General features: G+C 37.4%; 4 protein-coding genes and 1 pseudogene across 9 annotated transcripts; 4 read left to right on the top strand and 1 right to left on the bottom strand.

Annotated features, from left to right (window-relative positions):
• The first annotated feature begins 11,832 nt into the window (after positions 1 to 11,832).
• On the top strand, positions 11,833 to 18,058 carry LOC145057742 (uncharacterized). 5 transcript variants are annotated; one of them, XM_079005629.1, is made up of 9 exons: positions 11,833 to 12,427; positions 13,065 to 13,213; positions 13,349 to 13,475; positions 13,641 to 13,709; positions 13,861 to 13,959; positions 14,049 to 14,251; positions 14,341 to 15,862; positions 16,782 to 16,821; positions 16,904 to 17,030. In XM_079005629.1, exons 1-8 carry the CDS (start codon positions 12,044 to 12,046, stop codon positions 16,785 to 16,787), a joined length of 2,559 nt encoding a protein of 852 aa, XP_078861755.1. In that variant the 5' UTR covers positions 11,833 to 12,043; the 3' UTR covers positions 16,788 to 16,821; positions 16,904 to 17,030. The 5 variants fall into 5 exon arrangements, with proteins under 5 accessions (XP_078861755.1, XP_078861754.1, XP_078861753.1 ...); XM_079005627.1 differs by lacking the exon at positions 16,782 to 16,821 and adding an exon at positions 17,857 to 18,058 and having other exon boundaries at positions 11,836 to 12,427; positions 16,904 to 17,264; XM_079005626.1 differs by lacking the exon at positions 16,782 to 16,821 and adding an exon at positions 17,632 to 17,816 and having other exon boundaries at positions 11,836 to 12,427; positions 16,904 to 17,264.
• Positions 18,059 to 18,905: 847 nt separating this feature from the next.
• LOC145057741 (Nucleic acid-binding proteins superfamily) lies at positions 18,906 to 23,127 on the top strand. Of its 2 annotated transcripts, XM_079005623.1 has the most exons (14): positions 18,906 to 19,038; positions 19,130 to 19,353; positions 19,605 to 19,794; positions 20,053 to 20,125; positions 20,214 to 20,361; positions 20,587 to 20,687; positions 20,835 to 20,975; positions 21,259 to 21,394; positions 21,517 to 21,660; positions 21,766 to 21,923; positions 22,010 to 22,084; positions 22,253 to 22,397; positions 22,477 to 22,743; positions 22,842 to 23,127. In XM_079005623.1, exons 2-14 carry the CDS (start codon positions 19,132 to 19,134, stop codon positions 22,962 to 22,964), a joined length of 1,923 nt encoding a protein of 640 aa, XP_078861749.1. In that variant the 5' UTR covers positions 18,906 to 19,038; positions 19,130 to 19,131; the 3' UTR covers positions 22,965 to 23,127. The 2 variants fall into 2 exon arrangements, with proteins under 2 accessions (XP_078861749.1, XP_078861748.1); XM_079005622.1 differs by lacking the exon at positions 18,906 to 19,038 and having other exon boundaries at positions 19,045 to 19,353.
• A 4,581-nt stretch (positions 23,128 to 27,708) lies between these two features.
• On the top strand, positions 27,709 to 30,466 carry LOC145057740 (Adenine nucleotide alpha hydrolases-like superfamily protein). Its single transcript, XM_079005621.1, has 4 exons — positions 27,709 to 28,021; positions 28,674 to 28,786; positions 29,342 to 29,460; positions 30,217 to 30,466. Exons 1-4 carry the CDS (start codon positions 27,844 to 27,846, stop codon positions 30,287 to 30,289), a joined length of 483 nt encoding a protein of 160 aa, XP_078861747.1. The 5' UTR covers positions 27,709 to 27,843; the 3' UTR covers positions 30,290 to 30,466.
• An 824-nt stretch (positions 30,467 to 31,290) lies between these two features.
• LOC145057739 (ubiquitin-conjugating enzyme E2 32-like) lies at positions 31,291 to 33,527 on the bottom strand. The gene is made up of 5 exons (XM_079005620.1): positions 33,279 to 33,527; positions 32,482 to 32,613; positions 32,266 to 32,350; positions 32,030 to 32,193; positions 31,291 to 31,944 (listed from the first exon to the last, which is right to left on the bottom strand). Exons 1-5 carry the CDS (start codon positions 33,384 to 33,386, stop codon positions 31,534 to 31,536), a joined length of 900 nt encoding a protein of 299 aa, XP_078861746.1. The 5' UTR covers positions 33,387 to 33,527; the 3' UTR covers positions 31,291 to 31,533.
• Positions 33,528 to 52,962: 19,435 nt separating this feature from the next.
• LOC145060832 (5S ribosomal RNA) lies at positions 52,963 to 53,080 on the top strand (annotated as a pseudogene).
• The last annotated feature ends 19,009 nt before the right edge of the window (positions 53,081 to 72,089 follow it).

Below are 72,089 nucleotides of genomic sequence, written 5' to 3'. Positions count from 1 at the left end.
CAGCAGACATCCCAAACCGGATGAGCTCCTACTTCACTGCCGCGAACACGATGCTCAAAACCCTACCCGAAATACTCTAATCATAACTCTGCTCTGCAGCTTTCACTTTCGTGAACTTGCACTCCCTTCCGGAGTTACACACCTTTCTCTCTTCCTCTTCCAAGGAATCTACTTGGCTACATTGCCACCCCAACAAGTGCCACGGTGCTCGCCCAACGCGACACCACCCTTTTTGCGTAACCGCTATTCACATACTCAGGCTCTCATTGCAGGGGCTCTCAAGCCCATGCACTCTCTCAACTCATCAAAATCACTACCCGGGGCCAGACCTTCCAATGCAATCACACTGCAACATACACAATCAGCAATCTCTAACTGATCCAACAATACCTGCAGAGTCTTCAGCATGACTGGACCGCCTCATCAGGCCTTCAGTCCATCTGGACCACTCTCTCAGAACCTTCAGCCAATCTGGACCGCTCTCAGAGCCTTCAGTTTGGCTGGATCATTCTCCGAGCCTTCGGTCTGACTGGTACGCCTTCCGGCCTTCAGTCTATCCGGACCGCTCACTATCAATCAACAATTCCATGCTATCCCCCTCGGAATTTCCCCCATGCATACTGTTCTAGCCCTCTAGGGGTTCCGAACTCTAACTCCGTCGACATACTCGATCCCGGCCTGCTTCCAGGCCTCCACAACCAATGCCCTAGGTCTATATCCCGCCCCGCATGCCCGACACTCGCTCCTATCAGCCTACACTCTAGGCTGACCGAATACTGCTGAATCCCAACAACTAAGCACCCTCCAATACTCATCGATCTCCCGGAGAATTCTCCAATTCTCCCCCACTATAACACTGACTAACAACCGCTGGCCGCCATCAACGACCTTCCAAAACAACCCTGCCCAAGAGACCACTTACACACGGGCCGCTTCCACAAGCATAAACAACCCTTAGCAAAACACATCTCCTCACTGATCAATCCGCTCAAGAAGAATCCGATCTCCAATTATCCCTTCCACGAACGAAGATGCTACCCTACGCATAACCCAATGCCACACTTCCACTAACAACCCTTACGAACGATAGCCAACGAAAGCACCCAAACACTAACCATAATCATATCAAACCCTCAGGAAACAACGGATACCAAGACGAAAACCCGAAACACAAATCCATAACCCAAACCACAACCCGCAAAACGAAGAATATCATAACGAAAACCAAAAAATTACCGGCTCATGAACATTACACCACAAAAATCCCAAGATAACAAGACATCAAGAAAGAAACATACCCGCAGCTGTCTCTGGCACCGCCCTGACCTCCTCTGCAACAAGCTGAAAAACACGACCCTGAGCCCTTGGGGGCTCCGCTCCCCCCTGACCTCCACCTGTGATCCTCAAAGTGGCCGGTGCTGGAGCCTGCACCGATCCAGCAGCAGACTGGGGACAATTGGCCCTCAAATGCCCAACCTGATGACAATGATAGCAGATCCTCAAATCCCGAACTGGCGCTGACTGCCGACAATCCCTCGCATAGTGCCCATCCCTTCCGCACTTGCGGCATGCACCACCGGTCCTACAAACCCCGGTGTGACCCTTCCCACACTTCCCACAAGTGTGGCTGCTCAAATCCCCCACTCTAACATCAACGGTCTTGGACCGTTTTGGCGCCGGCTGCGACTGCACCGGAGCCTGCCTCAACTCACGCATCTGCAACTCAATCTCTAACTCACGCCGTCTAGCGGCCTCCTGCAACTCCAACAAGGTCTCGCATCTCTGCGCAGACACAAACTGCCTGATGTCCCTCTTGAGCATGCTCAGATATCGAGACATCTGAGCCTGCTCTGAAGCGAACTCTGGGCAAAACATCGCCCTCTCAGTGAACATCCTGGTGATCTCAGTCACCGACTCCGAATCCTGTTTCAGCTCAAGGAACTCCTGAGCCAATCTCTCCCTCTCAACCTGCGGAACATAACGAGTACTGAACATTTCTCTAAACTGATCCCATGAAACCGCAGCCCTCTGCGCCTCCGAAAATGACCCCGTGGTCAATCTCCACCAATCCTTCGCCCCGAGCCTCAACAGGTTCAGAGCACACCTCACCCTATGATCAGCAGGGCATGAACACGTGAAGAAACATCCCTCCACGTCAGACAACCACCTCATGGCAACAATCGGGTCCTGAACTCCGTCGAATGTGGGAGGCTTCGTCCTATCGACGTCCCGATACTGAAAACCCCGACTAGCTCCTCCCCCTGCCGCTGCTACAGCTGCTGTAGCCGCCGCGGTAGCCGTCTCGGTGAGAGCCGCATAACGCTCATCAAAATACTCAACCATGGCGGTCTTAATCGACCCAAACAGCTCTGGCAACTCAGCCCGGAACAACTCCGCAATCTCCTCACGCAGGATCTCCCGAATCCTCGCGTCCAACTCGCTCGTGCTCATCTGACTGACAACCTCGGGCGGCACCGATTCGCCCGGAACCCTCTCTCCAGCTCCCGATCCTGACCCGGATCCACTCTCATCATGCCTCGGAATCTCCATACTGAAAAGAAACACCACACAAAATCTCAGACTCTTCCCACACCCTGGGATCCAACTCTCTCTCAACCCACCCTAGAGATCATGGTTTCCCTGATACGCGTATGGGTCTTATGCTTTCAGTAGTACGGGCCCATACTACCTTCCACACCTACCCACATTTGTATGAAGTACTACCACAATACCCTAGAGAACAAGCATAACAATAATCAACCCTCACCACTAGAGAAACACTGAGAATCTCCCATAAGGGACCCTAGGCTACAGGCATCACAAATCAGGCAACATATCATGAAATCCTGAAGATCCCTAGCCTAACACTAGCATGCTGTTCTATCAAAGCTCAAAAACAAATAACATGCATGGTATTTTGGGGTTACTTACTGGCTCCGGCTGAGCGTACCTCCGCGTCCTCCTTTACTCATTTTTGAAAACCGTTTTTAATTACTCTTTCGAAAACTCTCCTCGATTTGAGACTGGAGTCACACGAGTGTTTCTCCAATTCACTCAAACCAAGGCTCTGATACCAACTTGTAACAACCGAAAAACACAACCAATTTTAAATTTTTCAAAAACATCTCAATTCCAATAATTCTTTACAAAAAGGTTTTCAATACAAAATGTTTATCGTATTCCCAGGATCATAACACCACAAAAGTATGAGGAGCGGTATGATCACGCCTTCGCCTTGCCACGATCTCCTGAAGAACCTGAAAAACATGGAACCACAACTGTAAGCCCGAAAGCTTAGTGAGATACCCCCAAAATACCAACCACAAATACCATACACGCATAACATGCCATAACATATCCGATCACAGAACAGCCATGCTCTCCGGGTCTACTGTGTGACTGGTCCGCCGCTCCGGCCAACAGTCCACCTGGTCCACCCTCTGAGTCAATCCGCATACATCGAGTCTGCAATGTGATTGGTCCGCTCGTTCCCGGGCCTTCAATCCACCTGGTCCACTCTCTGAGTCTACAGTATGACTGGTCCGCCTGCACCGGGCCTTCAGTCTGTCTGGTCCACTCTCCGAGCCTTCGGCACGTCTGGTCCGCCCCTACCGGGACCTACAGCCTATCCGGACCGCTCGCTGGGCCTACGGGACAACCGGTCCGCCCTGGGTATCTTGGCCTACTGCACACAGCAGGACCCGCCTCAACCCAATTCCAGTCCAAACATCCATGTGCTCATATACATATAATCATCTAACAATTCACAGATAACAAGCAGATCAATAGATCACATAACATGCCACTATCCTAACCAGGATACCGACCTAACAGGTCACTAACATAGCATCTCCCTATCTCTCTGGATACCGATCTCAAACAGATCTCTAGCATATACCATCCTAACTCACAGGATGTAAACATGATAAAGCAGTAACATAAAAACAACTATCCGGATCTCAATCCGATAAGGGCCGGCCTTGGTGCCTTAGACCCCGTTGATATAGTGAGGATAACTCACCTCGAAGCTGCCGACTGAACAGATAATCCAAGCTACTCCGATCACTGATACGATCTCCACCACTGGTCAACCACCAATGCGTTGAACTCAAAACAACAAACAATAATTACCAAAATGCCCCTGGACACCATTGGTCAACCCTTGGACAAAGACAAGGCCAGAGTCAACTCCTGATTGACCCTACTCGCCGAGTCAACCCTATGACTCGCCGAGTTCCCATACTCAGACTTCACTCCATCTGCGACTTAACTCGCCGAGTCACCTCGAGACTCGCCGAGTCCAACAACTCAGAGTCCACTCGCACACGACTCACCGAGTCATCCCTTGACTCACCGATTCTCGACTCGACCGTAGAATATCGGAACTCTTCGACAAGACTCGCCGAGTCCAAGAACAGACTCGCCGAGTCTAAAGCTATCATCAACCTACTCGCCGAGTTGTTCATACAACTCGCCGAGTTCAAGGCTATCTTCATCCGACTCGCCGAGTTGTTCTTCCAACTCGTCGAGTCCCAGCTCATCTTCAAGCAACTCGTCGAGTTCACCCATGTGACTCGCCGAGTACCACCGATCTGAATCCATTCAGAAGCATTCCAGGCCATGCAAATGATCCAAAACATAGATCTAGCCTCCTACAATTCATCCATCACGTAAAGTGGCAATCTTTACGTGAACCCATAGAGATCTAGGCCATTTTCACTCATAACTAGGGTTTGGGACTTGCAAGCTTCACTAAACACTCCAACACAGGGACTTTCATTCTCTCTGATTCTCCTCTTCTCCAGATCTGAGGTAGCAACCTCAGATCTACCCTCTAGACTTCCAATTACATCCATAGGCAAGATCCTACAACCCCAAAATGAAGAAACAACATACAATCAGACCAAGAACGAGATATTACCTCCAATGGACGCCCCCAACTGCAATGAAGTTGATTCCAAGCAAAGCCCCTTGCCCCAAGCCTTCAATTCCCACAAATTCCTTCAAAGATTACTTCTCCAAGCTTCAATCCACTCAACAATGGAGCTCCTCTGCGATTTGGGGTTTCTAAAACTCAAGAGGGAAGTAAAGAGGCTGGGGAAGGAACATAATGTTCCTTATATAGGGCTCAACCCCGAGAATTAGGGTTTTCTCCACCCAGCGCCTACTCGCCGAGTCCATCTCATCGACTCGCCGAGTCGGCTACTTAACACGCGGTCAGGCCGCGACTCTACTTGCCGAGTCCATCCATGGACTCGCCGAGTCACTCTTTCCCAATTAACACTTTTGGCCCTTCAACTCTACTCTCGCTATTTCGGGATGTTACAGTATCGTGGCGTTGCCAACGCTGTAGCAGAGACATCTTGGCTTCGCAACCTCCTTTTAGAGCTTCACCATCCCTTACGGTCTGCGACCCTCATATATTGTGACAATATTAGCGCCATATACATGTCTTCTAATCCGGTTCAACATCAACGAACAAAACACATCGAACTTGACCTGCATTTCGTCCGGGACAAAGTTGCTATTGGTCATATCCGTGTTTTTCATGTTCCGTCTCGCTACCAGTATGCTGGGATTTTCACTAAGGGTCTGTCGTATCCTCTATTCTCTGACTTCAGATCCAATTTGAGTATTCGCCAACATCACCCTCAAACTGCGGGGGCATAGTAGTGTATATTATAGATATAGGCCTTGTAGGGTTCGGCCCATTCTATTGTACTGTATCCTATATATATTATTCAATATATTCCATATGTTTTCAAGGGAAATACTTGACTAATATTTATGTGACAAATGAAAAAATTACACAACAAAGGGATAAACCATCTAGTGTCCAAGATTAATCTATTGATGAATCGGATGATGAAAATGATTTAAACTCAAATTGTCCAAGTGAAGAAAGCTATCATAGTCATTATAGTTTTGATAATGAATACGAACTTCTAAATTTTGATTTCAAAATCGATGCATGTAGCAATAAAAGTCAAGTTATGAAAGTGCATTCTAAATTTCCAAATGTGATTGCTTTTAGAAGAGCTTTAAACCATTACGCAGTAACAAATGAATTTCAATATGTCATTGAGAAAAATGATTTGACATGACTTACGACATGTTGTGAAGATAAAAAGTGTGAGTGGAGAATCCATGCTTCTCGTACGCAAGATGAAGTTACTTTCGAAGTAAGTATACATTTCACGAAATACTACATTTATTGACATTATTATTTTCTTAACATGATTATATGTTTGTAAGCAATTTTGCATGTTAAGAAATTTGTAGAAACTCATTCTTGTACTCGAAGCAATAAGTGTGATAACAAACATGCAACTCAAGGATGGATTAGTGATGTTTGTAACGAACAAGCAGAAATCTGATGGTGATGTATCTCCTGCCAACCTAAAAAAGTGGCTTATGCAAAACTACAATGTTGACGTACCATATATGAGAGTCTTTAGAGGAAGAGAACAAGCTTATAGTGATATGTATGGAAAGTGGGATGACTCTTATGTAAATATATATGATTTTCAAACAAGAACTTGACACAAAGAAACCCTAGAAGTGTTGTGGAGATTGATTTGCAAACATTGGGTGACAAGAAACATTTCTTACATTTTTTATATCACTAACTGCATGCTCTAAGAGGTTTCTTGCTGGTTATCGTCCTTAAATTTGTATTGATGCTTGTCATTTGAAGGGGAGTTTTAATGATGTGCTAGCCGTTGCCACAAGTATCGACGGTAACAATGGCATGTTTCTGGTAGCATATGATGTGCTTGAGTTTGAGAATACAAAATCATGGACTTGGTTTCTCAAGTCACTAAAAAAGGCAATCGGTACACCAAATGGTCTTGTTATCTCCTCTGACATGCATAAAGGATTGGAAGTATTTATTACACAGGTTTATCCTAATGTTGAGCATCATGAATGCATAAGCCATTTATATAGAAACTTCAAGAAACATTTTAGAGGTGACTATTTCAGGACCAGGCTATGGGGTGCTACAAAGACCTACTTTGTTAGTAAGCATGACAGAATGTTTAACAAAATTGCTAGTGTGTGTAAAGATGTAATTATATATTTTAATGAAAACCATGATAAGATATGGAGTAGAAGCAAGTTTGGTACACTTGTCAAGTGTGATTATATTACAAACAATATTTCAGAAACTTTTAACTCTTGGGTTGGTGACATACATTATAAACTGGTTCTCGATCTCCTTGCTGCAATTAGAGAAAAGCTTATGCAACCATTTAACAAGAAAAGGAAGATTGTGAACAAATGGAAAGGAACACTAGTACCAAAAGCAAAGAACTATCTCAAGAAAATCTCTAAGGCAAGTTCAAGAAATTTCTCATGTATTATTTAGTTTTCTTTTATTTAGGATTGTGAAAAAATAACAACTTTTTCTTATATTATTTATTCTTGTTTTATTTTCTCATGTAGAACTTAGGTAACTTTGAGGTTTGTAGAAGCAGTGACAATCGAGCACAAGTGAACCACAAGGGTAAAAGTTGGGAGGTTATATTAGATGAGAAAATATATCGTTGTCGAGTTTGGCAAGTTAAAGGTCTTCCGTGTATGCATGCAGCTGTGTTTATTGCTTTCACAAGGGAGTCTGATTGGGACAAATATGTTGATACATATTTCACAATTCATAAATTTAAAGAAGCATATGCTTTAGAAGTTGCTCCAATGTCGGGAAAGGATCAGTGGGGGCATATAGAGACAATCGAGAAGATATACTCACCTATTATAAAACGGCCTCCTGGACGACCCAAAAAGAATAAAATTGTACCACATGATGAGCCCAAGAAAAGACATAGATGTCCGCGTTGTGGTATGTTTGGACACCATGAAAAGACTTGCAAAAATCCTGCATCTCAAGGTTTTGATGATGCATCCACTAACAAGATGAAAGAACACAAAAAAAATAATGAGTTTTTGTTAAGAGTTTGATTAGATTTTAGTACTTAATGCTTGTTGAATGGATTTTTTAGTACTTTGTTTTTGTTGTTTGGAATGATTTTTCTTATGATAAAATTGTTTAAAATTTGATCAGCTATTTATATTTGTTTCCGGACCATTTATGTAATTGTTTTTGTTTATAGGGACCATTTTTGTAATAATTTTCTGCCACAGTGGTGATATATGTAATTTTTTTTTGCAACAAGTACCACTTATGTAATATATTTCTGCATAAGACCATTTTTGTACTATTTTTCTGCCATAAGGACCGTTTCTGTAATATTTTCTGCCATAAGGACCGTTTATGTAATATTTTCTGCCATAAGGATCGTTTCTGTAATATTTTCATGCATAGGACCATTTCTGTACTATTCTTTTGCCACAAAGACAGTTTCTATAATATTTTTCTGCCATAAAGACCGTTTCTATAATATTTTTTTACCATAAGGACCGTTTCTGTAATATTTTTCTGCATAGGACCATTTTTGTACTATTTTTCTGCCATTAGGACCGTTTTTGTAATATTTTCAGCCATAAGGACCGTTTCTATAATATTTTTCTACATAGGACCATTTTTGTACTATTTTTCTGCCATAATGACCATTTCTGTAATATTTTTCTGTCATAAGGATCGTTTTTGTAATATTTTTCTGCATAGGACCATTTTTGTACTATTTTTCTGTATAGGACCATTTTTTTTACTATTTTTTTACAAAAGAATTGTTTATGTAATAACATCAGCAAACTGATTTGAAGTAACACAAACATAGTAACCATCTAAATGAGCAGCTGAAGGACCAACAACCACTGTAGACTGAATAGATGTTTTGGACGAAATTACCCTTTGCTTATTATTTGGATCCATTGAACTCAAAGAACGTTTAGTTTCTATATCAACAAGCCCCACACCATATCGATGTAGTTATGCCAAAATAAACCATAAGATTTCGTATAACCAAAAACATCAATTTAAGATTATTAGCAAACTGTTGGAAATAACAACATACTTCAATCTTTATACCAATATAGCAATATACTTTCTTTACCCGTATTACAAATGCTATAAACTATGAAATAGATCAATATATAATACCAAACTTTTCATTTTTAAATGGCTAAAATGCATTAAATATAACAACCAATTCCTGCCAGGAAAGTTACAATGCATAGAAAATAAGAAGCTGCAAAATTATATGAGAGAAAAGAAAAAACACCAGAAACATGGTGGAATAAAAACAGAATAACCTAACATGTAAAAAAACCAAAAATAACCTAACATGTAACTCTTTGACAAAAGACTAGCAATAACACCAAAATATAACAACCAGCTCCATCTTGTGATTGTTGTATTTGACTTGATCGATTTGCCCAATCCATTATTTCGCATCATTCAATACATTGCCTAAACACATCTCTTTTGAAGATCCACTTTGAACTCTCCCTGAGATAAGTGTGTTATAAGCAACTACAGTATGAAAGGGAATGGATTTTATCACCTTTTCTCCTTCTGATAAACTTCATGATTTGATGTACATGTGAGCAAGCGAACTTCCCACAATAACTTCGACACTTGTTTTAATAGCATATGCATGAACCTGTTGGCCAACAATTAAGCTTTTTAAGCCAACACATTTATGAAGAACACTGTCATTGATGAATTCTAGTTGTAAGAAATGCATAAACTTTTGAAAAGGAAGGAAAAGTAATCAAGAAGTGATTATTGATCTCACCTACCAAGAGTAAATTCCTCAGGATAAAACTCCACAACATCTCGGAGAAGAGGCTCAAAGCTTTCCTCATTACATTCGGAATCGGTCAAACCTGCAATCAAGGCATTCCAAGTCGCGATATTTCTTTCGGACATTTCATCGAACATTTGGCATGCTGTATCCAAGTCGCCACTTTGCACAAATCCTCCGATCAATATGTTATGTGGCAAGATGTTTTTCTTGGGAATTACGTCGAACAATGAGTGGGCAGTCTATGATTAACCAAACTTCAAGGACATATTGAGGAGGTGGTTGGTGACGAACCTGGTTGAAGAACACTCAGACTTGATTATCAACATGGAGAGTTCAAACTGGTTCTTCAGAAGAGATGTTATTGTTGTATATGACTTGATTTCGGTGTTGGGCACCGTTACAGCTCCGATTCCATCCAAACCCCTCGTCTGTGCTTTTGAAGCTAAAATCATTGATAAACCGATCATCACAGACCCATACCCAATCATTTGGGCACCCAAATAGAACACGGTGTTTAATCCTTTGACTTACTCAGGGCTTTGTTGACGTGATTGAAGGTGGTGGTAGTCTGTAAAGGTGTAGTCGGTTGAGGTATGTAAGAAGAACGCGAGGGAGATGGTAAAGGGAGTGTTGAATTGTTCGACAGAAGATACGTAGTAATACATAAGATAGATAAATCGATCAATAATAGATAGAAAGGGTAAATCGCTAAACTAATATATAAATTTGAATATTAGAGAAAAAGTTAATAAAAATTGATATAATTCTAATTAAAAATTGATTTTGGATATAGAGAATTGATTTTGGATATAGATGTAATTTTTATATTTTTAGAAGGATATACATGTAATATCAAAATTTATAAGGATATTGAAGTAATATTTAGAGTTTGAAAGGATATATACCCTTAAAAGAATTCATAGGATTTCGAAAATATCTTGAAAATACCACATAAGAATTTTATTTGGTTTGAAAGTACAATAATCGGTAAGAAGGTATTTCAACGGAACAATGTCACTGTAAAAACTTAGAAAATAAACAATTTAAAAAACATTTGAAAAATAATGATGTGAAGAACACTAATAACACATTAAACAAACACCAACCACACAACTCCATAGCATATAATATAGTTCGCAAACAATAATCTTATGAATTTTTAGTGATTATAAAATTTAATACTTTCAATTTTGAAAAAATAGAAAGTCGTTGCCCAACTCGTAATATCATCCCTAATAAATAAATTTTTTTTGGCACATGTCATATTCTTATTGATTTGGTCACATGTCATTTTGTGGTTATTTTCAATTAATTTTTTTTCACATAAATTTTATGGTTTTTTTCATTTTATTAATTTCTACATAATATTTAAATATAATAATTGCAATAAATGTAATAATAAATACATATCAATTTCATTAATCGACTTCTTTCTAATTTCAAATTTTCTAAATTAAAGTTTTATTAGTTTATTTTGTTTATTTATTTAAATTATTTGTTTAATTTAAAAGAAAAACAAACAATTTAATTTTAATAATTCAATAGTTTTCTATTTTTTTCTTATAAATTCAAACTTCTTCAAATATTTAATTTCATATTTTTTTTCTTTAAAATGAATCATATAATACATGGGTCTTATAACTAGTCCTACCTAATAAATGAAAATAATTTTGCCACATGTCACTCTCTCATTAACTTGGACACATGTCATTTTTTGGTATTTTTGATTAAATGTTTTTTTCATTTGTCATTTTCTTATTTTTTATCTTTTCTTAATTAACACATCATATTTACACACCAATTAATAATTACCTTAATTGAAAATAACCAATAAATTATAATATTACTACTCATATAATATTTAATATGTTTCATTTTAAATTCAAATTTTTAATTTTAAATTTCAAATCTAAAATTTTAAATTTAAATAAATTTTTGTTTAAACTTTCATATTTAATTTTTTATTTTATCGAACTCATATAACATACGGGTCTCACACCTAGTATACTATTGTTTATTATTGTTCCTTTCAAATCTGGTTAAAACATTAAATCCTATTAGAAAAATGAGATACTTGTGAACATATAATAATTAGGGTTTAAGCCTAAGGTTCTCTGTTTTAGGGTTTTTCCAAGAGAAATCTTTCACATTACCACCTTACATTTCATAAAGGGTTCACGGTATCCTAAATCTTTCATAATCGTCAGTTCTTCACCCACAAGAGTGGTTGTGTGAGAGGTTTTCTCTCAGGGTTTTGCTAAAATGCAACAATCTTCTGTAAAACACTCCATTTCGTGAAAAAATCAAACGACTTTTATCTTTATAACCAAGAAATGGAGGACGTGGATGATGATTTCGGCGATTTATACGCAGATGTTGAAGTGGAAGCAAGTTCAGCCATGAATGTTGCTCCACAATTTTCTCAATTACAGTTTGTAAGCGATGAAACTGGTAAGCGGAACAGTGCTTTAGAGGCGAGTAGTGATAAAGAGGACAGAGTAAGTGATGGCGATGAGGACGACGACGACGACGACGATGATTTGAATATCGTCTTGAATAGCGACGATGATAGTGTAAGGCATGGGGAGGGTTTAACAATTTCACGGACTAATACAAATTTGCGGAGTGGAGAGTTAGAAGATGAAGACGATGATAATATCGGTAAAGAAGAAATTGCGGGAGGGAAAGCGGTCGGTAATTCGCATTCACTGTACAAGGTGTTCTTTCGATCATGAACTTTATTTGAGTACATATCATTAGTTTATGCTACTATATGGATTGAACTCCAACTTTATAGTTCAATTTGAAATCATCTTCAGTGTCTGCAAATTTACTTCAGCTTACGTTCAATTTGAAATTGAGCATATTAGCTTTATAGGTTTAGATTGAAGTTACATGCATCGTATTTCTGGTTAAATTCTTGATCGTAGTTAGTTACTTATGGAGATTGTATTGCAATTGACCTCCAAGTCTTCTGGTGTGGATTGTGATTAAACTGATTATTGTGACTTGCAATCACAATGATGATCCCAATAATGAGGGTTGAGTGTTGAGGCAAAATTGATCATAGAATATGTATCCTTTGATAATAATCAGAGTTGGAGAAACAAGGAAGAACTTGCTGTAAGAAAACTAATGATTGGGACAAATGTAACATTGCTTACAAGTCCCTTGCTTTAGTTAATTGATTTCTGATACTTGAAATCACAATCACTTTCAAAACTAACATCCAAACACACCCTGTAAGTATTTGATGCCAATGGAAAAATGTAACTATGTAAGTGTAGGATTTGAAAAGCATTGTTTTTGTTTTAAACTTGGAGCTCTAATTTCTAATTGTATTTTTGTTGGTAGTATTCAAGATCTCAATCAGCAGCATATGGAAGTGAATCAAAAGGAAATGGAAGTGTTCCAGCAGCTTATTTGTCTCGGGAGGATAATGGGTATAGTCAGCGATCAATGGGACCTCAACATGCACAAAGATTCTCACTTCCTTGGTCTAGGTGAGTATTGAACATCCAAAAAAAAAGGTGCAATGTGTAATGTGTAAAAAATGCAACTTTATTTCCATGTCTAGATTCTTTTCACATTTGTTGGTTGACTCTTTATTAAAGTGTTTGTGTTTATGTATCTTACAGGAGCATACTAGATGTAAATATTGATGTATTTGAGCAGAAGCCTTGGAAGCATCCTGGAGCAGATATAACAGACTATTTCAATTTCGGGTTGAATGAAGATACTTGGAAGCTTTATTGCAACCAAGTGGTAAAGACTTCTATTCTTTTGTTAACTTTTGTAACTCTTTAATAAAGTGCCTATCTTTCTATATATTAAAAAGATGTTTTTTTTCTTTTTTTTTTTTTGTTGAGGTTCTTGTAATTTTTGTTTCATAACCTCTAATGGAGGAAAGTTTTGTCATGTTATTGGCAGGATGAATATCGTCATAGAGGACCAATGTCAAGTGGGAGTCCAGTGTCAGAGCCTACACAATTAATAGAGGTGAGTTAGATAAAGTGTACTAGACATTATTTTGATGATGAGGATTAGAAGGGCATTTACGTCTTTTCTCCCATTGACATCAGTTCCAGTCCTAGATCAATGCACATTACTTATAAATTCATGGTTGTTTACTGCATACTTATTGTTTCAGATGAAAGGAAGGGCAATTCAGGTAGAAGACAGCATTGTTGAACGACAATCATCCATGGATATAAGGCGTCAACTGGATCGTGATTCAGATGTTATACAAGTATGGACCTATTTGTTGACTGAGGTTTTGTAGTAGCTACATTACATACAACATCTTTTGTTTCACTGATGATGACATGCTTGTATCAGATCACCATTGTGGATCCAGAGGAACATTGTTGTGAGTCAGTAAAAGAAGGATCAGGTAATCTTGAGACTTCTGTTCCAGAAGCATCTACTCATGGAGATGTTAGTGGGGATGATAGAACAGATCATCTTTCTTTTAGTAGTTCAAGTGAAGATGAATCTTTTGAAGGGAATCATTTGGAGACTGATATAGATGCCCTTAAAAGGCGAGAGCAATAACCTCATGCTATTTGTGATTTTATGTCAACCTTAATTTAGTTTTTCCTAATTAAAGTTTTCTTTTGAATGTGTTTAGGGGTTCTAATGGAAGAAGTAGAAGTAAGCCTGTGACACAAGATTCTAAAAAAAATGAAATCCATCAATGTTCAGGAGGAACTGATGAAGCAATAAAAACTTCAGACAACACAAAGGAAAGAACAGGTGAGGATACATGCACCACAGATCTATCCATAATGCCTGCAGAATCATCAGAGGCTGAAAAGAGCCCTAAAAACCATTGCAAATCATTTGAAGATAGGTGGAAATCTTATAGTCATGAGAGGTGTTCATCTACTGAGTTGACTCGGTCATGGAAGCCTGGTTATCATCATTCAGAGGGCTTGAAAATATCAGATAAGTACCATAGATATCATTCAAGATGCCATAGTCCTGTATATAACGATAGGACCCGTAAAGATTCTAAACCCAAATATCACCATGAAAATGATGACATCATCTTCTCAAGAAGAAGAGATGAAGAAAGAAAACATCGGGAGCATAGATATCATGGAAGACACAGTACTCCTGTATATAATCATAGGACCTATGACTATGAGAGACTGCATCCTTTTGATCCTTATAATGAGGAAGGCATGTTATATTCAAAAGAATCAGAACCTCCTCTTGATTATTACCATGGTGAAAGGTTTTCTGAGTATGAAAGATTTGGACCCAAAATGGGTCGACCCGTTTTCAGAAGATTAGAAGAGGAGGAATATTATGATGAACAAAGAAGATATACCAATGAGTTTGGTAAAAGGAAAGGAAATAATGTGCATTTTGGACATAAAGGAATACATGATGAATTTTTTCTTGAACGTGAATATTCCCAAGATATAAAAGGTGAAAATTTTCGATCTTTTGCTTATAATGATGACATGGAAAAAGATGAATATGAACATGTAAATCATGAAGCATATACCAGATGGGAATTTAGAGGCTCTGGAAGAAATGAGAGGAAGGTTGGTAGTCCATCTTCTGAACTAAATAACCCTTTGCCAAATAGGGAAGAATCCCATATGAATAATGGAAGATGGCATGATGACATGATGCCTAGAAGTAGTTTATATGGAAGACAAAGGAGATATGAAGAAGGGGAATTGAGTGAAAGATTTAGATATGATGATTCTGAACCTTTTGATTACACAGTTGATTATGATGATCGTGTGGATGTGGTAAGAAGTAGGGACCACCATTGGCAACCTGAAATGCAAATGAAAGATGATGACATTATGATACCATTTGATGATGCATATATAAAAAGGCATAAATACAAGTTTGAAAGAGCTTCAAATGTTAAGTATGAAGGGAGTCATGAAAAAAGATTCCAAGGGAGAAGGGATCCAGATATTACACATGGAGGGAGTTATGAGTGGGTGTTCATGAATTCACATATGGTTGATGGATCTGTTCATGTTGATGATTTAAAAAATGCAGCAGATGGGTGTGGGGGGTATAAACGGAAAAGGGAAGTAATTAGTGGAAAAAAGTATGGAGAGAGTGGTAAAAAACCATCACCGAGCTGCAGGAATTCATGCTTGGTTGTTCGGGAAGGAAAGGTAATATCTGGGAAACTGATGATGAAATACTATTACTATTACTGTATCAGTTTAATTGTATATATTATATCAATATATGTCATGTCATATATCATATATGGACAATACTTCTTTCATTGCATGTTTTTTGGAGCTACATATATATGTTGTTTCTTAGCTTTAGGGTTTAGGGGGGGCCTTTGGTTTGCGGGATTTGGCTGGAATTGGAATTCAATTCCATTCCAGTCCCATGTTTGGTTGCAATTTGCAAATGAATTGAGTGATACATTTCCAATTTCCATCCCAAAACCATAGAATTCAGTTCCATTCTAAAAACACTCAAATTCACAAGTAAACACCTCTTGCTTCTTAATCTGCTTTCCCTCTTCTACCCCACAAATGGAATGGTATTCAATAATAATTAATTATTTTTTGAATCTTTATTTATATTTAAATGTTTTTCATTTATTGTATACGATGAGGATATTTTGGTGTAGTAATAGAAAGAGAAGAATGGAATTGAATTCCTTGCATCCTCCTCCATGGATGGTGATGCCAATGGAATTGATTTCCGTTGGTTTTGGCAACCAAACAAGCGATGGAATGGAATCTTGAATTCCAGTAGTGTTGGACCTTCTGAATTTCTAATCACTAATGCATGCTGCTGCTGACATTCTATTTCTAACATGCTTTTGTGTTTTCCCCCAGTGTCTTATATCAAGTAGATACAGGCAAATATACTTTTTATCCATCTAATGTTTAAATATCATTACAAAAACTATAGTATTAAATAATAACACGTTTGCATAAATGTATCTTTGTTTTCATTGATGTGGAAGTTTTAGTCATAATAACATAGCAGTTTGATGCCCAAATGCTGAATTTGAAGCAAAATATTGACGAATGTTATGACCTCACGAGCATATGTGTGTTATTTCAGATATGAACTTCACGAATGAATTTACCTATATGCCCTTTTGGTAATTACATACATGTCTTGGTTGAGCATATAACAAACAGTATCAACACTTGACATGTTGTTGTGGCATTGGTCGTGTGCAGTCTTCCAAAAGACTTCCAACAAAAGCAATCCACCAACGTCAACATTTGGACATCGAGGAAGGTCAGATTCTAGACACGGGACCCACAAAAGACGAAAACGGGTCTCATAATCAAAAAGAAAAGACTGGGCTCGACAAATCTCGGATTCTGGAGGCAAGGGCAAAAATGGAAAAACGAAGAGCACGTTTTAACGAAACCACTAAAATGGAATCAGATAACACAACAACAGCAAAAAAGGTTGGAGTTGGGGATTTGTTTCAAGAAAAGGGCTCAAATAAACCACAAAGACCACCTAGAAAGTGGAGATGGGGAGGAAGCTGAAATAATAACTAAAATTCCTTAATTTTTTTGCTACACAAAGGTAAACAGGGCAAGATTTTTTTTCCTGTTCTTTTTGTTATTTGATATAACTGGGCATTCATTAGTTTTTTTTTATTACGATGAAGGTTGTTTTTTAGAAACTTTTACAAGAATTAACGACTTCTACATGTGCTCTATACTGGTTTATTAGTCCATGTTTGTTTCATGCATTCGTGTGATAAACAAAATCCTATAAACTTTTGTCAAAAAGATGGGACATAAACTTGCTCCTGATATCTCGTCTGTATAAAAGATGAGAATACATTCCCTCATCGTCATCTAAAATAACCCTAAAGAACATGTTCAATCTGTTTGTAGTAACCGAGTTTATTGTAAAAAAAAAGCCTAAAGTAAATATACCCTTTTAGATATGCGGCATCATGGTAAATCTGGAGGCAAAGCTCTTTTTTGTTACATTGGACACAACAAAACATGGAGTGTATTTGAAGGGCTCCTTATAAGAACATATGTAACTTTTTGTCCCATGTAGAAAGTTAGAACAAGGCATGTACTCGCTCTTTATTATTATTATTTTTGTGCGAAAAACGTGAATGACATTATTTAGTTGAACCATGTTATTTTTGACATTTTAGAAAAGGGCTCTTTGTGTTTGGATTCGCATTTCAAGGCATTCGTTGGCGAGCAAAGATGCAAACGAGACCATATGAGCTCAAGTTAGATAGGCTAAAAAGTAAAAAATCGATCTTGATTTGATGGTAGGACGAGTGTTTTTGGGCTTGGCTTGAGGAAGATTGTGACTTTGATTCAATAGTTAAATATTCCAAAAATATCTAACAATATGCATGATAAAACAAGCTTGATTAAAAGCTTGGTTTTTATGGTTTTATTGGTAAATATGTGAATTTATGTATCACGTAATAACTTTTTTTTTAATAATCATATGTGAATTTGAATATCTAGTAAGCTATATTTGATTAACAAACAATTATTTCATTAGTTTATCAAACCAAATTCTAAATTATTCAACACATCAACAACAACATCAATATGTCCTCAATCCTATAAATTATGGTAATGAAAGGTAGGATAATGGGTAGTCGTTATTCAAAAGTAAGGAGACTGCAAAAGTAGATGACCTCTAATATGAAGAAACAAAAATAAATTAATATTATAAACACACCCACACCAAATGATCACTGCATATAAAACACTATGCAACACCGGTCCATAATGAATATAATGAGGGCAAGACTAAACACATAAATATTGTATTGATACATAAGTATTCGAAAGTAAACAAGTCGATGAGAAATACTAGTAATACAAATACAAAGTAAACATGTAACACTAATAAGTAAACGGAACTTAATGGCAAATTCAACGAAGGCAAAATAAACTAGTCCCGAGATTACTCTTACAATTCGACACACACAATTTTAATTTTTTTAGTATGTACAATAAATGGATTGTATAATAAATGAATTTCAGTTATGTAGTCTATATGGTTAAAAAAAGACATGTTGGTGACCCCTTTGATATTTTTATACTTTAATATGCACTCTTTTCACTATTCGGATTTTTAAAGTGAAAACTATAAAATGGTCTTTACGAAACTAACAATTAAATCATTTAAATTCAAAATAAAATATTAAAACCATGTATTTAGACTTTAATTGATTAGGGCGTGTGCTATTTGCATTTTGCAAATGGAAAAGGTTACCATTCCCTCCAAACTCCCGCCAAAATTTCCATCTACCCAAACTAGGGTTTCCACCGCCAATGGTTAAAAGTCACAGTTCAGAACCAAAGTGGAGGTATAAATCATCAATCATATGTTCATTTTTCGTAATTATAACTGATTTTAGTCCTCGGATTCAATACCGATCAATCAATTAAACATGGCAGCCATGGAGGTGGATCAAGAACAGAATCACGATGTAGAAGATGATCCTTTCCTTCGATTTGTGGATTACTCGATATCTGTATTATCCCCAGCGGATGACGAAGATGTAGTTGATGAAGAATCTAGTAGACCTGCCTGGAGCTGGGTTGCTGGTCGGATTATCAAAACTTGTAAAGCTTATTCAAGTGGAGTCACACCCGCCATTCTCCTCTCTGAACTATCGCAGGTTCTCTGGAACAAATTTTTGGAGTTTTGGTTTCAATTTTGTTTTTTAATTGGATTCTAGATTTGGGTTCAATATTTCTTATCGAAGAAATTATAAATTCAAACCATCATTGTATCAACAGAACTAAAAGAAAAGCACATTCCTTTGACAGACAAACAAACCGCTATTGTGTAAATTGGGGGCGTTTGGATGTGCGTTTCCAAGGTTTTTAATGTGATTTCTGTATTAAATTTTGAAACTTGTGTCTTTAGGCATGGGCTGAGAATCTAAGAGGTGGGTATTCTAAGAAGAAAAGGCCAGAATGTATTGATCAGTTGCAAAAGAAGCATAAGAGAGGAAAGCTTCCCAACACAGTTACAATCGATTCAATCTATGAAAAGAATTTCTTGTCATTGACTAATGTTCTTGAGGTTGTCATAGTTGATGCTTTTCTTCTTCCAGGTATGTTCAAACCCCAAGTCATTGAATGCGAATAGACTAATTAACACTATTTGTTTTGCAACTACAATAACAAATATCTGTTTTTCATTTTTTACACTACAAAATAATGTATATTTATTTATATTGTAAGGGTAGATTTTCACGACACTTCTATTCTAGTTATAAAATAGGACTGACAGGCAAAAAATGATCAAATTACAAGGGGTAGTTGCAAAACAAGTAGTGTTAATTATGATGATGATCAATTGTTTTCTTTAGGGACAAATTTCTACATGCTAACCTTGGGAGATTTTTGGAGCTCCAATACTATTGATCTTTATCTTCATCGCAGGTATCATCATAATTTCAAGTGGCAATTTCTTTGATAGATAATATGATTTTCTTGATTTATAATATTTTATCAGTAGCATTTAACACAGGTTTTATGACTTGGCTGACCTTAAAAATGGAATATTGAGGAAAGGGCGAGAGATTTTCCTTACTGGATGTTATCTTAGAACAACCTCTTGTGGATCAGGTCGCCTACGTCTTCTACCAACTGAATATCTACTCATAATCCTAAATGAGGTAATTCCTAAACTTACTGTGGGTCCTACTGATATAAATGCTAGATCCCTCCATCTATTAGATTCTTAAAATACTCTTTCCAAAAAGACAACTTGCATATCTTTAGACAGTTTAAAATAGAAAAGTTCAAACGAGTAGAGTTTATTATGGGAAGCAAACTTGGATATGAAATGTGTATAATACAAGGGTAAAATGGTCATTTGACAATGGTGATTAACATTACAGGATGAAGATGATGATGCAATGCTGCTTGCAGCACAATTCTGTTCTGATTCTTTATCTTCAGTTTCTGTTGATGCAGGAGTCTCGTATTCTTTATATGCTAGGTAAAGCCTTAGCCGACACCAAATTGACCATATTACCCTTTTTTCTATTTAGTGACTTGAAGACTGGAATTTATATGAACAATGTTTGAGACTTCATACTTATATTAATAATTAAGTTGAAACATTTTTGTTGCTTAATCTGTACAGGATCGAGTCGATTGGATGTTTAGAAATTCAGGGGAAGTTTGGTAGCTTGCAGAGGAAACAAATTACTCTTGTAGACAATGATAATTTCAGGGTAAAATTTGTACTATGGGGTGATCAGATCATGCTTGCCAATCTTTTCAGGTAAATTAACACCTGTTTAATTTATTAGTCTTTGTATAAAAAGACCATATCAACCCCCTTAACTCTCAACTGTTTGCAACTTTTATTCTTTTCAACTTAAAACAACTTAATACAATATCTCTATCTGGAGTAACTGTGTATACATAACAATTCTTTCTTTTTTCGTCTTACTGAACTGTCTGAATGTGAGTGAATGACCATTTTAACCTTCTAGACTCTGAATATGAGTAAATGATCATTTTATTGTTGTGCATATTATAATCAGTAATGAAGTTTGTTGCAGTGTAGGAAGTTGGCTAGCTTTGGATCGACCATTTGTTTCAACTTGTATTGAAATGGATTCATCTGAAGAAATATGTCTGGAATATGGGAGTGTTACTCAACTCTATATGGTGCCTTTCATTCGACATGAAGAACAAGTAATCAATCTTTTTTGTCCACCATTATTAAAACAATATATATATATATATATATATATATATATATATATATATATATATATATATTAAAAATGTAACTTTATTAACAAAGAATTGTTTAGGTATCTGTGGCATCAACACAAAATCATTATCAAGGGTCAAAAGTGTTGACTGCAGTTGACCCAAGTCAAGGAACTAAAGTTTCTCAAGTCACCTTGCCATGTGATTCTCGAGGAGCCATTGACTTCAGTAGCTACCCTTTCAGGGTAAGTAAGTTTGATGTTTACTTTTTAGCCTTAATTACAATATACTTGAAAAATCTTTGATATGTGCATTTCTATGATATTTTTACATTCCATTTTTTTTTACAGTTATTTGCAGGTGATCTTAGAGATAAGATGACTAGCATAAGCATCTATGGCACAGTTACAGATATTAAAACCACAAATAATCAAGAATCCATATTCTTGTTGAGAATTCAAGATCCAACTGGAGAAATATGGGCCAACCTACATTTTCTCAAATCATGGTATTATTATTATTATATTTTTATCTCTTTAATTTTTCCCATCAAGAAAACATATAGTTTATTATCTGTTCCATGTCTCTTATTAGGTCATTAGGGAAATTAAGCATTGGTCACACAGTATACATTGCTGGCTTAACATGCTCTATCACAAAACACAAGAGGTGAGAACATATAAAATCATGTTGATTACTAAATTATTTTTGTGTGTCAACCTTTTGACTTTTGAGCTAAAGATTTACTTAAACTGTGTGAAAAAAAAAGTATACCTATCTAAAGGTTTGTATTAATATCCCGAAAACTAAAAGTTATTTTATTTTTATGGAAATCAGTATCGAAGTTTCATGGCATGAGAAAGAAGGCGGATCTTTTTTTGTTAACCTCAGTTGCTTACCAGCTTTGTTAAACTCTTCATGTCTTCACAAATCCTCCACACTTTCAGATCTATCAGTATCACCCAAAACTAGCAACACACATGTATGTCCCTTTTTATATCTTCACATTATATTTAATACATGCTTATATGTGATGTGTAATTGTATATACACTCTTTCAGGTGTGTCGAATTTGGCTAGAAAACATCGAACCCTGTGATGTAAATTTACGATATTGTCACTCATCATGTGGACACTCGGTTACAAAGAAACGTGGGTCCCGCTGCAGCTTCTGTGGTTGTGACTGTGATGATGATGATGTCATCCATAGTTTCCATTTAAAAGTCACGATTGCAGATGATACTGGGAAAGTTATAGCCTGGTGCACAGACCACACAGCTACTGAGCTCCTGCAAATTTCTCCTGATGAATTCTACAACTTGCCTGAGGTATTTCTTTATTATTACATTTTCTCTTTTTACAAAATACTATTTATTATGCATTTATTGAAGGTGTTATTATTTTATTTGTAAATGAATAATGACAGGAAGAGCAAATAATGTATCCGTCTTCTCTTGAGCATGAGAGGTTCATCGTTGCATTGGTTAATTCTGGATCAGCGGATAATATCTCCAATTGGGAAATCACTCAGGCATTGAAGTCCGACTAAAATATCAAATCTTTTTATTTTTGTTTTATTTAGCATCCAACAATATTGAAATTAAAAAAAAAAACAGACCAACTTTGGTTGCTATTTGTAACGCTAAGGACTTGAAAATCTATAACTTATGTTATACCCATAATGCTTTTATGATATCATTAAAAATTAGTCATGTTATTATTATATAAACCATGTTATCATGGAATAAATTATAAAGTTAAAAATCATGTAGTTTGAATTTTTTTTCGATTAGCCACCAAATTTTATTTTTATTTATTTTTAACTTTTTTATTTAAGAACTATTGAGAATTTGATTTTTTTTTAAACCACTGTAACATGATGATTATAGATTCCGATTAGGGTCCTAAAAACAATGGTAAGTGATTTACGGAAAATAAAGAGATGATAATAAACAATCTTCCTATCTAATAAATGAATAGAGTTAATCTCATTCCGTCATGTGTCAAGCTATTAAATCAATAATACGCCACGTGTCATTGTTTTGGTTCTCCAATTTCAATTTCATTTTACAACTTATATTCATAAATACTCATAAATTCTTATATGGTAACAAAATATATCAAAATATGTCAATATTACCCACCGCACCTATCCCCCGATTAAAAAATATTTATCAAATTTGGTTAAATTTATTATGTTTATATTTTTCTTTTATAATTCCTTATTTTTTAATAATATATGTTTATTTTAACAACTTAGTTTTCTGATTTATATTACCAATTTTAATTTTGTAACCGTGGTTCCCACGGGTTATAAATTAGTAACATGAATATATAAACAGAGTAAACAATAATAAATATTTGACTTCAAGATAAAAGTTATATATTACACGTAATGTTAGGGTACATTTGAGGGTAAATGACACAAAAAACATTTTTTTTACACAAAAATTCGATTTTGACACCGTGTTTTTTTTTGTGTCAATTTTGACACTGTTTTTCAAATTGTTACAATTCTGACCACTTGACCGGTTAACCAGGTTGCATGCTGACTTGACATGATGACGTGTCAGTTTTTGATGACGTGACATGCTGATGTGTCAAAATTGATTTTTTTTTTCTCACAAAAAACACTAAGTTTTCATTTTTTTTTTTCGATTTTAACACTAAGTTTAATTTTTTCTTTCAACTTTGACATTATGTTTTTTTGTTTCAAATCGAACATCATTTTTTTCAATTTTGTTCAATGTTGACAATTTTTTATTTGAAACCGTATAAATATTTTTTTAATACATTTAAACCGTATAAATATGTTTTTTTTTTCATTTAAAAACCATAGTTGTGTATAAATACATTTTTGTTACACTCAAACCATATTTTTATGTATAAATATGTATTAGTTATATAAAAATTGTATTTTATATTAAATATGCAACTTTAAAATATGGTTTTTAAACGAAAAAAATATGTTTATACGGTTTAAAATGTAATAAAAAAATATATTTATACGATTTCAAATGGAAAATAGACAAAATTGAACAAAATTTGATAAATGATGTTCGATTAGAACAAAAAAACATAGTGTCAAAATTGAAATAAAAATTTAAACTTAGTGTTAAAATCAAAAAAAGTGAAAACTTAGTGTTTTTTGTAGAAAAAAAAAATCAATTTTGACACGTCAGCATATTATGTCAGCATGCCACGTCATCAAAACTGACACGTCATCATGCCACGTCAGCATGCAACCGGTCAAGTGGTCGGAATCGTAACAAATTAGAAAACACAGTGTTAAAATTGACACAAAAAAAAAAACAGTGTCAAACTCGAATTTCTGTGTAAAAAAAGTGTTTTTGGTGCCATTTACCCTATATTTGAATACAATTATGGTATTTATAACGAACATTTTTATAGGCAAACAAGGTGTGACAAGTCACATGCCATTGCTAGACATGTGTTAGAGTATGGACTAAACAATGTAAAAGATACAAAGTACAAACACTATTTCACCTAACTAGACATGCCTAACATATACTCCATACTAATGTAGTATAAAAGGTGACAAACGTTTTACATAAGTCTAACTGCTAGCGAGAACTAAATATGCTAACAGAAGCTAACAAGAACTAAATATGCTTTGTTGATCTTCATTATAATCGACAAATCAGCTTATCCGTAGACTTTTCATGGTCACTTCCTTATAGGCAAACAATTATGGTATTTTATAACAAGCATTTTTATAGGCAAACAAGGTGTGACAAGTCACATGCCATTGCTAGACATGTGTTACAGTATGGACTAAACAATGTAAAAGATACAAAGTACAAACACTATTTCACCTAACTAGACATGCCTAACATATACTCCATTCTAATGTAGTATAAAAGGTGACAAACGCTTTACATACGTCAACTGCAAGCGAGAACTAAATATGCTAACAGAAGCTAACAAGAACTAAGTATGCTAATAGAAGCTTTGTTGATCTTCATTGTAATCGACAAATGGCTTTGTTGATTTGGGTATGTTTATCCGTAGACTTTGCATTGTCATTTTTTTTGGGTCTGCTTATTCGTATACTTCACATAGTATGCTTAACTTTTTGTTAGATTTAAGTAAAAAACAAGTTTTTTTTATCGAATTTCCAAAATTGCTCGTTGGATTCCAGACTTATTTTTGAAATTCCAGATTTTTTTTTCAAACTCTGGAATGTCAGTCCCAAATCTAGAATGTTGGTCAGGAATTCCGGATTATCAGTTTGAAATATATTTTTTTGTAAGTAATTTTTTTTCTCAGTCTGGAATGTCCATTCTAGACTAGATGGTTATTTTTGTCAAAAACAATTTTTTTTGATTATTTTCTTCAAATAGAAATTAAATGTGGTTAGATTACTCAATTTCCCTTTATATATAGATATTATAATGTCTCGTTACCTAGTAATATCATTTTTTTTGTAGTTGTAGACATCAATTAAGTTATACAATTTATTATCTTTAAACAGTAGGCCAATATCAATATATATATATATATATATATATATATATATATATATATATATATATATATATATATATATATATATATATATAGGGAAAAGTGAATATGTGGCTGTTATGTATGTAATATTAGGTATAGAACCATCAAAATTGACTTCATTTTGATTAAAAAAAAACACAATGTTTTTCATTGTTAGCTTATTTCTATTACTTTTGAACTCATATTATTTCTGATTTAATAATTTACCCTCAACATCTATGTATTTTGAATGTGTTGAATTTGAATATGAAGGCTTATAGGTAGTTGATAATGTATTGTTATACATGGTTTGTGGTGCAAAATTAAATATTTAAAACTCCATAAAAATATGTATAAATCCTATCATCTAGTCTAATAGAGGATACAAGAAAGATGGTAGAGAGATTTGATTGCATTTAGTTAAAACTATTTAGTTTTTGATGGTTCTATACCTAATATTAGGTACATAACAGCCACATATTCCTTAAGCCCATATATATATATATATATATATATATATATATATATATATATATATATATATATATATATATATATATATATATATATATATATCACAAATATTATCATAAAACTTTCTTGTATTTCCAGTTGTTTAAGAATTTATCATAATTGAAAGAGTAAATTTTATTGCTATTTAAAGTTACCCCCAATTATTTTTCGTTTTTAAATGTGTGTTGATTGTATCAATATCAAGATTTGCTCTTTCACTTTCGCCATACATATTATTGCATATTTTCTAGCATCCTATTCCTATACCCCCATTGACGTGGTTTAACAAAAAATCGTATGAACTAGCGATTTTTTTGCTCCTCTGTTCAGTGCTAATTTTAAGCCTACATGACTGTTTCTTCACTGTTAGACTTTGCCATATCCTAGATAGATGCAATTACTTGAAACTAATAACTAACTTTGATCAATAATGGATAATAAATTAAATTATTGGAAATACGTAGTTTGATCTTTTATTTCTAGTGCTTAAATAAGTAAAAGAATATTTTTAATGCAATTAGGCAACCTGGTAGTTGTTAATGGTTATACCACTTGCTCTTGTCTTTAATAATTAAGCCATCGAATATTGGTACACAACTTGGCTTGCTCGTCAATTTTTTGTCATTTAGTTCATAGACTATATAGAATCAAGAGAAAAACAATATTTCTAGAGATATCTGATATTCTTACATAAAGGTACAACTTTTATCTTTTTTTAGTGTATACCAAATATAAAAAAATATTTACATTTGTCAATAAAATATCATATCCATAATTATTACGAGCATTTTAGATATAAAAAAAAAAGCTTGATTCCGAACCATCATGTTTGTAATTAAAATACATAAATACTTTCTCTAATGTAATCAAATATAAACACAAAAAGCCGTGGAAGTCCCAAATGATACAGTTTTCCAAATTATAAACAGAAATGAACATATAATAAGCTTCTTAACTTTTTTCCATAATACATACTTAAAAAACGCTTTTAATTCAAAAGCCTGCTTCTAACAACATTTAAAAAAAAGTAAATTATAGTTTTTATCTGTTATAAGTTTAATATATATAAAAAACTTACACCTATTTTTCCTTAATATTTTCACACTTATAAAACTTGTGTATAAACTATAAAATATCTACTAATTTTACAAAAAGATATCAATAATGTTTCGTGATATACAAGTTCAAAAGAAGACCTATGAGTAAGTCCATGAGTCGCATCACACCGAATAACTTTTCATCATATATATTACAAATCATCCACCGGAGCACCACACAAATTCTCCGACACGACATACAACACAACGTACACTTGTTTTTTAGAGAGAGAGAGAGAGAGAAGCAGTTGGGTGTTTGAGTGTGTGAGAAAGAGAAAGAGAAAGAGAAAGAGAAAGAGAAAGTAGGAGATGGGGGAGGCGAGAAGGGTCGGAGTTGCGATGGATTTCTCGGCTTGTAGCAGAGCCGCTGTGAAATGGGCGGTGGATAACGTTTTGAAGAAAGGCGATCATCTCATCCTCGTCAACATTCTCCCTGAAGGCCGTGAAGAAGGAACCGAGATCCAGCTCTGGGAAGTCACCGGATCTCGTACGTTAATTCTATTAATTCCTCATTATCATTTATCATTCATGTCTTTCTTCAACTCATCATCATCGTTAATTTTCTTCTATATATTCCGTTTTCCATATATTATATTACTTATATTATTATGATCCAGCAGCCACAACTTTTGTTTGTGTGTGCGTGTGTGTGGGATCAGTGATGAAACTTTTGTTTGAGTTTGCTGGATTCGTATTTTTGAAGAAAAGATTATGTGATTAAACCGTGTTCAAGTGTTAATTATGAGTTTTTGTTAGGAAAAATACGCTTGATGTTCCTTTTTCATTCCTAATTATGTGTTTATTTCTTCATCATTATCGTTTTCTTTTCAAGATTCTTGATTCCATTTGTCATATATTATTATTATTATTATAATATTCAGCAGCCATAAGATTTTTATTTTTTATTTTTTTATGTAGAAGTCGATTACCATGTATACATTCGTTTTCTAGTATAATTTTATTTTTGATGACGCTTTTGATTGGTTTTCGTGCATTCATAGTAGCTTTGTTTCCGTGTGATTATTGTTTCTTGGAATAAATTGATTCAATTTGTCAGATAAACATAATTTGTTAATTATTGTTGATTTTTCGTATACTTTGCTTCAAATAATGTTTATGTGATCCTATTATCTTTACAGCTTTGATCCCGTTATCGGAGTTTCGTGATCCCCAGCTTGTGACCAAGAAATATGGAACGAAGCCTGACCCAGAAACACTAGAAATCGTTAGTTTGGCTGCAACTCAGAAAGAGGTAACCTTATTATTATTATTATTTTTTATGAAAGTTCAACGGATTTCCATATAAGGATACTATTTATTTATTTTGTATATCTATATCACTTTATAACTATATTTAAATATTATGATATCTTAAAATACATTAATTTAAATTTTACATAACAAAATAAAAACAATACAAAAATTGGCATTGGTTGAATCATTATGGTTTTCTATTAGATAATGATATTAGTCAATTATAATGGTCTATATTAAATTACTAATAATACGGTTTAAATTATTTTATATTTACTTAATAAAGATTATTCACTCATTGAATGGTTCAATGACCCTGCAACTCTCTCTATTTAATCAATTTAAACTAGAAGGCATTCAATCCCTGTTAAATTCCACATCAACTCTCCATTTAATCAATTTTACTTTTCATTTCATTTCGTCAAATTTGGCTGGAATTTCTATAATATTTTTAAACATCACTTATCCATACAATTAGTTAATTAATGAGAATTAAAAAAAAATGTTACAATTGGATGTAAAAACTTGATTATATATATATCTACGGGTGCAGGTTGAGGTTTTGCTGAAAATCTTTTGGGGAGATGCTCGAGAGAAACTATGTGAAGCGGTTGATAACATCCCGTTAGACTGTCTTATTGTCGGGAACCGAGGACTTGGCAAGTTAAAGAGGTAACTAATATAACAAAATATTTACACTTATACATTTGCCACTAAATAATTTTCTATTGTAGTCACTTTACTTTCTTTTACCAACAAAAAAACCATTTTCTAATATCACCATTAAAGACAGAAAAACACAATATACTTTCATCATATTTATCAATTTTGTCTATTTTTATGACAATTATATAAAGAGTAATAGTTTGGAGCCAATACCAATAAAATGGTTAAAAGTATGTTGTGCTTTTTTGCATTTTACTATTTTTCTAAATCGGTAATTGGGAAAAATAAATAGTACGTCTTTTAAACCGTAAAAAAATATATAGTTTAAGCACTATTGTAAATAATTGTCTTAATTGTTACAATGATGAAAGTAGATTGTGTTATTATGTATCTTACTCTTTGTCAAACTTCCAAAATGCCATTTCAATCTTACAAAATGGAGTGATGTTGGGTACTCTGTGGATTCACATTGTTAAAATGCAAAAATAGCTTACATTGATTTGTTTATCATAGCATCATATTTTCATTAATTAAGAGTTTACTTGGCATGACACAACATGCTTAAAAGCTAGCTTATATTTTTAGTTTTTTTAGGTTGTCATGTTTGAGAAACCAAAAAAAGCTACTAAACTAGCTTTTTATGAAGCTACTCAGACTTGTGTTTTAATGAATTTATTGAGCTTTTTTTTAATTCTCTAAATATATCCTTTATTATTTATATAAAAAAAACTTCTCATATATGGTGTTTGTTTAATTTGGCAGGGCTATTTTGGGCAGTGTGAGCAACTATGTAGTGAACCATAGTTCTTGCCCCGTAACTGTCGTGAAGTCGTGAAGCAGGCAGATGCATAAGCGGCCCCATCAAAAGATATCAAATAATGCCACGTTTCTGCTTTTTTGGTTGTTTATTAAGAAGTCCTTTGTGATTATCTTTGTTTGTTTAATAAATTTGTAATGTAGAATTTCTTTTAATTCGTATTTATATAACATATGAGTCTATAACCTATCATAATTTTTCTTCTTATTATATTCCTATCTATTTTAGATGGTGATAAGTCTCATAAAATTTAATTGAAATGTTAAATTTGTATAGTTGTCGTCTTAAATATATAGGAAGAAAAATAAGAATAAAAGATAAGATAATATTTAATTTCTCATGCTAAAAATGTATACATTTACCAGCGGAAAGTAGTAGGTTTTATTTGTACAGAAGGGTTTGACTAAATTTTTCTTTATTTCGAGTTTTAAAAAAAAAAAAAATTAAAAGATCTCTTAAAAGCTTGTTGTCGGACATATCCTTAATATGTATATTTAATAATTTAGTCATATAATAGTATATATACACATTAATAAATTATTATTTTTTTAAAATATAACCATTATAATTGGGATATTAATAAAAATGACTACTTCTTTGTTTAGAATAAATGTATTTGACCTTTGTCTCCGACTCCGAGTGCATTTTAGACTGTATAATATATTTTCTCTCTTTGTATCAACACTTTTCTGAAACTCATTTTGCCAATATCCGAAATAATTATTTCTAAATATCTAGTATCACACATTTATCCGAAATATTTATATATAGATTAATTTGCTGTTCCCTTACAAACAGTAAATTAACCCTATTGGACCAATTTTCTATTTTTGTACCAATTTTCTATTTTTTTTTTATTTGCACCGACTCCACCTATAAATATCACAATTTAAGTCTTTGAATCGTATTTACTTTGTATTTGCTATATTTTTTCACTTTCTGTTAAATGAGCATGCTCTCAATCCTACTGAAATTTATAAATTTAAAAATATGATCTATGAAATCGATCCATAAGAAACTTTCCATAAGGCCATATTCTATACAAAATATTACCGATTTCAATACAACTTCCACTACATAAGGTACAACTCAATAAAACATTACACCTCATATCCATCGATTCTCACTATAAAACTCTTTTTATATGTACTAAATCATTTTCTCATATACATATTATTATTAAATCTCCTGTCATTATACCATATCATAAATGGCATCACACCGAGTAATAATCATGAATCAGAGATTTAATTATTAATATTTCATGATTCATCAACAAAAACCGCACCATATCCGCTAGCTTTCATATACTTCTTCAAAAGAAGCACCAAAATAGCAACGGCCAGCCCAACCGCCGCCCACGTGAACAGGCGGTCATCAGAGCTTTTCTGAACCATCACCACCTCCTGCCGCCGTGGTTCCACCGTGTGTACAACAGATAATGCAGAAGGTACAGCATGTTTTGATACCCTAGGGTCTTCCGCTTCCATGTTAGCCTCATGATTTTCTTCATTTTCATCATCGGTGGTGATCTCCGTGGTGGTGTTTTGAGGAGTCGCCGGAGCTTCACCGGCGGATTCTGTGGCGGCAGGTGGTGGTTGTTCTGAAGCAATAGCATCTTCAGAGGTCTGCTGAGGGACCGGTGGTGCTTTGCTGATCATGTATTCATGAATCTGAAGAATCACAAGATATTTAGTGTAGTTTACTGAAATTAAAATTCAGAAGAAGAAATGAAGAATTAAGGATGTGATTGATGACCTCATCAATGAGCCTTTGACGATCTGGAGTACCATATTTAGGAGCACTTTCACGAGATTTAAGTGCGAGAAGACGCCTTTCTTCTTTCTTGTAATCCAATGATCCTAAAGCTCCATTTGGGCTTGTAGGCATAAATGCTATAAGCGCTGTTAAAGCAGTCCTAACTACAACATAATTAAGTTAACTCACATTTATTTTTATTATCCAAAAAATAAAAATAAAAATAAATAAATTACCACTCCATGATGGTTGCCAATGCTCAGGGTGATGATTTGATATGCTTAAGCAAATCTTGGTTTGAGTTTCAAAACGTCCATTTGGCTGAAACAATGGAAATTACTTTAAATCATTACACTACTAAATAGTAAAACTAGAAGTGCTTTTTTATTTTTATTTTTTATTTTTGTGGAAAATATGTATTCAATAATTAAGAAAGAAATATCAAATATCACCGTCAACAACATAAACGATGGTGGTTTGAATGGGTATTCAGAAGGCAATTGAATTCTGCCGTGATAAATTCCTCCTTCAAATTCGGTGTCATTTGGTCCCCTTATTGCAAACTGCCATTCAAATATATTTTCCTGCAAAAATAATAAATAATACTAACACTTTAATGACAAATCTATTTGAACCCAAAGATGGTTTAAATCTTGCAACAAATTTAAGACCACAACCATTCTATTTGTGTGTTTTTTCCTATTAAATCTTGGAAGCATTTCCAATGAAGGAAATGACAAAGACTTATTGTTTCTCAATATTTAATTATTTTAACCATAAGTAACCAAAAAGTCAGAATAATAATAAGAATAATCAATGTATAACCTAAACTACCATGTAGGAAGAGAACCCCAGTTTGATTTAGAAAATTAGAACTTCCCTGCTTTTTGAACCTCAGTAAGGATTCCTTTATAACTATATATGAATCACTATCAAAATTGGAGTAAAATGGAAGATAATTCGACGCTTTGAAATCATGAAAACCCTAAAGTTAGGATGATTATGAAGTGATAACTGAGAACAATTAGTAATTACACTTAGCTACAAAGATAGAGATTCAAAGAAGTGGAATCTGAATTCTGATGTTTTCTTAACAAATCAAATCCACCTCGGATTTAAAGTGACACGAAATTCAAGCGGAATTAAACGTAATCGTCAAATGAAGAAACAGATTCTTTGGATGGATCTATAAAGGAAGAGAAAAGACGATAGGTTATTTTGTAGAATTACTGAATTGTAATCGAATTACCTCAAGAGGAAGGCTCGTGAAATCATCAGATGGATTCGATTGCATTTCTTTCACCTCCTGTAAAATCCTCTTCACTGACGGATTCTTCATATTGTACTTATCACCCATTTCTTGGACTGAAATCAAATAGATCTGTAGGCGATTCTAGTGAAATGATGAAGAGGAAAATGGAAGGGGAAATTAGGGAAACGGGAAGTTCATATGAAAAAGGTTATATCCAAAAAAGGCAGGAGCATTACTTTAACAGTTCAGACATTATCGCTTTTCTACGTGGGAAACGCTTACCGGTGAAATAATATGATTTCATTCACTTTTAGGATCATGGTGAAATAATATCATTTCATTCGTTTTTTATTTGATTTTTAGGTGTCCGTTAAAAAGACAATTAATTTTCTAATTTAGACATCCTACATAATTTTTAAGGTATTTTTATAGATTGAAATTATATTGTTTTTTTTGAAAAAGATGATTATAAATAGTTAACTATAAGTTAATTTTTGATAAAAATGTTTATAAGGTGTCTAAAGAGTGTCTTAATAGCAACAACCTTTTTAAAATCTTCAATGAGCATTGACTTTTTAATCATATACAAAAAAAGCATAAACTAAAATTTGTTTACGGAAAAGTATGAATCACCGATAAAAATGACGATTTATTTTTTTCCCAGTTTTTCGGTTTCATTACTTACTCGGTTCCATTAAAAACTCATTATTTTACCATAATTTGTGAATAAATCTCAAACTAAAATTAAATAATGATTTGACCATTTTTTCAATTTAATATATATTTTATCGGTTTCATTGCTGACCTGGATGCTTAGTTATTAAATGAGCAGATAAGATGGATACGATGAGTTATATAATGTTAAGTTTACCGTAAAATTTGATATTTATCTCATCGATTTTTTTTATGATTATGTATCTAGGTCAATAATAAAACCGGTAAAATTAAAAATTGACGAAGTTGTTGCTAATTTATGTAATTATTGTAGTCTTCAGTAGATGCATTTTATATTCCCAAAAATATACAATACATAAGAATATCAAATTTTATGGTAAACATAACATTATATAACCCAACATTTCCATCTCATCAACTTATTTAATGATCAGGCGTCCATGACAGCAATAAAACAGAAAATATGTATGTTACAAGGAAAAAATGATCAAATTGTCACCACTTTTTAGTTCGAGACTTATTCGTAAATTATGGTAAAATAATGAGACATTTATGGAACCGAGTAAGTAATGAAACCGGTAAACCAAGAAAAATGGGTCAAATAATTAGTTTTACTAGTAATTCATGTTTTTTCATATACAAATTTTAGTTTGAGATTTTTTCGTAAATTATAGTAAATATTAGGACTTTTCCGAAGATTTTCCAAAATTCTAAGTGGACGTTTGGTTCACAAAATGTTTTTGGAAGATATTGAATCTATCAAATGAATTGGAATCTGAAGGAATTTGAATCTGAATGTACTAGAAGCTGCAATGCGTTTGGTTGACATGTAATAGAATATGTTTTCTGTTTGGTTTGCTGATTTCATAAAGGAATTGAAAAATAAATTTTGAAATAAGATAGAAATACCCTTAATGATTTTTATAACTAATTATATTTTTTAATAAACACGATAAATTTTTATTTAATTACAACATTTTTTATTGAACTCTTCTACAAAATTTGAATTAAAAAAATAAGTACCATGGATTTTAAATAATTTAAGGACTTTTGTCTCATCTTTTTCAAGAAAATAAACATAAGGGGTAAAAAGATGTGACACAAAAAAAATTCATCCTAAGCAAAAAAGAAAAGAAAAGAAAAAAATAAAGGCAAAAGTCACGTTAAATTGTAATTATGGAAGAATTGAATCTATTTTCATGATGTACATTGCAAGAATTATAATTCTTTCAAATGAGGAATTAAATGGTAATTATGGAACTCTAATTCCAATCCTTTGGTAACCCAAACACAATCTCCCATAGATTTTAATTTCCAATTACTTCTAATTCTTTAGGAATTATGTGAAACAAACGCACCCTAATTGTGTTAATTAAGACCTTAAATTTTAATTCCATCGTCATTTAGCTATTGAGATATATTATATCAGATTATATTATTGGTCCTAGCAAAGTCTAAGCCTAAAATTTTGGTTGAAGCTTTCAACACAACTTGTTAGATCCAAAACTGATCAATCATTTTTATGAGACATTTCAAGACTCTTTTGAAGATCTAACAATAATAAAGCATAATATTTCAATTTTCATGTGTGGCCTATTCATGCTATCTCCTAAATACTAAATTCGAGCCCAAATTTGATGAACGGATTTTGTTTGGATACTCATCCATATCCATGAGTTCATTCAACTTTCAAAATTTAGTATCCACACAAAACTTGCCACTATGGTTCAAAAAAGGTTTGTACTAGCAACATAAGTTCAAAATTTTTATTTTGTTGCGAGTTTGATTAAATTTGTTTTGAATTTTTTAATAATGACAATTTTTCCTTTGATATATATTTTTTTTTTCAGTTTTTAATTACTTTAATGTTTCTTTTATTAAAAGAAAAAATAAAATTGAATTTAAACCCTCGACCCACCCTCTCACTTTTAACATACTATATCTCTCCTCACCCCATCTCTCTCTCTCTCTCTCTCTCTATATATATATATATATATATATATATATATATATATATATATATCCTCAATAGCTATCGGAGCACCACCATTCTCGCTGGAGCACCGTCGTTTGACCACCAAAACCACCTTTGACTCCAGAGGATGTTCATCTCTTTCCCTTCGTCTTCTTCATTTTCACCATATATGTTCATCCGAACAAGCTTCAAAAATGACAAAGGGAGAGAGAGAGAGAGAGAGAGAGAGAGAGAGAAGGGAAATTGGGGGGAGGGAGTGAGAAACCCTTGACGGATCACCACAGTGTGCAAACCCTTGCTCTAGATCTGTAAATACCACCACCATCGACCGATTAAGGTTTTATGACGACGACGGTTGGCATCGTATCTGTTTATCAACGATAATAATGATTTTACTACAAACCCTAGCAAATTAAAACCACCACCGCTCCGATTTGTAACTCGGAGAAGGGAGGTCCGATGCCATCTTCCTCAATAAACCCTAGATTGCCGCCGCTTTCTTTCTATACCTCTTCGACATTTTGTCGTATCTTAACAAACCCTAGCTTGATGTTGACGTTGTCATCTTTGTCATTATCAGTCGAGTTGCAACATATCTGTTCATCGTGCATGGATCCAGATCTGTTCGTTGTGCCTGCTTCTCCTTCAACCATCGACTCAGACCAAAGTAGGTGAGGTGAAGAACGTTTACATGTTTGAGTTTCTAGGTGACGACATTTACAGATCTAGACGGCGGCTATGAGATCGGAGCAAGGATTTGGGACGATGACGTTGTAAAGGCGACGATACTGTTCTTCGTCCCAAATGAAGAAGATGATGGTGGTCCATGTATGGCAGGAGACAACGACACTATGTTGAAAGAAGGATGAGGTCTTTGTTCGACGGGTAGTGGTTGTCTGACAGCTGATGGTTGTTCGACAGTTGATGGTTGTTCGCTTGGGGTGGTTGTCCGGCGAACAGTAAAGAAAGGGAGAGAGATAAAGTCTCAGATGAGGAAAATGGGTAGGGTCGGGTGGTTTATTAAGGGCATGGTTTTTATTTTTATTTTATTTTAATGAAGTAATTAAAAGAAAATAGAAAAAAATAGAAAGGGAAAAATGTCATTTCAAGCACATGTGATTTTGAATTGGACCAAACTCACAACAAAATCAAAGTTTGGAACCAGTGGTGCAAGTCCAAAACGTTTTGGACCAAAGTGAAAATTTTCGACATACCACAAGGACCATTTTGGTAGTTATGTCAAGTATCTATATTAAACCCATATACCATTAATCCAAGTGGCCAAACTCTATTAAAAAAGGAACTTGTCGAACTCACTTACGCAACTAAACATACCACTTCATCTTTTGATGAATTGCATACCATTTCTGCACCTCTACCCTTAATTCCTATTCAACCACCAACCCAAGTTGTCACGATAGATGCATTTGAAGCCACCTCCACAGTCTAGACTGAAACTCCCTAATACGACTTCATAAATGAGGATAACTATAATGAACCTTTAGATACTTTATAATTTGAACAACAATTCTCAAATCAACCTTCTGCAAACATAACATTAAGGGAACATCCTCTTAATTAGGTCATTTGAAATTTGACTATTGGTGTGAAAACTAGAATTTAAGTCTAGTATTTTTTTCTATATGTAAACTTTGTTTCAATAATGGAACCTAGAAGATCAAATAAGATCTCACAGTTTTGTATTAGATCAAGGTAATGCAAGAAGAACTTAGTAAATTTAAACAGACCAATTTTTGGAATATTATACCTAAACAGTCACACAAAACAACTGTGGGTATAATCAAGGTTGAAGAGTTCGCTACTCGGAACCTGTTCGGCCGAATGTTGAGTAGCGAGTACTCGAGAGTACTCGAGGAGTACTTGGGGAGTACTCAGATTTGGTAATTCATGTAGAAATAATTTTAGGGAAATTATATATGTCAAAACCATAAGTTAAAATCATAAATTGATTAAAATATATAACAAAATTAGATACATGTGAATACACAAAAATTGAAAAACACATGTGAATACACAAAAACTGAAAAATACACAATGGTCTCACTTCGTGAATAATTACTGAAAACTTCATATATATATATATATATATATATATATATATATATATATATATATATATATATATATATATATTGATGACGTGCCTAGTGCAACACGGTAGAAGCACGAGCCGGACACGCCAACCGGGCCCAGCCCAGCAGGCTTAGCGTCCGCTGGAACCCCCGGGAGTGGAAGGCACAGACGAAAGGCTTGCGTACGCCAACCAGGCTCAACCCAGCAGGCTTAGCGTCTGCTGGCGCCCTCGAGAGCGGAACGCACAGGCGAAAGGCTCGCGCTCGCCAAGGGACGCTCCCAGCTCCAAGACAAAAGATACGGTCAGGAGACAAGCAGGAGGATCAGACCATTACCGTCAGAGCCAATAAGAGCGCCCTAACGGTTGAAGGCGCATGACTCTCCAATCAACGCCCCTAATCCTGTCTCCCTTAAAAGCAATATTGTCTGGTACGGATCAGGCAAGGGAGCTAGGTATAAAAGGATACGCTCTCAGGCCTACGAGGTAAGCTCTCTGGACTTTGAAACAACGCACACCCAAAGATCCTAAACACTCTCTAACTTGACCGTCAGAGCGTTCTTCCAGGAACTCCTCCCGGAAAACGGTTGACGGCCTTCTTTCTTTGTGATCTTGCAGAGGCAGCCGAGAATCCAAGTGAGCAGCACTAATCGAGCCAAGTCAAGGTCGCATCATTTGGCGCCATCCGTTTGTGAGATGAAGAACACAAACTAAAAGCACGAAAGTGACAAGTAAATGGAATCCAACGACAGCGAGGGACAACAAGCTAGTCCCATACGTCCCATGGCAGCGTTGGACGAAACACCGCCGCCTAAAGCGGTCAACAGGGCCACTACAGGCGAAGGAAGCTCAACGGTAACCACTGAAGGTGCCCCACAACCGCCAGTTCACCAACCAAGAGCAACTCCCGGGGAGGGGGGCATTTCCGACAACTTCTTTTCAGATGCCATCGTTCTTCTTGCCATCATTTCAACAAACGCAAACGGTTCACTCAGCGATGCTTCCACCAGGCCACGTTTTCAACATCCCATAGCCGTACCAGGCAGCAAGCGGACAGAGTTCAATGCTTTCAGTACCACCATTGGCGCAAACCATGTTAGCTCATACACCACCTGTCTATCCATTGACCGACACATGGACCGAACCAACCATAGCTGCAAAAAATAACTTACAACAGAAAACAACGGTTGGCTCTATGACCCCTATACACTCTCTCCCCTCTAGTTACTCCCTCCAACTACCATTCCAGCCGTATCCATTTTACGGACCAAGCCCTGGCTATCATATGCCGCCGCCATATGGCTTAAACACACAATACCAGCAGCTGGGATCATCCACCATCCCCGGCCATGAATGCCTTTCCCATAGTGTGACGTCTCCGTTTGTCAAAGAACTGTTGGACTACGAAATACCAAACACAACCAAACTACCGACGCTCAAAACATATAGCGGAACCATTGGCATAGATAGCCACACCGACATATATGAATGGACCATGACGTCATTAAAGCTCGATGAGAGGTTTTGGTGCACATAATTCCCAACTACACTCAACGGCAACGTTGTCACGTGGTTCAAGACGCTATGACCGGGAAGCATCTCCAATTTTGCCCAACTTAAGTATCTTTTCCTTACCAACTTCATGCAATTACGCAAGTACCAGGGAGACTCTCATTCAATCATAGGCTGTAAGCAAAAGGAGGGTGAAACTGTATGAGAATACTTCACAAGATTCATAAACGCCATGTTAGACGTACCGGCGCATGATGAGGGGCTCATAGCCGGAGCCTTCACATGGGGGATTTTGCCAGGCCCTTTATCGTAGAAACTCATGGGAAAGAAGCCCCTAACACGGGCCGAATTGAAGGAAAGGGTGGAGCGATATTTGAGGCAAGAGGATGGCGAAGCAGCAAAACAAGCCTACCTGAATGCAATGACTGCCAGACACCACAATCCGGGTCACACGGACTTCCGAGGGGGAAGTAGGCACTACGGCCAAGCGAGAAGACCACAAGCTCAGTTCTGACCGTTTGCTAAGGATGACAGGTGTGGTCGCCGTCCGGAGGTGTACACGGTGTCGGAGAAGCAACAGCCAGCCATGTCGCCAGAGAACCGGTATTGCGAGTACCACAAAAGTAATACGCATGACACAACTAACTGTTCGGTGTTAAAAAAAGAAATGGAGGAGAAGCAACTTAAAGGGGACTTGGTGGAAATAGCACGAAGCTTGCGTGCCAAGTTTGATGCTGAAAACGCTAAAAACACACCTCGCGAAGGGGTCCAGCCCAAGGAGATATTCATGATACAGAGTAAGAGAAGCAGGGGAGAACAACAGACAGAACAGGGGACCACAAGAACCCCGATGCGCACGCTCAAATTCTCCGTTCAAGACCCTCGCCCGGAGGAATGGAGAGGCGACGACCCACTAGTGATCCAAGCCTCCATCAGGGATGTAACCATACACAGGGTCTACGTGGACACAGGACGTTTGGCGGACATCATTTATGTGCATTATTTCCTGCTCCTCCCGGATCGCTGGAAGGACAACCTGCGGCCCACGATGGGGAGGCTGGTTGGGTTCACCGGCCATAGCCTATGGCCGCTGGGCATAATTCACCTCCCCTTGACCATAACCAGCCACGATAAGTAGCAAAAGAAAACTGCCCTGATCGACTTTGTGGTCATTCGACATGCGGCGGAACACAATATTATTCTAGGGAGAACAACTCTTTTAAAGCTAAGGGCGGTTCCATCAACCATGCATGGAATTATGAAGTTCGACACCCCAACAGGCGCAGCCACGATACTGGCCACTCCACCGAAGGAATTGCAATGCTTTGCAGTTATGAAACCAGCAGAGATAACTAAAGAGGCCAAGAAGCTGAGGCGCGACCCCGCAAAGGGAAAGGAGGTGATCAAGGAGGAACACCCTGACCAGCCGATCAATATTATATGTGACCTCCCAAGTCACGTAAGAAGAGTGTTGGTCGACCTGCTCAAGCGGTATAAACACGTGTCTACATGGACCCCCACGGACATGGTGGGGGTAGAAAGGAAAGTCATTGAACACAAGCTTGTAATTAAACCAGGAGTAAAGGAGGTTAAGCAAAAGAAGAGGGTCCAGGGTGGGGACCGTAATAGGGCAATCAACGCTGAGGTGGCCAAACTAGCAGAAGCTGGAATAGTAAGATAAGCGATATTCCCGACGTGGATTGCCAACCCAGTTATGGTTCGTAAGCAAGATGGGTCATGGCGAATGTGCATAGAATTTTCCGACTTAAACAAAGCATGCCCTAAAGATTGCTACCCCTCCCAGAAATTGACCAAAAGGTAGAGTCGTTACAAGGATTCAAGCTGAAGTGTTTCTTAGATGCATATAAAGGGTATCACTAGATATTGACGAGCAAAGAGGACGAGGAAAAAATGGCTTTTTATACGGACCACGACACTTTTTGTTACACTAAGATGCCTTTTGGTCTAAAGAATGCAGGGGCTACATACCAACGCCTAGTTGACTCAATATTTGCCAAACAAATTGGGAGAAACATTGAAGTATATGTGTACAATATGGTGATCAAGAGCCAGCACGAAGATAAAATGTTACAAGACATCGAAGAGACGTTCCAAACCCTAGAGAAGGTAAAGATGAAGCTAAACCTGGCTAAATGCATGTTTAGGGTGGAAGAGGGGCAGTTCTTGGGGTACTATGTCACCAGGTAGGGCATCCAGCCCAGCCCGACCAAAGTGGATGAGTTTATTGAAACGCCAACCCCAGGCACCCTCAGGGACGTGCAGGGACTAAACGGGAAGCTCACAGCTCTGAAAAGGTTCATCTCAAAATACGCTGACAAGGCCATACTGTTGTTTCCCACGTTAAAAGGTTGCATTGAATAGAGCAACTTCTAGTGGATGAACGAAGTAGAAGTAGCGCTCCAGAAAATCAAGGAGGCATTACACCAGCTACCCACGTTGGCCAGTCCCGTCCTGGGGGAAACGTTGCAGATGTATCTTTCGACGTCAAATGAAGTGATATCCTCGGTATTAACTGTAGAAAATGAAGGAGAGCAGAGGCCGGTGTATTTTGTAAGCAGAGCACTACCCAACCTGGAAAAGCAAGTCATGGCACTCATCTACGTGGCACGACGACTAAGGCGGTATTTTCAAGCACATCAGATCGAAGTGCTAACGAACTGCCCCATCAAACAAATACTGCTTAAACCAGAGACGTCGGGCCGGCTGGCGAAATGGGCAATCGAGCTAGGGGAACATGACATAAGTGTGACATCCCCAATTTCTCGGCCAGAAAAGACCGATTTGTTTATGCTTTGTTTTATAAATTAGAGTAATCGTTTAAAGAAAACGGTTGCGGAATTTGTTCCCAAAACAAGATATGATAAAAACTTATCAAAACATTTCTCAAAGAGAATGTATTTTCATTAAATAATAAAACCTCGGGATGTCATGTTCCGATACAGACACATAAGCATAAACAAAACATACATTCATTTACTCTAGTGATTTACATCTCCTTTAATCTGTCAGTGCAAAGCAGCTTCGTATCGATACCTGTGATATAATTAAACTGAGTGGGTCAGGGTTGGGAGCCTGGTGAGCATATAGGGTTTTCCACCCACAATAATATAATTATTATATTTAATTATCAAACAATCAGCCTAATTACCCATCCCCATTATCTTCTTTACTCTTAAGGGTCTACCCTAAGAATCATCTATTTGTTCACTCCGTATTAGGCACTAAGACAATAGCTGCCAAGGTTCCTTCATAAAGCACTAATTTCATAGCTGCTATGGTTCATTCATCGGGTACTACATCCATAGCTATCAGTGTAGGTACTAAGTCCATAGCTACCAACGTTTGTCTATACGGTACTAAATCCATAGCTACCAAGGTTCATCTATATAATACTAAATCCATAGCTACCAAGGTTCATCTATACAGTACTAAATCCATAGGCCATAGCTACCAAGGTTCATCTATACAATACTAAATCCATAGCTACCAAGGTTCATCTATACAGTACTAAATCCATAGCTACCAAGGTTCATCCTTCGTCTCATACTCAAACTCATCCGTCATCACACACCAACTAATTCGTCTACCCATGTTCTACCCAACATATTTGTAGATATAACATACATATACAGTTTAACTCATTAAAAACCTATATAAAACATCCATTCCACGCTTATCTCAAATAAACGGCAATATATAAACACATAACACGTATATCGTAGCAAATACTTAATACTTATGTGTTAGAAGAAAGTAACTATACACTCACACCAAACATATACTTAATACATTCAAACGATACTTGTATTAAAATCATGTTTATGAAAGGGACTATACACCCACACATATAAACAACTTTATATTATATGCATAGCACGTATTTCATAGCAAATACTTAATATTTATGTCTTAGAAGAAAGTAACCACACACTCACTTGATCAGAAGATGATCGTACAGCACTACGACTCTTCAAGTATCATCGCAAGTTGCATCTGGGGGACTCCCGGAGGTATCAGAAGACTTGCCACGTCGTGGCACTGCTTTCCACGTCGTGGTATCTGACAGTTTTGGGGTTTCGTGCCCCGAACATTAGAAATTCATAACTTTCGCATACGAACTCCGTTTCGACGTTCTTTATATCGACGCGTATGTGAGATTATGCTCTACAACTCTAGTTTAGACTTCATTGGCTAACTTTGACTTTATTTTTAATATATTATAAATATATTACTTATATATTATCTTTAGTAGGCCGGGACAGGAAAACTCCGTTCAAAATTCATAACTCCTTCATCTGAACTCCGTTTTCGTCTGTCTTTTTATCGTTGGACTACTATCGAAGACATATTCGACTCTCGTTTAGATCACTAAGGATAGATATCTATCTACATTAAATTCACTATTTACGTCGCGCTGGGTCGTGTCGGTTCTGTCACGAAACTTCGACAGGTCATAACTTCTTCATTATAACTCGGATTTTGGCGTTCTTTATATGCACGAAAACCTTGTGACATATACTAAAACTTTGTTAAGATTAATCCTTCTAAATAATCTTCCATCAAAAAGTCATTTTTGATGCTTATCGTCTCTAAATTGACTAGCCCGGATCTACGGGCGTTACAATAAGTAACCATCCGAGGACAAGTATTAAGGGACAAGCATTGGCTGATTTCCTGTTAGAAATACTGGACGAAGGGGGCCCTGGTAAGGAGAAGGTATGGGAAGTTGAAGGAGCCCCGCTCGACAATAGTTCGTGGACATTATATACGGACGGAGCATCTAGCAGGGAGGGCTCGGGGACGGGGCTAATCTTGACTAGCCCTGAAGGGGAAGAAGTGACCTACGCCCTCTTTTTTGATTTTCACACATCAAACAATGAAGCAAAGTATGAGGCCCTCCTTGCAGGACTGCGACTAGCCAAGAAAATGGGTGCAAAGGCTGTAACAGCCCTGACTGACTCAAGGCTAGCAGCGAACCAGGTCAATGAATGTTTCTAGGTGAGAGATCAGAGAATGGGAAGGTACGTGAAGATGGTGAAACAACTAATCGAATCGTTCAAACAGTTTACAATTAGCCAGATACCTAGGAGCGAAAACAAGAGGGCGGATGCCTTAAGGAAATTGGCATCCACGTGCTTCGGTCACCTATCGAAGAAACTCTTGGTAGAGGTGCTCCGAGAAAGAAGTATAGATGAGCGGCAAGTGAATACCCTAAAGACCAGTGGACCAACGTGGATGACACCATTCAGGGAATACCTACAGGGAGGGGTGCTCCCAGACGATCACAGCAAGGCCAGGAACATACGTATAAAAGAGCCCTCATATGCACTAATAAATGGAGAACTATACAAGAAAGGGTTCACAACGCCATGGCTGAAGTGTGTAGACCAAGAAAAAGGGGGAGAGATGCTATAGGAAGCACACACAGGCCAAGTGGGTGCACACGAGGGGGCACAGGCCTTGATAGGCAAAGTACTTCGAATGGGTGTATACTGGCCCAGAATACAACAAGATGCGCTAGAGATAGCCAGGAAATGCAGGGAATGCCAGTCGTATACTCTGGTCCAAACAAATCCCCCAACACCATTGCACAACATATCCAGCCCGTGGCCATTCTACCATTGGGGTATAGATATAGTGGGCCCATTCCCGGAAGCACCATGGAAGCTGAAATATATGGTGGTGGCCGTGGATTACTTCACAAAATGGATTGAAGCAGAGCCATTAGCATGCATCTCAGGAAGACACATGATAAAGTTTGTATGGAAGAATATTATGACAAGATTTTGGACGCCCAAAGTACTCATCAGTGATAACAACCTACAGTTTGCTGAGAACCCATTCAAGGAGTGGTGTGCCGCCAAAGGGATAAGTCAACGATTCACATCAGTCGTGCACCCACAAGCGAACGGACAGACGAAGATGTCCAATCGAACCATCATGAATGGAATCAAGAAAAGGCTGGGCAAAGCAAAAGGGAATTGGCCGGAGGAGATACCGACATTGCTATGGTCGTACAGGACCATGCCACGAACGAACATGCAAGAGACCCCGTTTAGCTTGACATACGGGACAGAAGCCATGCTCCCCATGGAGTTAACGGTGAGTACACTAAGGGTGGCTAACACGGATGAAGAAAGCAACGCACAGGACCTGAGGATGAACCTAGATATCCTAGAAGAAAAACGCGAAAAATCAGAAATACGCCAGGCTGCATACAAACACGCAAGAAAAAGGTATTATAACCAAAGGGTAAAAGAGAAAGCGTTCAAGGTGGGTGAGTATGTTCTGAGGAAAAACGAAGCGACTCGAGCCCAACCCCAGGGCAAACTGGGCCCAACGTGGGAAGGCCCTTACAAAGTCATGGAAGTAAATCGAAATGGCGCATATGTCTTAGAAACGATGGAAGGAAGGCAGGTTCCAAGAATGTGGAACGCCAGGAACTTGAGAAAGTTTTTCTTTTGAAAAAGAAAGAAGTGTAGCCCATTCGATCAATGCGCTGCTTAGTGCGGTACATCCCAAGTACTTAGTGTACACAAGTTCATGGTTAGTGACATGAGTCTAATACTTAGTGTATTTATGGTCCATGGATAATGTAATAGGATTATTCAAATGCTAATTGATAAAAATGCTTAGTGACATGAGTCCAATACTTAGTGTATTTCCTTAATACTTAGTGTATTTCCTTAATACTTAGTGTATTAATTCTTAACGATTGAAAATGTGCATAGAGATCCATTCGTTGGGAGCTAAGAGCACCCAAGGCCGACACTTAGCGTGTCGAAGATAACATAGGCAAAACATAATGCCTAGTGCATCAGAGCGCTATGTCCTTTTCAGAAAAGAAAAGAAAATATACATGGAAAAGTAAGCAACAAACAAATAACATTTAGAGTCCATGTTCACACGCACAAAACAGAAAATATTGTCCAAAAAACCCATACAAACTAAAGGCACCATACGGCCATCAAAAGAAGCATGCAAGATATAAACTAAAACGTGTACATAAATTTTCACGCCCCAGATGGGGTAGCACACGATGCCGGAGCATCTTCAACAACATCATCTTCATCACGTACGACTTCGTTTCCCACAACAACCACCTGACCTTCTCCACGATCACCATCACCACCCTCATTTCCCTTTTCACCACCAACCTCAGCCACCTGCACAACATCTTGACCCATCGCACTTTTCGAAGTACCCTCTGAACCACCAAACGAGCACAATTCTCGGAGACCTCCAACATCCAATTCACCTAAACCCAACAGGGATGCATGATCCATGATGGAAAAAGATAAAAAAGCATCATTCACACTAACCATGGGACCGACAGAAGCAGCATCAACACCAAAATCTCCACCACCAGCACCAGCAGAAGTCTTCTGAACCGACTCAATCCCGGCCACAAAAGCAGCATGCCGGATAAGACTTATCGTACGGGTAAAGTCCGGATGCTCAATCAATATATCAACAATAAGAACAACACCAACATGTACTAGCCAGTCCAAATCCTGACGAGAAGCATCCAAATCCGATTGCAACGACGAAATAAGCTTATCACGATCAGCAACATCGCATTCGAGACTTTCCACCTGGATCATCAAACCTTCATTCACCTGAGTCAAGGAGTCGACTTTAGCTTCCAAGGCTTCCCTTTTTTCGTCAAGAATGGTCTTCTTAGAGGATAGCAATTCACACTTTTTCTTAGACAGACGGAGGTCCTCGCCAAGCTTGCCAAGGCGACGCTCCAGCCCCGTCACGTATGACCCACATGTAGCATGGGCGGCGTTCATCTCGCCAAGAGCATGAACACGACGGGAACCCGCGACGAGGTAAAACATGGCCTGCGCAACAGCATAGGCCATGTTATGAGCAAGTGCAGGATTACCCATAGCCTCCATATCGCCAACGATAGCCAGAGGAAAAGCATGGCGGTAAAATTCCAAAGCATTGTTCCGAACAGAGAGTCGAGAGTCGTTGCGAAGATCGCAGGAAGGAACAAAAACAGGAGACTTAACAAAGCTATCTCCAGAAACACCACCTAGAGGAACTGGAACCGGCCCAGGGCCGCTAGAACCTTTCACCGGAGAATACCTCGTGGAAACCAATGAAACACTTGGAGTAGGAATAGAGGGGAAAGTAGGAGCAACAGGTTGTTCAGTCGCTCCGTCGACCCCTTCGGACTGTTGCGTGTCGTCATCAGGGATCACGACCACACTGGCCGGTGTGGAAGTCATAGAGCTCAACAGACAAGAGAAGCTGCGTCGGGTATGAACTCTTTTGGCAGCGGTTGGCGCGCCGGTAACCGGCTCACCCATGGCCAAGACAACTGTTCTCTTCGCCTGCATTCACCGGGCATCCGTGATAATCCCTTCCTTGCTGTCTTCGCTACCCTCCACGGAGGAAGAACAAGTACCACCCAGGGGCATGACAGCGGAGATTGGGCGGGTGTTTAAAGGGCCACCCTCAGACGCAGATGAACCTGCAAGAGGGGCGGAAGGAGCAACAATTAAGGCAAGCTGGTCCAGTCGGCGGGGTGGAGGAAGCCGCTCTGCCAGATCCACCTCACGATACTCTAACTTGCCCCGATAACGCTTCCGTAACACCTCGTCCATGGACATGGAAGATTCAACACCTAGAGATATCAGAACAAGGAATGTCAATAATAGTAGTAACAAGGGGAAGAAAAGAAAAGAAGGGTGCAACACTCACCTTCGACGATGGATAAAAACACCGCCATTTTGCCGCGACGCCTCCAAGAGGGGATCATCCCTTCACTAGAAAGTAGAGCCTCAGAATAATCCTTGGGGGATACTTGCACACACTTCAGCTAATCAGCGACACTTTGGTTGTGAGGGAAGAGCTTGGGGATGGTATCGACAAAAGCATTCTTACAATATCGGCCACTCCCGACCAGCTCCCGGTTCACCCATAACCACTTGTCCTGCCAATTCTTAGGGGTCCGTCCGTCGGGAACTAAGGCGTGCCCCCCTCGCCGGACTGAAAAAGTGCACTTGTCCCCAGTGATGCAGAATCGAAAGAAGAACTTGAAAACAAAGTAATTTGGAAGATACATGTTGACCCTGCAGATCATCTCAAACGCAACCACTTTGTTGACCGCATTAGGGGTCAACATCTGAAGATTACAACCATCTTTTTGGACGACCTCCTCCTAAAAGTCAGTCATGGGGAAATAGATACCAGCGTATAGGGTTTTCAAGTAAACCCCAAGCTTTCCGGGGGGAGGGGATGAGATACTGGAACCGGGTGCAAGAAACTCTAGACCTTCTAAAGAAGATAAGCCATACGTGACGTCTAGTTGACAATACTCAGTGGCAGAAGAGGGATTCCAGGAAGGTTTGCCATGAGAAGAAAGGAGAAGAAGAAGAAGACAAATCAGAAAGGAGGAAGACGAAGAGGGAAGGAGGAAAAAGATAAAGAGAAACCCTTTAAAGGCCTTATAAAGAAAAGGAAGAGGCGGGATATTTAAACGCCTGACACGGTGACGTAACTACCAGGCATCATGCGCAGTCACGTCGCCATTAAAGACATAACGAAGGGTAAAGAAAAACCAACACGCATAAGCTAACTAAGTCCAGAACACCATAACTAGCACTGCAACACTCCAACTACAGGATTTGGGGACTTGATGACGTGCCTAGGGCAGCACGGCAAAAGCACGAGCCGGACACGCCAACCGGGCCCAGCCCAGCAGGCTTAGCGTCCGCTGGAACCCCCGGGAGTGGAAGGCATAGACGAAAGGCTCGCGTACGCCAACCAGGCTCAGCCCAGCATGCTTAGCGTCCGCTGGCACCCTCGGGAGCGGAACACATAGGCGAAAGGCTCGCGCCCGCCAAGAGACGCTCCTAGCTCCAAGACAAAAGATACAGTTAGGAGACAAGCAGGAGGATCAGACCATTACCATCAAAGCCAATAAGAGCGCCCTAACGGTTGAAGGCGCATGACTCTCCAATTAGCGCCCCTGATCCTGTCTCCCCAAAAAGCGATCTTGTCTGGTATGGATCAGGCAAGGGAGCTAGGTATAAAAGGATACACTCTCAGGCCTACAAGGTAAGCTCTCTGGACTCTGAAAGAGCGCACACCCAAAGATTCTAAACACTCTCTAACTTGACCGTCGAAGCGTTCTTCCGGGAACTCCTCTCGGAAAACGGCTGACGGCCTTCTTTCTGTGTGATCTTGCAGAGGCAGCCGAGAATCCAAGTGAGCAACACTAATCGATCCAAGTAAAGGTCGCATCATATATATATATATATATATATATATATATATATATATATATATATATATATAATAAGGTTGTAAAAAAACGCTCGACGTTTGTAACATCCCCCTCTGGTACGTATCACGATATTGTCCGATTTGGGCCACTCGGCACGAGGACTTCCCAGGGGGTCACCCATCCTGGTACTACTCCCGCCCGAGCACGCTTAACTGCAGAGTTCTTATGGGATCTGCTGCCCTCACGGCTTTAAAATGCATTGTGTTAGGGAAGGTATCCACACCCCTTATAAGGAATGCTTAGTTCTTCTTCCCAGCCGATGTGGGATCAGATCTAACCCACTTTCACCCCCCATTATAGGGTTCGACGTCCCCGTCGAACACATCGACCCGTGCCCTGGCTCTGATACCATTTGTAACATCCCCCTCTGGCACGTATCACAATATTGTCCGCTTTGGGCCACTCGGCACGAGGACTTCCCAGGGGGTCACCCATCCTGGTACTACTCCCGCCCGAGCACGCTTAACTGCAGAGTTCTTATGGGATCTGCTGCCCTCACGGCTTTAAAACGCGTTGTGTTAGGGAAGGTATCCACACCCCTTATAAGGAATGCTTAGTTCTCCTTCCCAGCCGATGTGGGATCAGATCTAACCCACTTTCACCCCCCATTATAGGGTTTGATCTGATCCCTACGCGCCGCGTACTCGAGTACGCCCCGCGTACTCCGAGGGTGTCGACATCGCAGCAAGTGGCTTCGGATGACGCATGCGCTTACGAACATAGGAGCAGTACGCGCTGTGTACTGCTGTACGCCCCGCGTAATTGAGGCTTCCAGCCTCTATATCAAGGATCCGAAGGCAGCCTCATTTCTTGTTCATTTTCTTCTCTTCTCTCTGGTCTTTTGCATCGTTTTTCATGCCAAAGCTACCCCGAAGCCCCGGTATCATACTCTAGCCCCGAGGCAAGTCCCGAGATCCTGAAGATCCCGAGAAGTGCGGTTCCCGAGTCGAAGCTCTGCCCGCGAGAAGTTCGATTTTTGTGAAGATCTTCCAGATCTACTGTGGATTACTACTTCTTTAAGCCGTAGTGCTGTCCGATCATCTTCTGATCAAGTGAGTGTGTAGTTATTTTCTTCCAAATACAATAATACGAAGTATTATATATAAAAATACGTGCTAGGTGTATATATTTGGTTGTGTTATGTGTGAATGTGTATTCACTCTCTTCTATCTTATAGATCTGCTTATTTCTTTATGAGATATGTGTTATGTGTGTGTGTGCCTCATCTGTTTTGTGATATATGTGTTGATTAAAGCATGCTATACAGGTTTTCTTTAAACTATGTATACAAATGTATATTTTTATCTACTAATATGTTGGGTAGAACATGGGTAGACAGTTGGTGTGTAATAAACAGATGAGAGGCCTCGTTGTTGTTTATTTGAGATGAGTATGGAATGAATGTTTTATATAGTTTTTTTTTAAAAAAAAGATAAACTGTATGTGTATTCTATATCTACAAATATGTTGGGTAGAACATGGGTAGATGAGATAGTTGGTATGTGATAAAATGATGATGTATGTAAGATAATCAAGAATGATATTGGCAGATGCACCAATTAGAGAATGTCATAATACCAGCAGATGCGCTCAAGCATAGTATTGGTAGATGCACCAAAGAGAAAGTGTCATAATACTAGTAGATGTACTTAATGTATAGTATTGGTAGATGCACCAAGTAGTGAATGTCGTGATCTTGGCAGATGCGACAAATAGAGATTGTCATAACAATAGCAGATGCGCTTATAGGATAATCTTGGCAGATGCGCTTATAAGATAATGTCGGCAGATGTGCCTAAAAGAGAATGTCATAAACCTGGCAGTCGCGCCTCATAGTGTATGACGTAATCCTGGCAGAGGCGCTTAAAGGATAATGTTGGCAGATGCGCCTTATGTAGCAATGGAAATTTGTGTAAATCCCTTAGGTCAATCCTTAGGAATGAAGGAATGACGAGTAGTTGAATTCCTAGGGTAAAAATCCTAAGAAACATAATAGGGATGAGAAATCGAGTTGATTGTTTGATGGTTGAATATAATAATTGTATTATTGTGGGTTGAAAACCCTATATGCTCACCAGGCTCCCAAGCCTGACCCACTCAGTTTTCTTTGCATTACAGGTAATGACACAAGAGTATAAGTTGGTGGACTTGACGAGAGATTTTGGATTATAGGCCTGTAGTTATGAATAACTGTTGTAAGGTCTATTTATTATTGTTTATGCTTTTGGTTTGTATCGGAACATGACATCTCGAGGTTTTATTATTTAATGAAATTACATTCTCTTTGAGAAACGTTTTGATAAATGGTTATCATATTTTATTTTGGGAACAAATTCCGCAACCGTTTTCTTTAAACGATCACTCTGATTTATAAAACAAAGCATAAACAAATCGGTCTTTTCTGGTCACCTAGGTTCATACAAATGGGCACTACGTCTCATAGTCACCTGGGTTCATACAATTGGCACTACGTCTCATAGTCACCAGGGTTTACACAATAGGCACTACGTCTCATAGTCACCAACTATTCCATCTACCCATGTTCTACCCAACATTTTTGTAGATATAAATACAAACACAATTTAAATCATTTAACACCCGTATAAAAACATCAATTCCAAATCCATCTCAAATAGATAATTAATATATAACACATAGCACATATTTCATAGCTATTACTTTATATTTATGTATTAGAAGAAAGTAACTATGCACTCATGCATATAAACAACAATATATAGGAGAACGAAACATTTCCTTATAAAGGGGTGTGGATACCTTCCTTGTCACAACGCGTTTTAAAGCCGTGAGGGTAGCAGATCCCATAAGAACTCTGCAGTTAAGCGTGCTCGGGCGGGAGTAGTACCAGGATGGGTGACCCCCTGGGAAGTCCTCGTGCCGAGTGGCCCAAAGCGGACAATATTGTGATACGTGCCAGAGGGGGATGTTACAAATGGTATCAGAGCTAGGGCACGGGTCGATGTGTTCGACGGGGACGTCGAACCCTATAATGGGGGGTGAAAGTGGGTTAGATCTGATCCCACATCGGCTGGGAAGGAGAACTAAGCATTCCTTATAAGGGGTGTGGATACCTTCCCTAACACAACGCGTTTTAAAGCCGTGAGGGCAGCAGATCCCATAAGAACTCTGCAGTTAAGCATGCTCGGGCGGGAGTAGTACCAGGATGGGTGACCTCCTGGGAAGTCCTCGTGACGAGTGGCCCAAAGCGGACAATATTGTGATACGTGCCAGAGGGGGATGTTACAAATGGTATCAGAGCTAGGGCACGGGTCGATGTGTTCGACGGGGACGTCGAACCCTATAATGGGGGGTGAAAGTGGGTTAGATCTGATCCCACATCGGCTGGGAAGGAGAACTAAGCATTCCTTATAAGGGGTGTGGATACCTTCCCTAACACAACGCGTTTTAAAGCCGTGAGGGCAGCAGATCCCATAAGAACTCTGCAGTTAAGCGTGCTCGGGCGGGAGTAGTACCAGGATGGGTGACCCCCTGGGAAGTCCTCGTGCCGAGTGGCCCAAAGCGGACAATATCGTGATACGTGCCAGAGGGGGATGTTACAACGTTAGCTAATCGGTGGACTAGGGTTAAAAGATTAATCGGTTAGAAGATGATTAATCGAGGACCATTAATTGCTAACTCATTAAATTTTCAAAAATTAAATATGACGAATATCATAAAAAAGTCTTAAAATACCACTAATATCTTAATAAAATAGGTTAATATGATTAATACAACATTAATCATTCCTCAAATGGTTTCTACTGGGATAGAACTTCTTCAAAGTGTTAAAATTACATTGTTTTCTACTATTTCAGTCATTTTGTAGGTAGGAATTAATCGTTAGACACCCTCTAATCTGCCGGGTAGCGCCTAGGGATTAATCGGGACCTAATCAGAATTTTTACAACACTGATATGTAGTAATAATCACATTTATGTGTTAAATAATAAATCATTAAGTATATTATACATATTAATCACCAAGTCTGCTGAATTTTACAATATTGCTCGCTTCAGTAAGGGGCTGATCGGGGAGTACTCAGATTCTATAACTCACCTTGGTAAGGGGCCGAGTAGGGAGTACTCGACCGAGTAATCGGCCAACTCGACGAGTTTTACAACACTGGGTATAATATGGCTTTACAAGGATAAGCTGGATGAACATGGATTGGTTATTAGAAACATAGAAAAGTTGGTGGTTCAATGATTCATTTAACTTGAAGGTCTTGACTATAACGAAACATTTATACATTTTCTACGGTTAAGAAGCTATTAGACCATTCTTGGCTTATGTTTCTTACATAATATTTATGGTGTGTCAAATGGGTGTGAAGACCATATTCTTACATGGTGATCTACAAGAGAAACCCTAATCGTCCACTTGAGCTAGAGAGTGAGAGAAAAGCTAATGTTTTGATTATTAGTGCACTTTTGAAGGAGAAGTGGAGAGCATCGAAGCTTGGATCAAGAGGAGGCTTTGGATTTAGAGGTTCATCAGGGTTTTGCTTCAATTGAAGGTAAAAAGATGCTAACTTGATCATTTCCTTATGAGATCTTGGTTTAGGGAGTTTCTAGGGTTTTCTCCCATCCTTTTTGTGTCATTGAGTCCCTTGAGCATGATTTGAGGTTGAAATATCAAATCTGGATTGTGGGAGGTCTTGTGAGTCCAAAGACCCGAACTTTATTGAGCTAGAGACAAGATCTTGTGCATCTAACCCTTGTTGGAGCTTGTATTGGCATTATGGAGCAAATATGCCATGCATGAACGTAAAGATCGAAGCTTTAGGTGACATTCAAGCCTTAGGATACTAGATCTAGAGTTTGGAGTGGTGGATCTGCCTTAAAACATATGAATGAGAATACAGGCTGAATGGACTCGCCGAGTCAATAATCAGACTCGACGAGTCGGCTAGGGTTTTCCCCGATGAATCTGGACAAGGGTAACTCGGCGAGTTGATGTGACAACTCGACGAGTTAAGTTGGGTTTTTGTGATGTTCTGAGGAACAATGGGGATTCGGCGAGTCACATAGGTGCACTCGGCGAGTCAGGTCAACATGGACAATTGACTCGAGTGTTGGCTTCTGTTGGCTTTAGGGTTTGGTCAAGGCAGGGATTATGGGGAAAATAGAGGGGTAAAATGGTATTTTACCCATCCCTAGAGTTAAAGAAGGACTATCATGAGTTTATTTAGAGTTGTGATCTTTAAAAGTTAATTAGAGATGTTTATTACATGTAGGCGGGGGTTAGACTGTTCGAGGGGTATTCAGTTTCCTTGCTTGCTTACGAGGTGAGTCTTCTCACTATACTTACCTAGAGTGGTAACCTTTGTGTGACCGGAGGGTCTTATATGATTATATTGAGTATTGTTATATCCTGCATTATGTCTTTGTGATTTATGCTGTGTATTATTCTGAGCTTACTGAGTTAGGACCAGAGGGTCCATCCGAGTTGTGAGACCGGAGGGTTCTACTGAGACACATTGACTGGAGGGTCTTATCTGAGTATAGCCATGAGAGGCTAATGAGCTATATGTGGTATTTTGGGGAGCTCAATAAGCTTCGTGCTTACTGTGTTCTGTGTTTCAGGTACTTCTCAGGATCACAGGAAGGCGTCGACTTGATTGTACACACGAGGCATAGTTACATTTTGAGGATCCTCGATTGTGTTTAAAACATTTTCTGAATATGTGTTTTGAAAACATTATCATTTGGGGGTTTTGAGAACTATGTGATTTTTAAAATGAAAAAAAAATGTTTGAAAATTTACGGTGTTAATAGTTTCGATTACAATTATATATTATATGTAATGACAAGTTTCGGGTTTGTCTCTCTTAAAAAGTATTAAAATTTAAAGTTTTGGATTCCTGGGGGCCACGACATGGTGAATGAATCCTACGACGTGGGTATGGCCAATAAATGCATGGAGGCTAAGTAAGTGCTATGGCGTGACAATCTATTCACCATGAAGTGGTCACTGTTTAATTACAAACCCTAATTGTGGGGTTTGTCTCTCTATTTAATGGATGTTATGGCTAGGGTTGCCCACCCTCAGCCTCAAACACTCTCCCTTAGCCTATTAACAAAACCCTAGCCTTCATTGCTAACTCTTGAGGTTTTATGGTGTTTGGTGGTATTTTGAAGAAGAAGAAGGTGCCTCTTGAGCTTTGTTTCAGCAAGCAACTCTCCTTATCCTCTTTGTGCACGTTTCTAGACTTTTGTAAGTCCTCAAGATCCTATTTTTATGATACTTGCTTCTATATCTAGCCCTTTTGTAACGCCCTGTTTCGAATCATTTCCCATTGCGGGGTGGTGATCAAGAAGTGGGTATTAGCACACATAGAACTCTTGAAGAATTGAGTTTGGGCTCATTTGGAGGTGGATGATGTAGTTTGGATGATGCGGGTATTTAGTTTGTGTTTTGGAGCCCAAGGGTATCAGTAAAGGCATTGGTTAGGGCCTTTTATGAATTTTGTATTTAATTTCGGTTGGTTTCAGACTAAATAAAGTTTATAGATGTGTAGGGCTTCTTGTTACCTTTTCGTGAATATAAAGAACATCGAAAACAGATAAGGGATGCAAAAATTATGACTATTTGAAGTTAGAGGGGTGTTGGGCCAAAATGGGTACACATGGCGTACAAGGGAGGCAGGTATGGCGTGTATGGGAATGTGGATGCAGGTGCATTTGGGAACGCCATGCATTCCCCAAGGGAACGCGATGCGTTCGTCAGGCCAGATTAAAACCCTAAATTAGGGTCTTGGACCCTATTTAAATACCTTAAGTCATCCCCAACCTCATTTCCTCCATCCTCCATCCTCTCTAACCTTAAGAAAGAAACCGTAGCCACCATTTGACTGATTCTTGAGCTTCAAAGTGATTTATGTGTGTTTTTTGATGCTTAAGGAAGAAGAAGGAACTTCTTGAAGAGTTATTGCTTGACTTGGAGCTTTTGGATCCATGCTTTGTGCACCTAGATCTATCTTCTGGATGTTCAAAGTCTCAACCTTGACAACTCTTTCATGTAGATCTAGCTAAGTGGTATTTGGTTATGGTTTTGGTCCCTTTGAGGTGGTTTTTGTGAGTATAGGTTACTCTAGATCCTTTGAACTTCATATTTGGTCCTTGTTGACGTTATGGAGTCATAAAGTTTGGATCTTGATGGATATAAACCTTCCATGCATGATTTGGTAGTCATTTGTTGAAGTTTGGGACTTAGGGTTTTGATATGGGTCCCATTGAGTTATTTTAAGTCATAAACTTGGAAAATTTATGACTTAAGAAGTCCCTTGAAATCAGATCTGGAAGTTTGGATAGAGGTCTTAAGGTATTAAGAAGTTGTAAGACATTTTTGGAGTGGTTTTGACCTCTTAGAATTCATCTTTAGTGTTTGGGGTTTATTAAGCCATGCTAAGGCTTAAAGCCTTCGACTTTATGGATCAAGTCGTTTGTATTTAGCTGTTATGAGGGTCTGGACATTTGGCTTAAGGATTAAATCATTGGAACGACTTTTTGGTGGCCGCCGGGAACGCCGTGCGTAACATTGGGGAACGCCGCATGTTCTGGCTATGATACCCATTTTTGGACCGGTGACATTCATTGTACGTACAATCCATGCACACTGTGCGTACGTCTGATCAGATGGGAATTGGGCTTTTTGGACTTGGACTCTTTTGGTATGGGCTTCGGTTGGGCTGAGTTATTCCTTTTGGGCTTAGTTGTCTTGGGCCTTGTTGGCCCGTCAGGTTTTGGGTTCAGAATTATTTTGAGAAGGCCTATAATGGGTTTGGTCCCAATTTGGAAAATTAGGCTATAGGTTGGGCCTTGGATGGTTGTTGGTATTTGTGCCTTTTGGATTATTAGGTTTGGGCCTAAGTCTTGGTCCAAACGAGGTAAGGGGTAAATTGGTCATTTACTCTAGTAATGGATTTATGGCTATGGATTGGAACTCAATTGTTGATTGGGTGTTGTTTTGACTTTGTTAGTTCGGGGATCTATCAGCCAGCAGCCATGGATTTTATGTTTGATTCGTCAGTACGAGGTGAGTCTTCTCATTATATTCATGGGTCGAAGGCACCAATGCCGGCCCATTACGTGTTTTGTAGTATTCTAGTTGTCTCTGTGATACTTGCATGGAAGACCCCAGGGAAAGCCCATGGGAATTGGATATCAGACCATGGGGGGGGGGGGGGGGGAGCCCATGACACTTGGTTATCAGGCAATGTGGGGGAGCCCATGACATTTCAGATCAAGACCACGGGGGGAGCCCATGGAAACTATAGGTATGTTGCATGATATTATGTGGTTCTATGTTATATGGTATTTTGGGGAACTCACTAAGCTTTGTGCTTACGGTTTTCAGTTTATGTTTCAGGTACTTCGGTTTTCAATTAGAAGAGCTTTGGATGATTACAGGGCATACACCAGATATTTTCGTATTCTGCGAATTACTCTGATTTGATGATGTTATGTTAAAGTTTTTTACCTTGGTTTTTGGGAATAATATGTATTGACGATTTATTAATCTAAAGACACAAATTTTTATGTCACTATTTTTGGGATGTTACACCTTTTCCCTTAATCTTCATGGTGAGGGAGTCTGGAAAGTTAGATTCCATAAAATTGGCAAGTTTATGGATCCTTATGGTCATCTTAGTGTTACATGTTCTAGATTTGAGGATCCTTGGAGTTTTGGTTCCATGCATAAGCTTTGAGTTCATAATGCCATATTTTTGTCTGAAAATGGAAGAGACATGCATTGGACATGCATGTCCATAAAGCTACGATTTTATTGGTCCATTAGGTGTTTGAAACCCTTTTGGAAATTGTTTTGGTAGAAAATTACACAAGTATAAATCAACCAAATTGTTTGAGGGGTTGTGATGTTCGAATTGTGCAATAGAGAAAGGTAAAGAGAATGACACGATTGTTTACAAGGAAAGCCCTTGATCCTTGCTAGGATCTTCGACACAAAACCTTGGGATGTGATAATGATCACCTGCCTTGATGATTTTATTAATATAAAATGATGATTACAGAGAGTATTTCAGTAAGAACAAGTGAAAAAAGTTCGTAGAGTAAGCTAAGAGTAGGTAGAGTGTGTCGTGTGCGAGATACATGTGTCAATTTATAGTCTAAACTAGCTAAAAAGATGTCCGATATTCTCGAGATCCTCTATGACTAACTTTGTGAACGTTGTTTGACTTAGTATTCTGGGTCTTTAGCATAGTTGAGATGACTCTCTGTTGAGAATAAGTCTTCTCTTGACTATTTCTGCACATGTGTTAATTAAGAATGAAATGTAACCGTTATAGATGTTAGTATAATAATAACAACATGAAGACTTTTCCTCCTGGAGCAATTGGTAATTTTACTACTATATCCATTCTCCATTTCATGAATGGCCATGGAGAGATAATAGGATGTAGAGGTTCCGCCGGTTGATGTAGGATGTTGCTATGTCTTTGTCAAGCATCACACTTTTGAGCATGTAGAAAAGAATCTATCTTCATTGTTGGCCAGTATTATCCTATTCTTAATACCTTGGAGCATAAAGATCTACCCCCAGTGTGATTACCATAGTCTCCTTCATGTATGTCCTTCAAGACATCTACAACTTCGGGATTTTCCAAGCATATGAGGTATGGAACTGCCATAGACTTTTTATAGAGTTTACCTTGGATTATTACAAATCTTGAGACTCTTGTTCTGAATGCTCTTTCGCTTTTTTTTCTTCTGTTGGGATCGTGTCATTTTGGAGATACTCCATAATGGGTTGGATCCATGATCGGGGAGTTCTTCGAGGATCCTGTTTGTCGGGATCCATTTGAGGAGGGATCCGAGGGTCAGGATCTCCGATGGCTGCTACACTTATTGGTTGTTCAGGATCTTCGAGTTTGTCGGAAAGGGCTTCTATAAATGGAGTTATTATGTGGGTTATAGGGATCTTCAGTTCTGGTGGTATCCTTAGGGAGGATCCTAAGTTAGCTAATGCGTCTGCTTCTGTATTTTCTTCTCTGGGAACGTGGGTTAGGCTAAAGTCTTCAAATCAGAGGCTAATTTTTTGAGGATCTTGAGCTATAATGCTAATCTTTCACCTTTCATTGCATAAGATCCATTGAAGTGACTAGTTAATAATAGAGAATCAAAAAAAATACCTGAAGATCTTTGATTTGAAAATCCTTAGGCAATTTTAGTCTCATGATGAGTGCTTCATATTCCGCTTCGTTGTTGGTTGCGTTGAGTTCGCAACTAACAACCTGGGGTAAGATGTCTCCCTATGGCGATTTTAGTATGATCCCTAGCCCATTTCCTTTTTGTCTTGAAGCTCCATCCATGAATAATGTCTATTTTCCCAAGTGTTCATCTTCTAGCCCGATTCTCTTGTAGTGCACCCTTCATCGAAAGAGTAGGCGGTTGAAAGACCTACCTCTGAATAAAGCCAGTTGTTTAGCTTCAATGTCTACTTCGTTTTGTAGATCATCACTAAAGCCAGCCACATATTATGCTAATGCTTGTGACTTTATGGTAGATCTTGGATCATATTTGATGTCAAACGTTCTTAACTTCACTGACCATTTTCTCATCCTTCCTAACATCTCTGGTTTTCTCATCACATTCTTAATAGGATCCAAAAGACTTTTACTTACATAGTAGATAAGATGTTGGTCTCTATTAAGATCCTTGGCTAGGACATCACTTACCGCATTTGAGGATACCAAGAGGTAGAGGAGAAGTGGTTCTCTATCTCTAGGCTTCACCAGAAGTGGCGCAGAACTTAAGTATCTTTTGAGTTCCTGAAAAGCTTCTTCGTGTTCTTCGGTCCATTCAAACTTCTTGTTCTTATTCAAGATATCCTAGAAGGGCTTACACCTTTCTAAGGATCTTGAAATGAACCTATTGAGTGTTGTTACTCTTTCGGTTAGCCTTTGGATGTCTTTTGTTGAAGATGGAGATTTCAGCTTGATGATTTCTTTGATCTGCTTCGGGCTTGCTTCTGTTCCTCTCTTGGTTACCATATACCCACGGAACTTGCCCGACTTCATCCCAAAGTGGGATTTAAACGGATTCAACTTAATGTTGTATTTGTCTAGAATGTCGAAGGATTCTTTGAGATCCTTGAGATGACCTTCAGCTTTCATGAACTTCACCACCATGTTGTCAATGTATACCTCCATGGTGTCTGCCAACTTGTCTTTAAACATCCGGTTCACCAGTCTTTGATATGCTGCATCTGCATTTTAAGACCAAAAGGCATTGCAGTGTAACAATATATACCTGTTGGTGTTATAAATGTTGTATCTTCTTGATCGGATAGTTCCATCTAGATTTGTTGGAATCCTGCTGGAGCATCCATGAAGGTTAAGAGTTTGTGGCCAACCGTTGCATCTATCATGGAGTCAATGTATGGTAGAGGTAAAGGATCCTTTGGACAAGCCTTGTTAAGATCCGTGTATTCTACACATACTCTCCACTTGTCGTTCTTCTTTTTTGCGACAACTACATTAGCTAGCCATCTCAGGAACTTCACTTCCTTGATCATACATGTCTCGAGGAGCTTTTCCACTTCTTCTTGGATGATCTGATTACTTTTGGGTGCAAACTTCCTTCTCTTTTGATGTATCATTCTGAAAAAAGGATCAATATTAAGTTTGTGAGTGATAATACTCTTGTCTATACTTGTCATATCATCGTGTTTCCATGCGAACGTCTTGCTTCTAGTTCGAAGGAAGTTTAACAGGTCTTTGTCAATTTGCTTAGGTGTTGAGGATCCTATGAGGACTTTGGCTTGAGGATCCTCGTTTCTTAGGGGCACTTCCTTCATGTCTTGCTCCTTCGTTTTTAGAACATGTCATGCCCACTGCCTTAATTGCTGTGTTGTTGGGGTTTCGTCGTAGGCTTCATAGAGGTTTGATAACATTCCTTTGACTCTTGTTGATCTCCCATGATCTTCACTGTTCCCAATGGAGTAGGCATCTTTACACACTCATGATATGTTGATGGAACCGTTTTCATCTCGTGGATCCATGGTCTTCCTAATATCACATTATAAGAACATAAGGTGCCAATAACATAGAAATTGTGTATAGATTTTACCCCCTCTACGTATATTGGTAGCTTTATCTCCCCAATGGTGTGTTTCATTTCTTCACTAAATCCTATGAGGACCAAGGATCTTTTGATTATCTCTGATTCTTGGATGTTCATCCTCTTCAGTGTTTCCAAGAGTATGAAGTTGATCGAGAATCCTCCATCAACAAGGATCCTTCTGATGAAGTGGTTTGAAACATCCCAAAAATACGGTCCAACAGTTTCATATTTAATTTATGAATAAAACTATAGTAACCCAAATCATCTCATAAAAAAAAGTAATAGTATCTCAAAATTGTTGGATTAGTGTCTAAGTCCATAACTATTTTGGTATGTGCTTGACCCGATGGTGCATGGTCCTTTTGGGTTGCCTTCACTAAAGCAACTTGATAGAATGAATTATGGAGAGAAAGGATTAAATATGATTTATTAATATATTATGAGAATAATATATTAAAGGAGAATCATATTGTTTAGTTAATATTAGTCAAGAATTAATTAGTAATTAGTTTTGTGACTAAAAGAGATTAATTAAACTTAAGGGACTGGAATTGTAATTATAAGATAATTGCAATTGGGCCATGGATTGCCTTATATTATAAGGTGGACGAATTCTATGGGGGAAGCCCATATAAAATCGTCCAAGGCCTTATGGAAAGGGCTCCATGGGTTGCTTAGGGCTTAAGCATCCAAATTAGGGTTTCCTTGTTAGATAAACCTAATTGCCTCCTATATATATGGATCCCTTATGACCCAAAAACGTGGCTAAGACTTCTCTAGGGTTTGTAGACGGTTTTGGGCAGCCTCCATCCTCTCTCCTCTTCATTCTCTTGCTTATGGTGTTTGTGAACTATTAGAGGAGTGACACTTGTGACTCTAAGCCTTCCAAAGTCAATACAAGGAGATTTGGGATTGTTATTGCTACATAACAATCAAGGTAACATCTTAAACCTATTCTCATGTTAATATGATTACTTGAATGCTAGAATTAGGGTTTATAGTCTTGGATAACTTGCTTGTACAATAGAGAAACCTAGATCCAAGCATTAGGGTTTGTATGAGCACATAGGATGTTCTTAGGACCAAAACCCATCAGTGGTATCAGAGCCTAGACTGGTTTCTATTGTATTGATGCATTGTGTGATTGAAAAATTCGATTTTTGTGGTTCTGGAGGCTGGACTCGCCGAGTCCATAGATGAACTCGCCGAGTCCATGCTGACTCGACGAGTCCATGCCTGACTCGGCGAGTCGGTTGGTCAGATGGAGGGAAAACCGGGATTTCTTGTTGTTTTTGCTTAAGGATAGTTGCCTTATCATATTAGATCAATATTAATCCGATTTTATGATATATTTGACTATATTCTTGATCTAATTGAAGATATTTATCAATTAATAAGATAATTGTTTCCTTATGTGATAATTGATTAATTATTTTGATTAAATTGGTAAATTGTTTTGCAAGAAATCATTAAATAAATCAAATATGGATAATTATGTGATTAAATGTTAATTTAGATTATTTGTTATTTGATCCTTGTTGTTATGAAAAGTTTCATATTTTTCCCTTTAGGTTTTGTAGTTTAAATTTGAAACCAAAAGTTTTTTTTGTTTTGAAATTTAAATAGTTAAAACCCTAATGTTTTGAAAAAGGTTTCAAAACTTGCCCTCAAGTTTTGGAATTTAAAAGTTGATTAAAAGTTTAATTAGGAATGTTAAATTCTAAAACCCTAGTATTGTTTTGAAAAAGTTCAAATCACACCCTTATGGTTTTATTAATTAATTAAGGTGTATAATTAAAAGAGGTTTAATAAATCCATAAAAGTTTAGGTTTACACTTTAATTGGATTAAAGGTATAATTGTTAAATTTAACCACATAGTATTTTAAAAGTGTTAAAATACACCCTATACTATATATATAACATTAAAAGTCTAACATTATATATATGTATGAGTAAAAGTCAGTCTTACCGTTAGTAGGCCTCATTCACGAAGCTGGTCTATAAGGGGTGTTTAAGGAAATTGCCTATAAAATGACGATTGAATGGGTATCCACTCTTACCCACCGCACTCTTGACTAGTGGAGGGTCGTTAGCCGAACGGGTAGGATAGGACGAAACCTTCCATTATAAGTATATTGAAGTACAAAAGTAACTAAATGTTTTCAAATTCCCATCTTAGTTACTTAGGCAAAAGTGAATTGATGTAATTCCATGAAATTACACTTTGTGCCCTTGCGAAGATGTTAGTGGAGCGTGTGTGGTTTACCGGCACACTAAATGGTTCTAAGCAAAGTTAGCAAAGGGTGACTCAATGTTTGTCATAGTTCGGTGGAGCGTGTGTGGTTTACCGGCACATCGAATAGGTGACTGTAACATGTGGGGGCACCATGTAAGTTTGCATGGTTATTCACACCCGCTTTGTGATCCTCGGCATCCCAGTCACAAACAAGAGGGGCATATCGCGATTTAAACATGCCATTGAAGTGTTCAATGAATCTCAAAGGATCTAGGAGTTTTCATAGATTTAAAACCTAAATTTCTTTTTCTTTTTTTCATGGTGGAAATTAGTGAATCGTCATTCACTTACCTTCAAATGTTCTGCAATTTGGGTTACGACATCCCTCTCCCGAGTTGTAGAATATTGTGTTGGGTCCTAGCCTTAGTATCTCATTTGGGTGATTTACTAAGGACTCAATCAATCAACTAACTTGAATTCGTTTTCTCCCGTTTTGTAGATGTCAAAGTTCGACAACTATGGTCTTCCCAAATCCCGTGGAACAAGCTTTCCACATGAAGATGATATTCCACGATTCGATCGAGGAACAAGAAATCATGCTTCACTTCCTCCACTTCCTCCAATTATTCTCCCTAACCCACAAGTTCAAAGGCTTGAAAAGTTCAAGATCACTCAAGCCCTTTTGGCAAGTAAACATAAAGAAGGAAAGCCGGTGTGTGCACACGTCCTAGGGATGAAGTCACACATTGATAGGTTAAGAATGTTGGGATCCGTCGTCTGTGAGGAAATGGCTATTGATTGGGTTCTTTAGTCACTTCCTGACTCATATAGTGAGTTCGTAAGAGAGTACTATATGATGAACCACGATGTGACCCTTATAGATCTCACCTATATGCTTATTGCTGCTGAATCAGCAATGGTTTGGTGCAATAGAAAAGCAAAGTTGATTGGTGAATCTGCCTTCAAGACCTCTATGGATATAGACAATGGCAACGAAAGACATGCTATGATCGAAAAGTTTGATCATAAGAGAAAGGCAATGTCTGAAGTAGTTCCATGTCATGTTCCAAAAGAGTCAATTTGCTTTTATTGCCAAGAGAAGGGGCATTGGAGACGAAGCTGACCCATTTACCTAAGAGATCTAGGAGATGGGAGAGTCAAAACGTATGGCTTTGCTTTAGGTAAAATCCATTGACTAACTCTTTTAAGCTTCATTCTAGATTCTTAATACATAATGTGATAAGATTACAATTGATGTTTTGTAGGATCGAAGAAAAGAAGGGAAGCTTAAGGGAAGAAGTGAGCAGAATCTAACCGTGAAAGAATGGATTTCGATCGCATTTCTAGAAGATTAGATTATTGAGCTACTACTTAGAGTTAGAATTAGATTGCTAAGAAAGATGTATTAGCATAGTTTTTCAATGAATTGCATTGTAAGGACAAATTTTTCCGCAATAAAATAAATTTTGATTTCATATTATTTATTTATCCTTGCAATGGCGTATATGCAAAATTGATGTTTGAATGTTTCTATTATTAGCAATAATGGATTTGGTTCTTATTATGGAAAGTCGAGAATTTACCAAATAGGGAGAGTTTCTCATCGCCCAAGTTTCAATTGGACAGAAACTTGGAATCATGCAACTTGGTTGCACGATGAATGATAAATTTCATATTTGGAAATTAGACTAAGTCATTGACAGAGTGTCAAGTGAAGGACTTGAAGATTGAATACACAAAGTCGCGTGTTGATCAAGTCCACCATACGAGTAACAAAGATATTCGTCATGATTTACTAAAGGTTTAGTAAATATGATTATACTTACAAGATTAAGTGTAATTCTGAATTGATTGAAAAAGTTTAAATCAATAGCAGAAGGAATAAGAAGAATCAAGTAGGCAGAAAGATAAAAGTTTCTACATTCTAAGAAGAAGGGAGAGTACCTTTTATGCTTTATGATAGGTCTTAATGATTAAGAACCATATCTCAATTGATCCTCTAAGTGAGTCTTAGTACAATTATATGTCTAAGAAGAGGAATCAAGAATTGAAGAAATGGTTAAATCAAGAGGTCAATCATACTTCGTTCCAAAACAAGTCTTAGAGTTAAGATTGTGACATTGAGTGATAAGTAATAAGAAGGTTTATAACATTCATCAAATGTGGAAAGTTGTGATGTCTTGGATAAGACAAAAACCAACCAAGACCAATTTATGAAGTGTTTTGATAAAAGCTACACTAACTCTTGAATATCTGTTTGTCAACAAATGGTTATTGACAAGAGAATCTTATATGTCATGGAGTCAGTGGGAGTCTTAATGGTCTTGAAAAGTTTCAAGAACAAATCAAATAAACCTTATCGATCATCACTAGCACACGAGTTGAGGTTTACAACCTATCGTGATGACATTATTTTTGTTTCTGTGCCAATCCAATCGAGTTAATTATGCATGTGAGTCCTATAAGTTCTCATTTGAATGCATAATAGGCAAGGACCTTGATCAATGGAAAGTACATTGATAAGAAAAGGTGAGCTGCTTAACTACTTGGAAGACATGGTGGGCAGCTGTGCTACCATAAGGCAAGAAATCAAGAATAAGAAAGTTCGGTCCATATGAGTTTGAATTTGTCGTAAACTTGGGTTTTAACAAATTCACATGGATAGGAACACATACACCGTTTAAATATAAGTGTCATAAGATTTCCTCCTTCATGAAAATGATTGTGAGGAAATGCTTTCACTAAGAAAGATTTTAAGAAGATAGTAATTGTAAAATTGTATTCTCGAATTCAATCATGGTTATGGTATCCCTTTCCATGATTTGAATTGTGAGGTTTGGCAATTAGTCTTAATTGTTTAGACACACATATGAACTATCTAAGGCAAAGGTGTATAAGTTCAAGAAGCCTTGATAAAAGATTATCAAAGCACTAAGTATTAGAAACACGAACTTAAGAAATTCAATAAGCATTGTTTTTCTTAAAGTTAAGCTGTTTCTGAATACATGTCAAAGCTAGTGGGAGCATATGCGTTATGTTTATAATAATCATCATGATAGTGGGAGCATAAATGTTATGATTGTATGATTATTAAGGAAAGTATTGCAAGTTGGCAATATTAATTATAGAAAACAAGAGTTATACCTTGCAAAGTAGTAAGGGTTGTAAAGTTGTTTTGCTATAATTAAGGGAGAGAATATTATGCTTCATTTCAAATCTAAAGGCTTAGGTTGAGAAATGTTAGTATATTTAGTCAAAGGTACATAGTGTGTTCTTAAAATTTCGATTATGATTACGGCATTCCTCTTCCCAATTCGAATTTTGAGAACATAGCAAATAAAACATTGTGCGTCGTATCCCATACGCTTCGGGTATAGGATCGATTGCAAATGCTTTAATGTTTGACCATTCTAAATTTTTTTAAATGTTGAGCGCATTTAGAGGGAAAAGGGACTAGAATTGGTTTTGACTAAAATAATTAAACAACTATCAAAGGATAATCCAAAGTTTGACAAGGATTGGTCGCTTGTGAGTAGTTGGAAGCATGGTATTGAATGGACCATATCGACATTATTATGAATAGAAAAGATTCTATTAAATGAGTTGTCATATGGAAATTATGGAAATGTTTCCATATTGGATGGACCATATCGACTTTATTACGAATAGATAAGATTCTATTAAGAATGAGTTGTCATATGGTAAATATGAAAGCGTGTCCATATTGGGAATTGAATATTGAAAAATCTATGTCTAAGATTAGAAACTTTTATGCAAAAGGATGTTCAAAGGAATGTACCTTGAGTGAGAGACATCATATCTAAGGAATTGTCTTGTAACAATCTCCGATAGAAGACTTTGTAATATCATTGGCAATAGTCTTTGTGACTTTGGTGCAGTGACATTACGAAAGGATAGTTGCATAAAATGTTAGAATCTAGCATATTCTATAAGTGGCAAGAATTTGATATTCTTACACTTATGAAAAAGGATTTGGAGTTGTGAAATGAGAATGATTGGAAGTGTGTTCAATTTGATCTATTTCACAAAGTAAGAACCATAAGTAAACATTGTGTGCATGCTAGGAGCATGGGACAAGTGTAATAATTCAAGTAAGAAGTTGATTACCCGAAACGACAAATAATGAGTAATCGATATGGTGATAAATAAAAGGTGTTTTATTTATACTCAAAGGTTTGAGGCCATATGGGATTAGTATTATTCTTGTGTTTCACATTTGCATGTTTTGACTTCCTGAATAATTTAATTGGTTAAGAACAGTTAAATTATTCGAACGGGCCACAGTCGTTCATATGTTGGAAGTAGATATGAATGAAGACTGTCGTGAATTGGTGTGTGGATTGTCTAAAAGAGTATTAGACATAAGCAAATGTTTGCTGCAGCGTTCATGAGTGCTCATGAATATGATTTGAGCATTGGATTAAACCCATGCTCACTTGGATCACTCCATGAATTGTATCACAAGTGATTGGTGAGACGATAACATCTTATATTCTTGAAACCGAGATGTGTGAGTTGTATCTTGCAAATCGGTTGCACATTGATAATATGTAAACGCACTAGTAACTTGGTGTTATAAAACATATTGTTGTGTGTGATTCGGTGAGTGAGTGCAAGCAAGCATTGTATCAAAGTTTATCCGTTCCTTTTATCCAAAGTAGGATAAAAGCGATATCTTTGGGCCCCTCGATGGTTTAGTGATGACAAACGTAAATGCTCGGCCGGGCTAGGGCTAATTTGATTTGTTCAATTAGTCAGTCTTCATAAATCGGGAATCGAGATATAGTACAAATAGAATGATTTGAAATCATATCTCATATGATATCTAGAATGGAGGAATATATGATCCCTTATCTAAGGACACGCGTATCTGATAGGATCAGAGTTGACAACGGATTTGGAAAGCTACGATTGCAGATCAGGATCTGAAGTCATACGCATAATAGTTATTAGACTTATCCAAGTGGGAGACTGTTGGATTAGTGTCTAAGTCCCTACCTATTTTGGTATGTTCTTGACCCGATGGTGCATGATCCTTTTGGGTTGCCTTCACCAAAGCAACTTGATAGGATGAATTATGGAGAGAAAGGATTAAATATGATTTATTAATATATTATGAGAATAATATATTAAAGGAGAAATCATATTGTTTAATTAATATTAGTCAAGAATTAATTAGTAATTAGTTTTGTGACTAAAAGAGATTAATTAAACTTAAGGGACTGGAATTGTAATTATAAGATAATTGCAATTAGGCCATGGATTGCCTTATATTATAAGGTGGACGAATTCTATGGGGGAAGCCCATATGAAATCGTCCAAGGCCTTATGGAAAGAGCTCCATGGGTTGCTTAGGGCTTAAGCATCCAAATTAGGGTTTCCTTGTTAGATAACCCTAATTGCCTCCTATATATATGGATCCCTTATGACCCAAAAACGTGGCTACAACTTCTCTAGGGTTTGTAGATGGTTTTGGGCAGCCTCCATCCTCTCTCCTCTTCATTCTCTTGCTTATGGTGTTTGTGAACCATTAGAGGAGTGACACTTGTGACTCTAAGCCTTCCAAAGTCAATACAAGGAGATTTGGGATTGTTATTGCTACATAACAATCAAGGTAACATCTTAAACCTATTCTCATGTTAATATGATTACTTGAATGCTAGAATTAGGGTTTATAGTCTTGGATAACTTGCATGTACAATAGATAAACCTAGATCCAAGCATTAGGGTTTGTATGAGCACATAGGATGTTCTTAGGACCAAAACCCATCAAAAACATCATATCAAAACACTGTATCAAAATCACATATGTCTAAACATCAGAGTAAATCGTCCCAGAAGAAACACTGTGGTGTGTGCATTGCAGTCATCCCTTGCTCTTCCCCTTACTAGCGGAAGTACCTGAAACCAAAACTGAAAACTTTATGTACGACGCTTAGTGAGTCTCCCTAAACTAATACATACCATACATATAATCATGCTACTAGGAGATACATGTTGGAATAGTGTCTAAGGCTGCAACTATATTAGGCAAGTATTTGACCCGGTTATGGATGGTCCTTTTGGGCTGCCTTCACCATAGCAACTTGATAGGATGATTTATTACGAGAGAGTAAATATTATTAATATATTATGAGAATAATATAATAATATATTTGTTATTTGATTAATATAAGTCATAGAATTAATTAGAATTAATTTGGTGACTTAAAGAGATTAATTAAATAAAGGGGTATAAACTGTCAATTGTTTGATAGTTAAACTTTAGACTGTAAATCCATATGGATATGGTATGGACGAATTCTAAGAGTTTTAGGATAGCTAAAATAGTCCATATAGATATCTAAGGAATGGATTTGGATAACCTTAAGAGAAGATTATCCAATTAGGGTTTAGATTGTAACCCTTAAGGAGTCTACAAGTATAAATAGACCCCATGGCATAAGGAAATAGGCACTTCTCCAAAAGCAAGAGAACCCTGGCCAAATTTCCTCCCCTCTCCTCTCTCCTAAATCATCTTCCTTGCTATTGGTGTTTGTAAGCCATTAGAGGAGTGACATTTGTGACTCTAGAAGCTCTAAGACCTCAAGATCAACAAGGAACTCAAAGGTATGATTCTAGATCTGTTTCAATGATGTTATTTAACCTAATTAGTCATTATAAGTCTTGGATTCAAAGCATGTTTATTAGAAAGCCTAGATCCAAACATTAGGGTTTTGCATGCGCACATAGGAAAGTTCTTATGGCTAAAACCCATCAGTGGTATCAGAGCCTAGGTTGGTTTTCTTTAAATTGTTGCTTGAATAACTGAACAAACCTGAAAAATTTGATTTTTAGGTTTCTGAGTCATGGACTCGGCGAGTTCCAAGGTGACTCGGCGAGTAGGCCTGACTCGGCGAGTCCCCTTGTGCACTCGGCGAGCCCAGGCATCAGGAATGGTCAGATTCGGGATTTTTTCATAATTATCTTATGGAAACTTACCTTAATCATAATAGATCAATCTAAATCCGATTTTTTGATATATATGACTATTATCTTGATCTAGTTAAAGGTATTTATCAACTAATAAAATATTTAATTTCCTTATATGATAATTAATTAATTATTTTGGTAATTATCTTGGATAAAATCAAATATAGATAATTAGGATATTAATTATTAATTGGAATTATTTGTTATTTGATCCTCCATGTTTTAAATGTTTAAAACTTGCCCTCAAGTTTTGAAATTTATATTTGTGATTAAAAGTTTTAATTTAGACAACTTAAATTTCAAACCCTAGATTTTAAAAGTTTTAAAATACAACCCTATACTAATATGATATTACTAGAATAATATATATATGTATAACTAAATGCAAAGTCTTACCGTTAGTAGGCCTCATTCACGAAGCCAATCTATAAGGTGGGTATAAGGTTGCGGCCTATAAAATGGCGCTTAATGGGTGTACACTCACACCCACCGCTTGCTTGATTGGTGGAGGGTCGTTAGCCGAACGGGTAGGATAGGGCAACCTCATCCTCTCATTAAAAGTATAATAAGAAATATAAAGTAACTACACATATTTGAAAAAATTTCCCAATCTTAGTTACTTTAGGAAAAGTGAATTGATGTAATCCCATGAAATTACACTTTGCACCTTGCTAAGAAGTTAGTGGAGCATGTGTGGTTTACCGGCACACTAATTGGTTCTAAGCGAAGGTGGCAAAGGGTGATTCATTGTTTATCATAGTTCGATGGAGCGTGTGTGGTTTACCGGCACATCGAATAGGTGATCGTTACAATGAAGGCACCATGTGAATTTGCATGGTAATTCACACCCGCTTTGTGATCCTCGGTATCCCAGTCACAAACAAGAGGGGCAC

This window comes from Lactuca serriola, chromosome 6 (assembly GCF_051521515.1).
Source record: "Lactuca serriola cultivar US96UC23 chromosome 6, Lser_US96UC23_V15, whole genome shotgun sequence".
NCBI lineage: Eukaryota > Viridiplantae > Streptophyta > Magnoliopsida > Asterales > Asteraceae > Lactuca > Lactuca serriola.
Note: the sequence above shows the minus strand (reverse complement) of the source record. Positions and strands in the feature narration are given on the sequence as shown.

Bases quoted from the DNA above. Each gene is read 5' to 3' on its own strand.
- LOC145057740 (XM_079005621.1), top strand. From the start codon at position 27,844: ATGGGGGAGGCGAGAAGGGTCGGAGTTGCGATGGATTTCTCGGCTTGT. The intron at 28,787-29,341 runs GTAACCTTATTA...CTACGGGTGCAG, and splicing joins TGGCTGCAACTCAGAAAGAG to GTTGAGGTTTTGCTGAAAAT. The intron at 29,461-30,216 runs GTAACTAATATA...TTAATTTGGCAG, and splicing joins GGACTTGGCAAGTTAAAGAG to GGCTATTTTGGGCAGTGTGA.
- LOC145057741 (XM_079005622.1), top strand. From the start codon at position 19,123: ATGGCAGCCATGGAGGTGGATCAAGAACAGAATCACGATGTAGAAGAT. The intron at 21,395-21,516 runs GTAATCAATCTT...AGAATTGTTTAG, and splicing joins TCATTCGACATGAAGAACAA to GTATCTGTGGCATCAACACA. The intron at 22,398-22,476 runs GTATGTCCCTTT...ACACTCTTTCAG, and splicing joins CCAAAACTAGCAACACACAT to GTGTGTCGAATTTGGCTAGA.
- LOC145057739 (XM_079005620.1), bottom strand. From the start codon at position 33,386: ATGGGTGATAAGTACAATATGAAGAATCCGTCAGTGAAGAGGATTTTA. The intron at 32,351-32,481 runs GTGATATTTGAT...CCATTGTTTCAG, and splicing joins CATCGTTTATGTTGTTGACG to CCAAATGGACGTTTTGAAAC. The intron at 31,945-32,029 runs GTCATCAATCAC...GTGATTCTTCAG, and splicing joins GTCAAAGGCTCATTGATGAG to ATTCATGAATACATGATCAG.
- LOC145057742 (XM_079005627.1), top strand. From the start codon at position 12,044: ATGGAGGACGTGGATGATGATTTCGGCGATTTATACGCAGATGTTGAA. The intron at 13,476-13,640 runs GTAAAGACTTCT...TGTTATTGGCAG, and splicing joins AGCTTTATTGCAACCAAGTG to GATGAATATCGTCATAGAGG. The intron at 13,960-14,048 runs GTATGGACCTAT...TGCTTGTATCAG, and splicing joins GTGATTCAGATGTTATACAA to ATCACCATTGTGGATCCAGA.